The 72,089-nt window shown below is 43.1% G+C and overlaps 1 protein-coding gene and 1 long non-coding RNA gene across 3 annotated transcripts; one reads left to right on the forward strand and one right to left on the reverse strand.

Annotated features, from left to right (window-relative positions):
- Nucleotides 1-24,902: 24,902 nt before the first annotated feature.
- On the forward strand, nucleotides 24,903-47,750 carry SLC35B3 (solute carrier family 35 member B3). 2 transcript variants are annotated; one of them, XM_053396931.1, is made up of 10 exons: nucleotides 24,905-25,024; nucleotides 30,184-30,439; nucleotides 32,319-32,440; nucleotides 33,526-33,680; nucleotides 35,473-35,580; nucleotides 39,421-39,518; nucleotides 40,304-40,396; nucleotides 40,877-40,988; nucleotides 44,253-44,322; nucleotides 46,660-47,750. In XM_053396931.1, the coding sequence occupies exons 2-10, from the start codon at nucleotides 30,239-30,241 to the stop codon at nucleotides 46,808-46,810; spliced, it is 1,110 nt and encodes a 369-aa protein (XP_053252906.1). In that variant the 5' UTR covers nucleotides 24,905-25,024; nucleotides 30,184-30,238; the 3' UTR covers nucleotides 46,811-47,750. The 2 variants fall into 2 exon arrangements, with proteins under 2 accessions (XP_053252907.1, XP_053252906.1); XM_053396932.1 differs by lacking the exon at nucleotides 35,473-35,580 and having other exon boundaries at nucleotides 24,903-25,024.
- Nucleotides 47,751-48,973: 1,223 nt separating this feature from the next.
- On the reverse strand, nucleotides 48,974-54,213 carry LOC128417787 (uncharacterized). The gene is made up of 2 exons (XR_008331553.1): nucleotides 53,478-54,213; nucleotides 48,974-49,275 (listed from the first exon to the last, which is right to left on the reverse strand). It is a non-coding gene; the product is annotated as an uncharacterized LOC128417787 (long non-coding RNA).
- Between the last annotated feature and the right edge of the window lie 17,876 nt (nucleotides 54,214-72,089).

Consider the following 72,089-nt stretch of genomic DNA (forward strand, 5'->3'; position numbering starts at 1 on the left):
CGGATCCCATTCACAACCAGAGGTACCACTGTATACCAGTGTTTTACAGTGCATGTACATTAAATATGCCTGCCTCATTGCTTTAAGCACTCGAGTAACGGTCGGCAGGGTGCAGGGTGATGTCATTGCACACCTGACTCCCCAGCACAAAGATTGCTGCCGTATTCCAGATGAAGGAGGTAAAGCAGTGGGGAGATCTGTGCAGTACAGACACAGCAGCAGCAGCAGAACCAATCAGACGTTCCTGCTGGGATGCCTGAACCAGCCTCCCCACTGCTTCCGCCTTCCCCCTCCATTACCAGCAGCAACCTCCACAATTGGGATGCCAGGCAAACAGCAAAACCCTGCTCTGCCCTGCCAGCTATTAAAGACACAATCTGGTGATCTTGATAGGTTCTCAATGGAAGTACAATAAGTTTGTGAGTCGAATCTAGTATGTTTGTAATTCTCTAATGGCTTTGATCCAAGAAACTTCAATGTTTCCATAATTCAAGCCGAGGTTGACTAAGTCTAAGAGATCGTCTGTGTTTTCTGCACCTGTATGTGCAGCTTGTGTGGGTGAAGGGGGAAGATGCTTGCAAGCCTAGTGTTATGAGGGAGTCTGGGGCTTTTTGATACCATTTCCTTCTTTCTCTTGACTTCTTTAAAACGGTTAAGGCCTCTCTGAAAGGCTCAAATGAGCAGCTCCTGTCACATGCTTCAAAACGGAGACGGAATATGTCCTTGGAAAGGGGGTTCATTTAGTGAACTATTTCCAGAGCTGATTGTGGGAGGGGAGAAGAAGGCTACCCCCATGTGAAGATGTGTGGAGGGGGAATCCTCTTGTTTCTTATACCCATTTCCAGGGACATTTTCCAACCCTGTAATGAAAGGAGCCACACTTCCTAGCCTTTCGGAGCAGTTCTTTCCTTTACAACTAGTGGCAGACGAACTAACCCTGTCATAACTGGCAATTTGCTCACCATGTTATAGATGCAGTGTTACACATTTGGGCATGAGTTCCCTGTTCATATGATGTTTTGAAGTAAGGGTCCTTAGCCATGTTCTTCCTTTTATAATTCTGCTGAGTGAGGGGGGGAGGTACTTCCTCATGCCTTCGCACACAAGAGTTCCTAGATGCTGCTGTGATTTTTAAAAAACAAAAACAATTATTTATATATTTATTTAGACTTCCTGCCTCTACAAGAAGCACACAATGACGCGCACACAGGACGAGATTCGTTTAAAACAAACAAACAAACAACTAACTACAATAAAAACCAATTGCAAACATCCCATAATTAAAAACAGATAAAGTATATTAAATATGTACAGCCTAGGGCTTTATTTTCATAATGAATTGAAGAAGGCATGGGTGGGGCTTAAAAGGCCTTCATTTGGATTTATTTATTTTTTAAAATCTCAAATATGAAAACTATGAAGGCTCCAATCTGAGTGGATTGCTGTCCTTTGCTTATCATACTGTCTAATTTAATCTGATTAGGCTGCAATCCTATGCACATTTACCTGTGAGTAATGGGACTTGAATCTGAGTAGATATGCACAGAATTGCACTGTTGAAGGATTTCCTTTATGGGATAAATCCATGGTCACAATTTTAAACATGCTGAGATGGAAACAACACAGCAATATTTTAAGTTTCACAGAACTTCTTTTTCTTCAAATGAGAGTGAATGAGCTCTCCAGTAGTCATGAAATGATCTGTCCATTTCAATTTTCTCAAGTTCTCATTTTTCCAGCCTTAAATTCACTTCTCATTTCTGCAGCAAGTTGAGAATTTCATTTTAAAAAAAAAAAAATTCACATGAAAACTCTTCTGCATTTTAGTGCAAATTTCTCCTAATAAATACATTTCTCCTAATATAATGCTTTGAAATTATTTTTACTAAGATATTAATTTTTATGCACACTTTTGCATAATATATCTTTTTTGTTGTTGTTAGTTATCTAATATATCTTTATATCATTGGATTGGTTGGTTGGAGAACTGCAACACAAAATTAAGATAAGTCTGCATTGCAAAGGATGACGGTGTTTCAGGTCTTGTATCGTTTTGAAGAATTTGACTTCAAATGCTAACTGAACCCAATTTATGCCCCATCCCCAATCTCCAGTGCAATTTCCATACGATGCTAACAAGCATTAGGAGGTAACTAGATTGGGACCTCAACCATAAAAGATGTGTCCTTAAAAATTTGTTAGAAATGTAACTGTATGGCTAGATAGAAAAACGTAGCTGGAAGACGGAATGCAAATCCTGCAGGAGGCCCCATTAGCTAAAGTGGTGCTTCAGGTTAAGAACAGTTTCAGCTTAAGTACGGACCTCCGGAACGAATTAAGTTACTTAACCTGAGGTACCACTGTACTTGTTTGTAAACCTCCTTGACTGCAGTGAGCTCTATCTGATTAAACGGTAGAAGTGTTTATTGCTCTGTCCCATTTCCTGGAGATACTCAAGGATGCTTGCATGTTACAGTTAAAACCTGCACAGGCTCTTGAATGAGAATTGCCATCAGGCCTACTTTAAGACAGCATTCGTTATTTCTTTGCTTTTCCTTTGTTTTGCATCCCAACCAATTTTTTAAAAAAATTGTTCAAAACTCCAAGTTGCGCTAATGAACACATTTCAGAACACCTATTCACCTGAATTCTCCGTTCCCCAACAGCCATTTGCCGCTTCTACAGGTGCTGCACCATTCCAGTCCTTACCTAGAACTGGAAGTCCATGCACATCACTGATAATGACATGGAATGGTCCAGTATTGTCCTGCATCTGCAGGCTACTTGTGCCTCAGTTTTTGTGCCTCTTTGACTCATACGGGCAAATATCAGTGTGTGCTTCATCACATGTGGCTTAAAGAATATGGAGAAGTGCAGCAATTACTCTTCATTTTACTCCATAAAGTAGCAAATCTACATTAAAGAGATGTCAGTGGTCTAATCGTTTTAACAACCTAATTCAAGCTAATATAAAATGAACGAAGTCCGTAAGCCCAGCGCTTTTATGAGGGCACAGCTCTGTAAGGAGCCTCTGTAATAATCTGATGCTCACTTCTGGAGGGTTTAATCTGAGCAAGCACTCAGTTCCAAAACCTAGGAACTCAGCTTTGGAATCTAGACCAGGAACTCAGAAAGTAATACAAAGAAACAGTGGAATCTACTCAGAAGTTACGTGTGGTTAGAGTAAAGTCTAGAGGAGTTTCTCTGAGCTTTTAAAGAGTACATTTCCCTGCCTCAGAAAGTTGGCTGATAACCATTTGAATGTGGTTATCTGCTATCTTTCTTCCCAATGAATCACTACTGCTTGTGTATATTTTAAGAAAATGTCTATTACAAGGTAAAACCATGCCAGTCTGGTGCATAGCTGTCAACTTTTCCCTTTTCTTGCGAGGAATCCTATTCAGAATAAGGGAATTTCCCTTTAAAAAAGGGGAAAGTTGACAGCTATGGTCTGGCGTTTTTAATGGCCAGGCTTTCAGGTACCTACTGTACCCATCACCTTAAAAAAAGAAAATAAAGGTCTTGGAATTCCCCACATGTATGTATCCAACTTCTGCCAATGTACAGCCCTTCCTGCAAATTTTTGTTTTTATTTTTAGACCCTGTTATAACACTTCTAAACTGTGCAAGCCATGACTTTGGCAAGAAGTAATCGTGATATTAAATTTTATTGAAATTTCCCCGGCTCTGATTTGTGTATGAGCTCCCACTCCAAGTTCCCACGAAGCTGTAAAACGTTTAAAATACTGTCTGTGCAAATGCAAAATTTATGAATTCACACATCTCTGGTTGATTTATGTGAAATAATAATGCACTATTTAATGCTTAAACATGGCTAGGAGCAATGCTAGGCTATCAAGATGTACAATGGAATAATAGATTTATAAGACGGATAACCTTCCTGCCTAGAGAAGCTTGTTTAAAGGTGTTGTACAGATATATTAAACTATATGTAATTTTATACTAACTTAATGCTGTAGGCCTATACTGGAAGCAGTAAAAGATTACTGCCACGGCATTTGCAATAATAAAATGAGCTGGCTATCCAACATAACGGCGTCTGAGGAGTAAAAACAAAACAAAAACGGGGGGGGGGGAGACCCGGAAAAAGTTGTTTTATGATTGCAAACTTTTTGCTTGCTCCTGTCTAACATCTTAATGGCTGTCCATATGATCGTGTAAAGGCTCTTTGTCATAAGCTATGATTGAATTTAACAAATTTTGTTTCTGCCTTGTTCCTTGCAGGGTCAAATTCTATCTTCTTTCCGCCAGTACCCCTCAGGTTTCTTCTTGAAATGAATGGGACTACATCTGGGAGTTGATGGTTCTCAAGAGAAGCAAAGCTATCAGAATCTGACTTTTATGCTGAGCAGCAGGGTGAGTGTCAAAAGTCAGAATGAATTGTTGGCAGGCTAATGCAGTTCACATGCTGGTGAAATCCATGCAGCTGGCGGGCTTCTGGGTAGAATGGAGCTGCCTTCACTACCAGGTAAGGAATGGAAGAAGGCATCATTTTTCCACTCTGTCTGATATTTGACTCATGGTCTCTTCTAATTCTACAATTCTATGATTCTGCTGACATGCAACATTGTTCCAGTTCCGCTGCAGCACGTCTTCTGCCAAAAAAAGGCATTACTCATCTCACTGTCCACTGTGGCAAAATTAAATACCGTACTTTTCCGTCTATAAGACACCCCCATGTATTGTAGATGATAAAAAATTATTTATTTATTTGTTTATTTTACCTGCACTGATAGTCATTGTTTGGATGGGGGACTTTTATCCATTTCCGTAGTCACACAATAAATCAGTCAGTAGCTGAACTGGGTTCCACACAGTCACAAAAACAAATTAACCGAAAAAGCCTCAGAAACAAAAACGCAAAATAAATAGCAAGAACAAAAGCGCCAAACTTAATCTGCTCTGGAAGTCCATTTGACTTCCGAAATCTTTGAAAACCAAGGCACAGTTTCTGATTGGTGCCGGTGCCCCGGAAACAATACCTGACAGCTGCATCGGACATTCAGCTTCTGAAAAACATTCCAAAACTGGAACACTTCTGGGTTTTTCGTGTTTGGGAACCAAGGCGTTTGAGTACCAAGGCTTTTGAGAACCAAGGTACCACTGAATGAGACAGTTACACAGGCATTTTTACTGTCAATGTTTTCTAGGAAAAGATTAATAAATGAAATGAAATAAATGAGCTGCATTCAGATTGTGATCCCTTTCCCCCCGGTTGAGTACAACAGGATCCAGCCTGGGTGCCCAAATCACTGGATTTGCCCAAAGAAAGAACTCTGGTCTCACTTACATGGAGCAAGGAATTTTGCACGATTTTAACAGTGATCAGAGAAAGAAGTGGTGTGCTGTTGTTGTTTTTGATTTTATTGTTGTTGATTTTATTCCCTCTTACACAAAAAAAAAACTGCTGAACTTTCCGAGAAAATGTTCCGTTAGGGTGTGACTATGAATGTATAGTTTCAGAAGCCCAAAGGGAATTTTGCAAAGTTATGAGCAATTGAGCATTTAAACATTTCCACTGCAATTCATTGTTCGCCTGAAAAACATGCAGATAATTAAACACGCTCAGTACGACATTTTAAAATTATCATAATATTGAGTGCAACTATTGTTTCCCCACCCCCATCCCAATATTTTATTTCTCCCTTTTAAAGATTACATTCTACCATTTTTTGTGGGACAAGCTGACGTCGCGCGGCCCGGGCCCCCTCAAGCACAGGGGCAAGGCGTGGCTGCCATGATCTCAAACACATTATTTAAAGAAGGTATTTAGAGCGCAAATGGGCAGAAGTTAGATTGGGATCAACTAATAGATCTATGGGTGATGTACAGTCAATTGGGAAAGGTTTCTGCAATGGTTTAACAATAGCATCAGAATTATTTTCCCCACGTGAAATGAAGAAAGCTAACTGGGATTGGACTTTTGTGTGAAAGCTAATTTCAGTTCACCTAGCTCTGGTTGATAGATCATAGGGCTGTAGTAAAATGAAAACAAAGAGGAAGTCTGCCCACCTCCAATTTAGAGCATTGCCTGATTCGGTTCAAAATCAAAGTGAAAGCTGCACATACTGTGATTTTTAAGAATCTGGGACCTGCCGAGCTGGATCAGACCGATAAATAATTCATCCAGCCCAGCACCCAGCCTCTGATGGCAGCTGGCTGGATACCCTGAGGAAAGCCATAAGTAGAGCAAGATGTCAATGGCCATTCTGCATTGTTTGTCAGAAGCATCTGGTAAACAGAAGTATTCCATTTCTGAACACAGGGGTTCTGTTTTGACATTTCACAGCCAGTCACCATTAATAAAACTATTATCTACAATACTGTTTAAATGCTGGTCGTCATCACAACATCCTGTGGTAATGTATTTCACAGGTTAGTTATGCATCGCGGGAAGAATGAATTGTACAGTGCCCATGGACTAGAACAAGGTTTCCCAAACTTGGGTCTCCAGTTGTTTTTGGACTACAAAACCCATCGTCCCCAGCTAGCAGGGATGATAACTGTTGTCCAAAAACAGCTGGAGAGAGACCCAAGTTTGGGAAACCCTGGACTAGAACCCCAAAAAGAGAGGAAAATACTGATGTTACTTTGAGATACCACCAAAATCAGAACAAGCATTTCGCCTCCTATGGACATGACAGAATAAAAGACCTTCTGTATTTCCCAGAGTTGCTATCCGCTGAACATCTTCACTGAACAGGATGAAGAGTATATTCTTGGCTGTTCCTCTTAAGGTATTATATGTTGGAATATTGCAACCCATATTGCACAATACGTTCCAAAATCTCCGTGTTCAAGAATGCCTGCTAGTAATTTATACTTGCTAAGGAATTGAGCTATGTATCTAGAAGTCTCTTGTTTAAAACAAGGGTAATCCAACTTTTAGAGACCATCAACCAACTTCCATCTGGTGGGCTGCCTCATAAGCTAGACTTTTTTTGTGACAGTGGGAGCCCTGAACAACACTGGATAGTGGGTCACCTTTCAAATTACCCATAGCACTGCTCTGGGGCATTGTGGGAAATCAAAACGCAACTGGGGCCTGGTGTTCATCAAAGCATTGGAACTCCAGGAAACTACTTGTTTATATGAGGGCCTGGAGTTGAGCCTCCATGGTTGCTCAAGGATACTGTATGGTGATCAGGCTTGGTTTGAATGTTGCCCTTGCCATTAACCAACAACTGGCCTTGAGCAAGCCATTTTCTCTCTGCCTCGCTCACTTCCTCCTTCACAGCGTGCAAAAAAGAACGCTGATTTACCTTGCAGGGCTGTTATAAGGCTTGCAACCAGAGAAGGTGTAAAAAACCACACTTGCAACACTTGAAATGTGTTGTTTAAATGCTTGTTATTATTTCAGTCTGATCCTTGGTGTCTTGTTTTCCTTACTAGGGTGTGTTCAGGCATCACTCCGTAAGACATAAGGAGGAATAGGAGAACTAACTATTCTTTCCACACTCCTAGTATTGTGATAGGCAGTGAATGTGGCCTTGCTCACTCCTCAATTTCTAGAAGAAATCCAGTAAAGGGAAGAGTATGGAAAAGTGAGAAAGAACAGGAAGCTCTCACCTGTGGTTCCTAGAAGCTGTCAGCATGCGACAGCAGACACACCCCAGGAAACGGTTTCGACCGGCCAGCTAAACCAGGTGAGGGTAGCCAATGGGTCTTCCCACCAAGTTAGGGACTTCCCCCGAATGTGAAAACAGGCTCCAGCAGATTGAGCGGATGAGACCAACAGTGTGTCCAACAGCAAGAAGATGGTTTCTACGTGTACTGTAGAGGGAAGAGTGGGGCAGATTGGGCTTGTCAACCTGGGAAGCCCATCTAGTAGGAAAACTCTGGTCCTAAGCCTCTGCTGCTTTGCAGCCAAACTCATTTGTAAGAAAGGCTTCGTTCAGGAGTAAACCCCAAGGAAAGGGCTTGTGGGCCATCTTTGGTGGAAGAAAAGGCTAAGGAGTAAGCATGACACAAATCTGGAGTGGAGTCCTTAAGACAGTTGGATGGTGTCTTGTACGCCTCCTTCTGGCAACTCCTGCAGCCAAGCTGGTGCTTTCTTTTGGACCACATCAGTGAGGCCAAGAAGGAGGTCTTGTCGTCTGGGCAGACCAGGACCTCCAAGACACTGCCCAGGGAGTTCACTTTGGGTCTGCTAACGCAGCAAAAACAACGCAGGAGGTAGCAGTTATGAGTTTCCAGTCTCTGTAGCCACAGCAGGCGCTTTGATTCTCCAGTGGTTTGACTTTACCCCCAGAGGCACACTTCATTGCCTCATGACAGAGACGGATGCCATCATAAATGCCCTTTGGTCCTCAAGGGAGAATTCATAGTTTTGGAAGAATGCTAGAAATGCAAAAGCAGTTATTCTTTGGGAATGGCATACAAAAGAGAGGGTTATTATTCTATTACTAAATTAGAAATGTATGTCCCACTTTTCTTTATAAACTAAAAGCAGCTTACTAAACAAGCATTCACAAAATCACAGAGTATATAAAACACATCAGATAGATAGATGATTGATAGATATCCAAATTATGAAAAAGAATGACCTAACTGCATTTTGGGCCAATAATGTGCACATAATCCATATCTAGTTTAAATGCAATTGTTTTAAATAGAGGAAATTCATCGCACTTTGATTGTGTAAACTTTTAATTTCCATACCAACAGTTCAAATATGGGTTGCCATATGTCCTCTTTTTCCAGGACACATCATTTTCTTCATGGGTATGTAAAATGAGAGTCGTGATTAGCAATCCATAGCTAAAAGTAGAAGTCGGCAAATGTGTCCTCTTTTTTGCTCTTCAAAATATGGCAATCCTAATTTCCTTATGCATTCCTACTCAGAATTAACTCCCATTAAATTCAACAAAACTTACTCCCATAGAATTGCAGCCTAAAACAGAATTTGGATGAGGATTTTTGGAATGAATTTTTTTTTTACCTATAATAATTGGGTTTTACCAGGCATCTTACTGTTCATTTTCCTCGCTTTGAGAGATGCTTAACTTGTATTGCACAGCTGTTTATCTCAGCTCATTGTCTTGAAAAAATATTTGTATCCTCTGCACACCACATTTAACTGTTGGTTCCCTTCCTAGATTGAGTGAGATAGAATAGAAGAAATCACAGTACTTGTTGGGGGCCCTTTTATTTACATCTCTCTGCCTGCCTGGTGTCATCTCCAAGACGTTTGTGTGGTGATTATGAGATCTTCCCCTCAGGGAAACTCACCTGGCACCAACTTTGCTGTCATATTGGTGCCAAGTGAAAACTCCCCTCCCCCCCTGCACCTCAGGCTTTCAATTACAGTTGTCTGCTGAAGGTTTTCATTCTTCTTTTATCATGTGAGTTTTACTATATTTTATACCACTTTTGTAAGCTGCCTCAGGAACTCATTTGAAGTGCAGGATAAAAAGCCCTGTAAAAATAAATACATGATGATTGTGGTAATTTGGGGAATCCAGTCCTTCGGCACTTTTGACCTGCAATAAGTGGGGCATGCAAACCAAGAATCCTTTCTCCATTGTGTCTATCTACAGACCCTCCTCCTCCTCTCTGTCCCTCAGATACAAATTTGGATATGGTCTTCAGCAAGATACTATTTTCTACACTCCAGGGCCAAAGCTGCACGCCATATTGTTTTGCTTGGGACTGTTATGCAAAAGCAGCCTGCAATCAAGTGGTGAGAAAATGAGGTACTTCATTCTTAGAATAACTGGGACGCCTCAGCTGGGGTGTGCACAGGTACATAGACCACACAGTTGTTGAACGTTGCATGTGAAGCTGTATCACAGTACAGCTCAGCTGTCTAAGCACACAAATCATACAGCCGTTGGCTATCACGTGTGAGCATCCTTTTTTGAAACCTGGCATTGGCACATCCAGTGCTTTTTTTCTGGGGGGGACACATACCCCTAAACATTTTGTGAAACTAAGTTTGGCCTCATTGAGGGGCAGTATTTCAATATGAGTAGGAAAATGAGAGTACCCCCTAAACATTTTGGGGGGGGGGAGAGCTCTGGGCACATCCCTTGCAAAAGCAAAATGCCTTTGACTGGCATTGCTCACACTTTGCTGTGGTGCATGTACCGTACATTTTGGAGGTAAGTACATATTAGTGGCTTAAAATGCAGCAAGCTCATCCCATCCCACCCCCGCATTTCAGGTCGCATAATTACGCTGCTGCACACACCAGAGAGAGTCTTCGCTTGATGCACATTGCCTGATGGTTTTCCTGCGCCTGCAATCACGGGAAACTGGATTATGGCTAATGTCATGTGTACTAGGCTTCAAATGCAAGCACTGGAGCCATAGCAAACGGTGATGTGTACACAACCTTTAATTCATTATAATTGTTGTCATTGTAGATGCGTCCTTTGCTAATACGAGCCTGGGAAACACAAATCCCAGTTTAAACATCACATATTAGAGCAGCCCATCTTTTAAGCCTTATATTTCTTTGCTTTGTCGTACGTCCAGCTAAGAGTCTGTAAAGTTGAGCTGGAATTGAAAGACCTGTGCAAGTTGCAAAAACCTGTAGATGTCGATGTAGTGGAGGTGCCTCCCTCTTCTGGTCGAAGGTGGAAAAGGCTGCCATCTTCTCTACGGCTGAGGAAATCTGAAAGCACTTTCAAATAACATAATTTTCCTCAAGGAATCCTGGGCATTGTAGTTGGCTTGCTTGCTTGCTTACAAATAAAGTTTTATTGATTTCCAATATATAACAATTACAAAAAAGAGAGGAAAAGATGCAAAATCAAAATCCCAACTCCCCTGCTCTCCACTCCACGATGGATCTATCTAGTTAAGTTTGCCCAAGTCCAATCTGTGATTTCAGTAGTTGCCAATTCTTCAGGGTTATCAGTAAAGTGTTTTATAAGAGGATGCCATATTTCAACAAAATCGTCTACATCATTTGTATTTTTAAATGCATGTAATCTCCTAGTTAATTTTTTCTTATATAGCAATAGACCATACATTCTGTTTCCAATGAGAGATATGCAGACGTTCCAATATTTTCTAATTCTATGCCACCCGTAGGTGTGTCGCTACTAAAAGAAAAGTAATTAGTGCTTTATAACAAAGGTCAGATATTGTAGTTTGTAGTTGGCATTGTAGTTTGTTAAAGGTTGTTTGGAATTGTAACTCTGTGAGGGGTAAACTATGGTGTCCAGAATTTTTTAACGGAAGATGTGTGCTTCGAATGAATTTAAAGTTATAGGACACAGCCTTAGTTTGTATAAAGTCAACTGAATAAACACAAATCCAATCCATTTTCCCATTGTGACAGGAATTTTTTTTTTTTAGGGAAACATCACCCAACTTCTGCAGCAGCCTATTCACCTATGCCCCTACCACTATTCACAGTATTAACCAGAAGAAGAAGAAGAGTTTGGATTTGATATCCCGCCTTTCACTCCCTTTAAGGAGTCTCAAAGCAGCTAATATTCTCCTTTTCCCTTCCTCCCCCACAACAAACACTCTGTGAGGTGAGTGGGGCTGAGAGACTTCAGAGAAGTGTGACTGACCCAAGGTCACCCAGCAGCTGCATGTGGGGGAGCGGAGAATCAAACCCGGTTCCCCAGATTACGAGACTACCGCTCTTAACCACTACACCACACTGGCTCTTCAGCTCTACTTGAAACAAGCCTGGGGAAAGAAGATAGGAGACTGAAGCATTCTAGCACAAGAACAGAGGACCAAGAACCACTGGAAGTTTAACATTTCCCAGAAAGAACAGCATGGCAAACAGGAGTGAAAGCTTGGCCCTGTGACCGTGGGTGCCTGGGGCCGTGTGTGCCATGCAGCATGCATGGCCCAGGCACTGAAATTTGTGTGTGCCCAGCCCCTTCGTGGGGAATTTTGTGGATGCTCAAGCACCCAGGGCCCCAGGTAGTTGGCACCCATGATAGCAAAGGACAGATCAACCTGGCTCCAGCCGTCAGCCAAAGAAGGAGCAGCTGCAGGGAGTTTGCTTCCTACCCTTTCTCCCTGCCTGAACTTCTAGTTGCTCTGGGACTGCAGAAGCAAGGGGAAAGCACATTCCGGCTCTATCCACTGGCCAAGAGAACAATAGCCACCAGCTGCTAGTCAAACAATAACTCCTGCTCATGACTTACTACTTCATACTGCCCTTGAACAACTGCTCTTTCTCCTCTGTGTATCCCCTCCCTTTCCTTTCTGTGTCTTGACTTTTTAATTTGGAAGCTTAATGGCAGAACCATTCTCTCTCTCTCTCTCTCTCTCATTCATGCTCTCTTTTTATTATGCATGTGAGCCACTATTGGGAGACAATAATAGTCTGAAAAGCAGGATAAAAACATAGGAAGCAAGCAGATAAATAGTGCACAGCTGGGCCAGAGATGCTAAAGCAATAGTGTCACTCACCTCGAACCAACAACCCTAGCCTACGAGCCAGAAACACAGCTATACATCCATGAGACTTCAAAGTATGTCCATCACATGTTTCATTCAACATGTGTACAGTCTGTGCATCTGTACACAAACAGCTGAGCAGTTGTAACAATTACAATGTTAATTACTAGTAATGTTCAAGAAGTGTGTAATCTATGCACCCTGGGTCCAGCAGGGCTTGCCAGTACGGCACCTCTGTGCACCAGTACCTCAAATGGCATCCGCAAAACATCATAGTAAACAATCCCTCAAAAATTCCAATGCATGGGAGTTTTTTTTTGCTGCGCCTTCTCATTTCCTGTTTGTACGGGGTTCATCCTCTCCTACACTGAACACACATACAACCCTTAAACATATCCAAATTTCACTGGATGCCAGAGTTGGACACCTACTCTCTTCCTTTCCAAAGTGGGAAGTGTAAAGAACATCTCAATATGAATGAGCATGGATAGCTATGGACAACTCATGCGAAGAGTCACCCATTTCTCGTAAACTATATTCCAGATTGGACAGAGGGAGATCAGCAACACCGCACAGAAAGGATGTATGCGATGTATATGCTGACATTGGAAACTGGACCAAAATAAGGCCTAGATCTGATTAGGTTTTCATATTAATTAGTATTAATTATCTTACAGAAATCATCATTCAGTTTGGGTACCTGAATAAAAAATTAAGATACCATGAAAACTGTCTTTACAGTAGTACCTCGGGTTAAGAACTTAATTCGTTCTGGAGGTCCATGCTTAACCTGAAACTGCTCTTAACCTGAAGCACCACTTCAGCTAATGGGGCCTCCTGCTGCCGCTGCGCCGCAGCTGTGCCATTTCTGTTCTCAACCTGAAGCAAAGTTCTTAACCCGAGGTACTATTTCTGGGTTAGCGGAGTCTGTAACCTGAAGCGTCTGTAAACTGAAGCGTCTGTAACCCGAGGTACCACTGTATTACTGTTATTATTATTTCATTAAATCTATATGTCACTTGGTTGCTTTAAAAAACAACAGCACATCCTCAGAGTAGTTTACATTTATACTAAATGCTGGGTATTTGGAGTTTAAGGGTGGGGAGAAAGCGAAATGAAGAATTATAGAAACAGAAGCATGCCGCAGGTCTCCCTTGTACAAAATGATTTAAAACGTGAATTGAATTAACATAAGATACATACCCCTTATGTGTATTTCTAAGGCATGTTAAAGCAGTCACTCGGCTTCCTTTCATAACCATTTCTGTGGGAGACTTGGAGGTACACATCCTAAAGGAAATGGACTGTTTTGACTTTTCCGTTTGTGGATGGGGCAGGAAACACCAGCATCCTCTCTCTCCTCCAAAGTCATATTAAAATGATCTATTGTGTTCCTTAGGAGATTTCATTTCACCATCTTTTTAACCTTATCAGCAAGACACTAGAAAAAAAGATGTGCGCAGGGCAATTTTCTCGGTACACCATATCTATACCTCAGAGTTATCCAGATCAGAGGCACTTACTGAAAACTATGATGTCTTGTTATGGAACTTCAAAATACACTGCATCAATGATTTGTGATTGGATAGAACAGTGGTAGCTGCACTTTGCAACAAAGTGCATTTTTGTAGGACTGGTGGTGATGCAAGAGACACAGATAGTAGTTGACAGAACTCTTGTGTGCATGTTTTAAGATAACAGATCTTAAAGGAGCTGTAAGGCTGGTGGAGCTGTAAGGTTATTATCCCAAACAAACAAACAAAACATTACCGTTTTATTAGACTTTCTGAGCTTCATCAAGTTCGTACTAGTAACGCGTACTGGTGGCAACCATTTTAAATGTGTCTGATTGACGCATGAGTGCCAACGTGCAGGTCCTTTTTGACCCGGAAGAGGGAGGAATGGGGGCAGGATGGGGGTTGGCTTATGAAGGCCCCACCGATGCACACCTTGACTCAGAACGCAACCCCCAGGGAAATGGGGAGTTTTCTGTAGTCCCTTGCATATGTTTCTGGCTGAGAGTTGTCCTGCACTATGAGTTTTCTTGTAGGGATATTTCACCGTAAGTTTTTGGAAGAAGGTTGCTGCAACTGCCAATCTGGTGGTCAGAAGCCTTCTCTGAATACACGCTTTCAGCCCTAATAGTAGTAGTAGTAGTAGTAGTAGTAGTAGTAGTAGTAGTAGTAATAATAATAATAATAAATTTGTACCCCATCCATCTGACTGGGTTGCCCCAGCCACTCTGAGCGGCTTCCAGCATATATAAAAACATAATAAAACATTAAACCTTAAAGAGCTCCCCTATACAGGGCTGCCTTCCTAAACGTTATATAATTACTCATCTCCTTAACATCTGATGGGAGGGCGCCACTACCAAGAAGGCCCTCTGCCTGGCTCTCTGTAGCTTCCCTTCTTGCAGTGTGGAAACCATCAGAAGGCCCTCAGTACTGGATCTCAGTGTCCTGGCTGAACGATGTGGGGTGGAGACACTCCTTCAGGTATACTAGGCAGAGGCCTTTTAGGGCTTTGAAGGTCAGCACCAACACTTTGAATTGTCCTCGGGGAAATACTGGGAGTCAACATAGGTACAGTGGTACCTCAGGTTAAGAACTTAATTCGTTCTGGAGGTCCGTTCTTAACTTGAAACTGTTCTTAACCTGAGGTACCACTTTAGCTAATGGGGCCTCTCAGTGCCGCCGCACTGCCAACGCGCAATTTCTGTTCTCATCCTGAAGCAAAGTTCTTAACCCGAGGTACGATTTCTGGGTTAGCAGAGTCTGTAACCTGAAGCATCTGTAAACTGAAGCATCTGTAACCTGAGGTACCACTGTATTTCAGGACCGGTGTTATATGGTCTTGATGGCTGCTCCCGTTCACCAGTCTACCTGCCAATTCTGTATTAGTTGTAATTTCCAAGTCACCTTCAAAGGTAGCCCCGCGTAGAGTGCATTGCAATAGTCCAAGTAGTACAGGGAGCCAAGTGGAACATGGAACTATTCCAGTTAAACGGCTCATGACCACAATCCCTCAAGGACCGCTTCTCCCCATATAAATCAACCCAAACTCTGCGATCATCATCAGAGGCCCTTCTTCATGTGCCTCCTCCACCAGAGGTTTTGGAGAGTGGCAACATGAGAACAGGCCTTTTCTGCAGCAGCTCCCCATTTGTGGAATGCTCTCCCCAGGGAGGTTTGCCTGGCACCTTCATTAAACATCTTTAGGCACCAGGCAAAAACGTTCCTCTTCAGCCGGACCTTTGGCTGATTGGTATTCTACAAACCTTTAAATGTGTTGGGTGTGTGTGTGTTATTTTTTTGTTTTGCTTTGTTTTGTTCTATTTATTTGTGCTTTTTGTTTTGCTTTGTTTTGTTCTATTTATTTGTGCTTTTATCCTGTGGTTTTTTTTCTTTTGAACTGAGATATTCGGACGATGTATAATATAGAAATTTAATAAATAAAAATATATATATTTAAAAAGTGAGGAGCTCCAAAACTGCCCAGCCTGCCCGCTCAATTAGCTCTGTCCTAAAGTACACTGGCAACACATCCCAGCATTTAAAGCACATCCAACACACATTTGAAGCACAGGACTCTCTCCCAAAGAACCCTGGGAACTGCAGTTAGTTAAGGGTATTATGAACTGTAGGTCTGTGGGGAAGGGAACTACAATTCCCAGGATTCTTTGGGGGTAAATCATAGGCTTTAAATGTGTGTTGAATGCACTTCAGATTAGCCCTAAACCCGTGATGTGTGTATTCAAGCTGCCCCAGTCCTTGCTAGCTAGCCCACCTCCAACATTGCCCCTTCTCTACATTTTTCAGTCTAGGCACCTCTTAATCACTTTTCTATGGGCACCAGCAGGGGCAAATCCTGTAATGCCTCTTTTTTGTACCAACACTGTCTCAGAGTAGAGCTTCACTGTGCCACCTTTTGTGCGGTAGTTGTGTGCGCACACGTTGTTTTTAAGAGCACGCAATTTTTGGCAAGGGCTTTTTCCTCGTTCCCCTTTGTCAAAAGATATTGAATATTGGCGCAATGCAAAATCCAAATGAGGAGCCACTGCTGGCCAAATAACAAAGGGCTACTGTGCTTGGGAGGTGCAATGAATATCTGTCATCATTGCTTAAAGAAATGTGTTCAAGCCCTAAGGACAACTCTAGCTTTTGCCGCAAGCGAGGCAAGTCTTGGAATCTGGTGAAGCAATGATATGGTAAAAAGATGCATTCGTTTCCCTTCCCTGAAGGCGTGCTGAATTTTTACGGACATTTATCTGACCACTAGGCTGTGTGAGAGAGAGAAGGAGGAAGGTGGGCACAGTACAGGAAGGTGGAGTTATGAAGGGAAGGATTTCAGAGCAGCAGAGTCACTGAGCACTCAGTTAAGTCTTTGCCATTTTTTGATACGAGCAGCGAAGTACTAAAATGCCCCCACAGAGAACTACGGGAGGGGTGGAGAGTGATTCAAACTCTTCTATATTTGTACAGTAGACAAATTATTGGACAGTTCTGCTTTATTGCTGACATTCTGCTTTAGCTGAGGGTAACAGTGCCGCTGTTAAGACTTTATGCTTTGCCGTATCCAAGAGGTCCTCCCTTCCAGTTCTACGATTCTGTGGGGGGGAAAGGCCTCCGTGGCTGACTGACATTAAATTTGGTGTCCTGTGAAGAAACATTCCCTTGGTTTGTGTTATGGCTCTCCTTTTCTCATACCTACAGAATGCCAAGAGCTTTCAAAATGCATTACCATGCAAATATCTTGGGTCCCTTTACTACACATTTATATTGCAGGGTAATCAATAAATTATTATTTCAATATTTATTGGAATCCCAGAATAAGAAAGAAGACAGATTACACAAATCCATCTCAGTTGATTAATGGCTGCTCCAGCAACAGGCATACACTGATGGAGTGGGTCAGTATGCAGACTATATTACTGAATATTTCAGCTGGGTTGTAAATATAGTATCTGTTTCTCTTAGGGACTGTCACACTGAGTGCAGTATAAAAGGCTATAAATTTCAACAGATTAATTAACTCTTTGGTTACTGGGGCTGTGTGTCACCTATCCTGGCACCTAATAAAAAATCCTTTAATGCCACGACATAAAGAAGGGCCTCTTTGGAAATGAGTTATTAACAGCATTTTGTGAATAGATGGAGAAATTGTAGCCCAGCCATTTAAGTGTCATAAAGTGCAGCGAGGGCTGCTAGAGGCCTCAGAGGGATGCCAGGCAATACCATAACAATCAAATCTGAGATGGAAGAGGGATTGAGCTGTCCACTCAGAATTTTTATATTGTCAAAGAGCAGCGAGGAAATAATGTGATCAAGAAGTGAATTAACCTTGTGTGTGGAAGGAAAGGGGATGATCTGATGGAAAAGGCAGTAAAGTAAAAATCACTCCATAATGTCGACATTGCAAGCTGGCCATCAGGGGCTCCTAATGTCTGCAGGCTCTCGGAGAACAGATCCAATCCTCTAAGTACCATAAACCTATTACCTACATTAGGTGGTAATTGGAATCCATTTATTCATGCTTTTTAAGTTCTTAAGGGGTCCTGCTGTTGTACACCCATAACACATTAATTTCAACAAACAGTTTATCTTTTTTTAGAAGAAGAAGAAAAAAACCTTGAAAAGACCGCAGTAGGCATTCTATGGGGGACAATTAATACTCCATGATGAATGAAAGAATTATGTATAGAATAAAAATGTGAATTCATTAGCCTATCATACCAGAGGATTTAATCCAGGTTTGTAGGCAACATTGCTCTCCATGTCCACCTCTCCTGGCAATAAATCCTAAAGGGCCATTACTGTGATTTATTTGATAAATCTTTATTTGAGAGCTGTATCAGGAGGAACAACGTTCACAACTCAACCCTGTGACACGGAATCAGTTTTGGCGCTTCTGCAAACAAGTAGGATGAAGCCACACTTGATAAACAAATAAGGAGATGCATTCAGATGTCAGCTCATTAATACTTATTTATGTATGAAATTTCTTAATCTTCCTTTACCGTAATGTCCCAAGGCAGGTTACAACCATGACATGCACAACTAGGATATAATTCCGACCATAAAACAAGGTAAAAGCAATAAAGAAATCAGTTCCATGTATAAAACAATTCAAATCAATTTCATATGTAAAAACAGTTAAAACAGGTCCAATACAGATGCAGGCTGGGATAAAAATCTCCACTTAAAAGCTTTGTTGGAAAAGGAAGGTCTTGAGTTGCCAAAAAGCAACATAGGCAGCACTTGTCTAATGAGAGGGAATCCCCAAAGGGGAGGCACCAACACGCAAAAGGCCCGATTCATATGCCATATGTGTTATGCACTGAAGTTCTCTCTCTCTCTTTTTTAAAGATATTTATTGAAATTTTCCACTTTAATACAAAAAAAAATCAAAAAAGAAAACACAAAAAAGGTAAAAACACATAAAGTTTACAATCCTTATTTTTCTATAACATATTTCCCTAACTTCCCCACACCTCCCCTTCTTATATTCCAATTCAAATTGTTAGTTCAACAAGTTCTTATCCCCAATTTTTAACCTTTTTCTGTTTAATTCATTTAAAAAAAACCAATTTTACCTTATAAACATCAATATTTATACATCAATTCTCATTCTTAAAACTTTTTTCTAAAGTCGACCCAAATTCCCTTCCATGAATTCCCCAATTTTCATACAAATAGCAAAACAAAATAAAAGCAAAAACAGATTGTAATTATGCACCCTTTGGATCCCCAAACTCCACCCCCCCTTCCCGGTTTCAATCCCCAACAAATGTCCATCAGTCTTGAGCTACTATCAGCCTGGAGATCTCACGTCCGAGGCTCTTAATTCTCTCTCAATTCCTCTCTGCCGGTTTTTTTGATAGTCCTTAATATTAAACACCAGATCTCGGAGAAGCTCTAGCCAAATGGGATCCATATTTCTTCCAGCCAGACCTCCATACTTAAAAGTGGAGCCCGAATCTTGTTTCTTACTCCTTTCAAGTCCAAATGTCCCCAAAGCTCCAACTTCCACCTTAATCAGATTTGTAATCCTTGGATCTTCAGATCTCCACATAAGGAGATCTCTCCATTCTTCAATCTCCAATTCAAACCAGATTTTCAACATCAAGTTCTTATTTTCCTTTGTAGCCATCATGTCAGGCCTCTGGCTCTCCTTTGTCATCTGCAGCATTACAGCTCCTCCTTCCTTTTCCTCAGGAACAACATATATCTCTTTCTCCACACTCTCAAAGTTCTCAAGTTTCTCTTCTTGTCCAGCTGCATAAACTTCCTGAGTCAAGTCCTTATCAAATTCAATGAATTTATTTAGTGTTAAGTCCAGAGTTGCAACATTTGTAGCCAAAACATCAATTTGGCCTTGTAACTTTCCCAAGAGAACAAAAACTCTTTCCAATTTAGCTTGTATTTTCCCTCCTTCAGCCATTCTTGTAATGTCCCAAAAACCCCTCTAGAGGGATTTTGGTTACTTAATATTCCTTCCAGTTCAAATCCAAAAGTCAAGTTAGTTTGTATCAGTTCTTCCTTATTTTCAACAAATTATAACCAAATTGTAACAAATATAACCAGCAGAGACAACAGAAACAAAGTTCTCTTCTTCAGCTTTGACAGCTAATTTGACAGCTGTCAAACTCTTCAATACCTCTTCAACAGGCTCTCTCGCGGATCACTCCCGGGTCCGGGGGGGTGGCACTTCAGCTCCCAAAATTAGCTCTTATCCTCCAGTAAAATTACTTATACTGCCAAATCGTGAAATTAATGTCTTTTATCCAATAAACAAGAAAAAATTCTCTCGACCTTAGTTAGCTGATCCTTGCTTAAGATTATTTACAAGACAGGGAGACGGACTTCCTGTTTGCGCCTTCCCCGATCGTGCCTAATTCAAAAAAAAAAATTTCTTTGTAAATCCAATTTCCGTACTACTCACGGGTTGTTGCTTTTAAAGTCCAATTGTTCATAAGAAGAAGTCAGCGCTCTCCAACCATGGCATGCAGCTTCACTCCGCAGGAGAAGCGGTCGACTCTCAGCACCGCGCCGCTCACCCCGTCCCCCGTTCCGAAGCCTTTAAAAAGGCTCCTTCGCGGGTCGGGGGGCGCAAATGGTGCCTGCCGAGTCACCAAGTTCACAGGCTTCACCGCCTGTGATTTCTGAGGGTCCCCGCGTCGCCGCGGCGGCAAGACCCAACTCCTGCGGAGCCGATTCCCTCCGGAGCTCGGAGGGAATCCGCCATTAGCCGATGGCGCTAACCTGGAAGTCCCCTATGTACTGAAGTTCTCACCCTGGGCCAGCAGGGGGATACTGTAGATAGTTATGCAAATGAAGGATTGAAAGTGACGTTCAGTGATTGGATAGTTTTAGAAAGTTGATACAGTAACGTGGTACTGGAGCTCTATATAAGCAGGCTGACTGAGCCCTTCAGTTCAGTTCTGTTTTGGCCTCTGAATAAACAAGAGCTGTTTGAAGAATCGCTGTGTCGTCTGATATGTTCACCCACAACATAACAATATGGAACAGACCTCCCAATAACATGCTATCTGCAGGAGGCCCTATTCTGCAGAGCACACTGATCAGTTGGATATCTAAAGGATGATACAATATTTTAGATAAAGAAACTTTTAGGTGTGCCCAAGCTGTATAGGGCTTTGTACACTGGTGACAGAACCTTGAACTTAGCTTGGTATCTAACTGGCAGTCTTATTCCTGTATCGTATGGAATGGTCCTTCTCATCAGATGGTATCAGCAAGAGGCCCTCTCCTGTGTACAACTCTAACATGTTGAGTCTCCAAACCAGGACACGAGTATTCCCGGCTGTGCTGCTGTGGAGGTCACGTGACCCACGTGAAATCATGTACCCCAAAAGATACACTTTTTCAGGGCCGTACATTTTGGGGCACCATGCGAGATCGCTGCCCCCCCCAAAAAAATGTGCTTTTGGAGGAGGCCAAATCTTGGTGCAAAATTGTGCAAGATCATAACACCCAAAATGGCTGGTTACTGCCAGCTGGACTTAACCATTATTCCCAAGCATGCTGCCTTTCACATTTATAGCATGGACCCCAGCTGGTTGGACAAATGAGTCAGGCTGTACACAGAGATACCTTTAAAGCACATTTTGCACCTCAAAGAATTCTGGGCATGGTAGTTAGGCATTGCTGGGAATTATAACTCTGCAAGGGGTAAACTAGAGTCCAGAATACTTTCAGAGAAAAAATGTGGTTCAAATGTGCAGTGACCAGAGGAGAAATGACTGCTGGGAGGAGTGAAGAGAAAAGAAAGGCCATGGTACACCTGCAACAGCACAAGCAGATACCTTCTTCTGCCCCTGCTGCAACAAAATATGTCTCTCCTTTATCAGTCTCTATAGCCACAGCAGGTGCTGTAACCTTCCAACAGTTTGACTTCACCTCCAAAGGTACACTTCGCCACTGTCTCCCAAGACAGATGGATGCCAGCCGTTCAAGAGTAAGGAGTAAAGTGAGAGTGGTTAAAGAAAATAAATGAGTGATTTTCCTAAGGTCCGTATGATGGTTTGGTGACCATAGTCAACAGATGATCCTAGCTAGTCAATAAATTTACATAGCAGAGCCCCCACTGACAAATGTGGAACTTGGGGTATATTTCTGAAACCAACATCAGGTGAAAGGTGAACCGAAACAAAAGCATGTTCAAAGCTATTTATTTTATGCCAGGAGTTCCAGAAAGGTGGGGTAGGCTGGCATGCGGGAAATAGGAATTTGACTGGGTCACCTCCTACATATGTATGACACAGTATGACACCTCCCATAGCTGATGGAATAACTCTTGAGAGGTGAAAACCTGAGGAGTTGCTTCTCTTCCTGATAGATTGCTTTTGGAATTATGGGGGTAAGAGACTTGGTCGATGGTGGGGCAAAAGAGCCTATGGCACATAATGATTTCTTCAAAGGCGATTATGAATATTATTAGCTGTTCTCTCAAATCAGAACCGATATAGTACCATCATTCCCAAGTTCTTTATTCACTTTCAGATATGTTTATCACCCACCAAACCAGACTTTGACTTTCATATTGTCACATAACATCTTTTTATACTATCTACTTCCCACCTGTTCTGGAGCATTCAAGGACAAGAGAGCCACTCATAATCCCATCGTATATTTGTTTTCTGGCCTATAAATGTTTACTTCCTTTTCAGTCTCTGCAAAATATCTAGATCCAGAAACATTAGACTTTTGCAGGGTTTCAGTTACACCTCATATTGCAAACTTTGGCTTACATTCAGAGAATCCCATTCTTCATTGTTTGAAAACAAACAAGACTCTGCCTGGAGGCTGCAGACATAGACACCCAAGAAAGCGAAGACTCGACTGCTAATAGCTTTATCTAGTTCTTCTACTGAAGAGCCAGAGAATGGACTGAATGCTTAGTTTAGTTCCATTTCCAACATGGAATACGACCGTACACAAATGGGCGACATGCTAGGAATCTCAACTATACATCTTGAAGCTCGCTGAAGGAAGGGTAATGTGGCAAATGTGGAGTCTGAATCCAGAGAAAGTTATTTCTTCTTTCCCTTCCAAGTATGCCATCAATTCCATTAACTCCCAGCCCATTCAATGCTATGCCATTTTCAAGCTGCACATAACTTTGAATTCGCCGTTTTGCTGCTATCTAGCAAAGCAGCATAGAATCACAGAATCACAGAATTGTAGAGTTGGAAGGGACCCTGAGGGTCATCTGAGAGTCATCTAGTCCATCCCTCTGCAATGCAGGAATCTCAACATGCGGTCCCCTGTCCAAATTGAAACCATACTGCACCCCAGAGCTGTGGGATGCAGGGGACAGCATGTTGGCGAAGGCTGCATGGAATAATTGTACAACGGGACTTATTTCTTAATGCATACACTTGCCCTGTAAGATGGCACTTCAAATTCAGTGCAATGGTTTCTCCAGTTGTTAATTAGGGTTGCACAGTGATTGAGCAATCATATAAATTCACTTATTTGGCTCCGTTTGTGGAATGCTCTCCACAGGGAGGTTTGCCTGGCGCCATCATTATACACCTTTAGGTCCCAGGTGACCTTCAACCAGGCCTTTGGCCAATTGACATCTGTTGCCCTTTTAAATATGCTGTGGGAGGGAGGGGACTATAGGTTTGGCTTTGTTTTTATTATGTATTTTGTGCTTTTTACGGTGTAATTTTATGCTGCGAACTGCCCTGAGATCCACCAATGAAGGGCGGCCTGCAAATTTAATAAATAAAACTAATAATAATAAACAATGATTTGTCCAGAATGACAAGTGACCTGGATGAAAAGTTCAAAAGTACGAATGATATAAAACCACCGACTGCCCCTCACTTTATCCAGAATGGCAAGTGACCTGAAAGGCATCCCAGCAGAAAGAAACGAGCCTGGGTTCAACAAGACTTACTCCCAGGTCAGGAGGCACAGGAGCCAGGGTTGGGCAACTTGCATAGGTGGAAAGCTATTCTGGAAAGTTTCTTCTGTGACGTGCAACACATTTCAGTCCCAGGAGCAATCAACACAAACCGTTTAGCCCCAGGGACATGAATAATAATAATAATAATAATAATAATAATAATAGAATCCTAGAGTTGGAAGAGACCATAAGGACCATCTAGTCCAACCCTCTGCAATGCAGGAAACTTTTGCCCAACTTGGGGCTTAAATTATGAGTCTCATACTCTACCAACTGAGCTAGGCTGAATTGTTGTTGTTGTTGTTGATGATATATATATACCCTGTCCATCTGGCTGGGTTTCCCTAGCCACTCTGGGCAGTTTACAGCACATAAAAAATCGTAAAAACTTTTTTTTTGTTAGCCCAAAAATAGAAAACAAGTAAGTCCCAACCAAAGAACGGCAACTTAAGCTGACAGAAAATGCAACTTAAGCCTATATAGAATAAGAGAATAAGAACATACGTTCAGAGAAGAAATAACTGTGTACACCTGAAAATGTTGGCAGCATTAAGCTAAATCCAACAGTGTAAATTAGTTTTGATGGATGCAGTAATGGAATATTGAACGGTTTGGTTTTTTTAAATTATGCAGGGATTTATGATATGCAAAAAGAAGGGAAATCACTGATATTTTAAGGATGTTAAAATGAGCATTTTAAATTGTAAAACAGAAAATTTAATAACAATTATTTTTATGCATGTGTGTGTGTGTAGTAAAACATAAGGCATTAAAAAAATGAAGAAGAAGAAGAAGTCTAGACAACAAGGTGGTGGAGAAAGATGAGGGGAAGCATGCCCAAAGCAGCGCCTGGATCCCTCGAAAGGTCTCTAGCTCGGTGCGCGCAGCAGGGCCGACGTGGCTCGCGCCTGCCCCGCCCGCCCGCCCGCGCAAGGCAGAGGCAGCGCCAGCGCCGCCAGCTCCCGCTTTGAAAGGCCGCTTCCAAGCCGCGGCGAGCGGCGCCAGGCGGAGCCACAAGAGCGCCGAGCAACTAACCCGACGCGCGGCGGTGGCGGCTCGATAGCTCGGCGCTCCCCGCCATTTTGGCCGCTTGAGGGGGAGCGGCGGCGGGGGCCGGAGCGACGGTGTCCGGCTGCCTGCACTCCTCTTCCCCGCCGCGGCCCCATCCAGCCCGCCTCTGCGGGTTCAGGTACTGGCATGGGCGCGGGGGGAGGAGGCGGCGACGGCGGGGTGGGAGGGAGGGCCGCTTCCGGGAGGGCATCTCCCGAAGTTGGGCGGGGAAGGGAGAGGCTGAGCCACGCCTGGCCGGGGGGGGGGCGGGTGGTCCGTGGCTGTTTCTTCTTGCGGCTTCCTCCTCCCGCGGCTGCCCTAGAATCACAGACGGGACCCCCAAGGGTCATCTAGTCCAACCCCCCTGCGATCCTTCCCACCGCCGACCCTTGGTGGCCTCGAACCACCAACCTTCTACTTTAACAGCCAGAGGCTTTCCTCCCTTTCCACACCTTTTATTTGCAAACAGCATTTGTTTTGAACCATTTGAAAACATTGCATTTTTAGGCTTCAGCTCTGAAAGAGAAGCGATTTCTTTATTTACAAAGTGTGAATCACGTTTATTTTGTTTGCTTGAAGGTGTAAAAGGATTTAGCATTGCATTTTCAGGCTTATGCTCCGAAGGAAACGGAAACAAAACGGGTCTTGCTCCAGTGTGGCTCCTCTCCCTCCCTGCAGTCCGGTTTCCCATGGAGAGATTTGGAAAGGGGGAGAAAGGCAGGAGGGGTTGCTTCATTCTGGAGATGGTTTCTCCAGCTGCTACCTCTGTGGACCTTCCCTTTCGGGCTTAAAGGGAGGTTGGCTGATCAGATTTAGTGTTGGGGTTAGGAAAGTAGAACCATAGAATTGTTGAGTTGGAAGGGATCCTTAGGGTCATCTAGTCCAACTCCCAGGTGCGCTCAAGCCATCAACCTGGCAAATAGCTAGGTGTACTGACCCATAAGTAGCTTATGCTCAGAGGAACTTGCGCCAAATGGCTCTGGGCTGCCCCTTCTATTGGGAAGAGTTGAGGAAGCAACTTTCGGTTGCCTTAATGAAAAGGTAGCAAATTGGTTTGTGATTTGTTGTTGTGTTCTTACTGTCTGAGTGGGAAAGTGATTGTCATTATTATTATTATTGCCTAGGCATCAAAATAACTTGCCTGGCTGTGCAAGGTTGGCCGCGGAGACACCATTTGCCGCTTTGCCTCAGGCAGCAAAATGTCTTGGGCCAGCTCTGCAGCCACTTCTGAAACCAGGGTGCATATTGCCTTCTATGCAACACATAACATTTCCTGTTTCATAATTTCATGACATAAATTTCATTCCCTTCCCAAAGCTGGTGCAAGGAGAGGAAACTGCAAAGCGCATAAAAGATGGTGCTTTTTTCCTGTGGATTGAGAAGACCAAGGGCAGCACCCCTTGCCCATCTGCATGGCAGTGGCAAGGCAGGCCAACTAGCTTTTTTCCTATTGTGAGGGGTGGAGAGACCGCGGGGCCCTATCCTCCACCTGTCTGCCACATGGCAGCAATGTCCTCTCTGCAAAAGTGGAGGGGGTTCCTGGGCTCCATCCCTCAGCCACCCATTCAGGTGTGCCTTTTTTCTTTCTGAATGGGTTGGGGGAGAATGGGACTTTAATTCCCTCACCCTGTATGGCAGCTGCAGAAGGCAAGGCAAGATGTCAAAGGAGAAGTGGGCTAGTCAGAGTGGATTGGGGTGGTGCTGTGGGCGGGAGAGCAGCAGGTAGCACCAATAAGCTTCTCTTTCTTTGAAAAGATGGGATGCAAAGCAGCGGCAGATACGCTTACAAGTCGCTGTTGTTGCGTTACTGGGTTTGCACCACTGCCAGCTGATTCTGAGTGGGCCACACACATTTTGCGGGTTGAAGAAGTGGGGAGGAAAACAACCTGTTACTGCATTTTCTTGCATCCTTCCACCCATGCGTTTGCCCTGAAATTTCCACCTGAAATCACAGTGCCAAAGCAAGATTGGAGCAAAAAAAAAAAAAAAAAGAGGGGGGATGCGGAGATAAGAGGAAAACAGTTTGCTCCTTTGCAAAGTGTGTGTGACCCACCAGGATCCATTAGTGTTGGAGAAATGAAATGCCTCTGATCTCCTCCCTGAGACACACACACACACACACACACACACACACACACACACACAGTCATGGTTTAGCATTGCATGACCCGTGAACCAGTCCATTGTGCCTTTTAACAACATTGTAACAGAATGAAATATGCCCACTGCTACATATTATTGTTGGGAAAAGGCACATTCTTTTCGGCTGTTAAAGCAAGGAATTGTGTTGTGGTTGATGTGTTTGGCAATCCTAGAGCCATTTCTGCCTCGCCACAGTATAGCCACACCGGATTGAGACGTTCCTGTAATAATGGAAGGACAATAAGAACTATGTGTGTATAAAACTCTTAATGTGATGGTGGAGGATATTTTGGTGAAAACATCCGTTCCAAATTACCTTTAATTGAACATGCATATTCAAGATTTGCTTGCAGCCCAATCCTAGACACTAAGAAATGACCTGCGAGATTGAGTTCTATGAGAATTACTTTCAAATAAGTAAGAATTGTAGCCCAGTATTGATTTCTTTGCCCTTGTGCACTTTACACCACCCATTTGTACTTACATTTACATTCTTACCAACGACTGTTATATGTATATGGGAAAACATTGGGACAATAAGTTTTATGTTGCCACTGAGCTGCATGCCTCTCTGTTTTCTTTAGAATGTTTTTTAATCAAAACATTTTCTTGCCACTTTTCTGGGCAAATGCCCATCCAAAACAGCTTACGACAAAAGCAACAAAAGATAAAAAGAAACAATATTACCAAAAAAAAGCTGTTAAAATTGTGTCTCTGTTTAAACATGTTTCACCTGTTGTTGAGAGACAGAACACAAAGTATACAAAGAGCTAGCATCCTCTTCTTCAACTTAAAATTGTAAAGTTGGAAGGGACCCCCTTCAATGCAGGAATCTCAGTTAAAGCATCCATGACATATGGCCATCCAACCTCTGCTTAAAAATCTCAAGCAAAAGAGAGTACACCACGTTCCGAGGAAGTCCATTCCACTGTCAAACAGCTCTTACTGTCAGAAGGTTCTTCTTGATGTTTAGTCAGAATCTCCTTTTTTGTAACTTGAATACATTGGTTCAGGTCCTCCCTCTGGAGCAAGAGAAAACAAGTTTGATCCATCTTCCATGACGGCCCTTTAGATATTTGATGCAGCAGCAAAAAATAGCTAATGCTATTCTAGGCTGCATCAACAGAACTATAGCGTCCAGATAAAGGGAAGCAATAGCGCCACTCTATTCTGCCATGGCCAGACCACATCTGGAATACTATGTCCAATTCTGGTCACCACAATTTTAAGAGGGACGTTGACAAGTTGGAATGTGTGTGACTAAGGAGGGTAACCGAGACGTGTTGTCAAGAGGTGGTGCAGAGTTTGTGCAGAGTCCCTGCCACAGAAGTGATTTGTGGTCAACTCTCACAGGGAAAAGTGTTCATTCCTATGCCAGACACCTTTTCCATAATAAATTAGTTGACCCTTCTTGGGCAAGGGTCATCGGTCAGTGATAGAGAACCTGCTTTGCTTGCAAAAGGGCCCAGATTACATTTCTCGACAGAACGGGAAGAGAACCCTTTCTGAAACCCTGAAAACCCGCTGCCAGTGTAGACATTGCCAAGCTAGATGTACCAACGGTCTGACTTGGTGTAAGGCAGCTTCCTATGTTCCTATCACACACATCTTCAAACATGTATTCTCTACTTTTTATTAAAAAAATTGTGATCAGACTTGGAAGATTTTTAACCCTCCATCCAAGATGACAGGTATTCTGATTTTTTCAATCTGCAGCTATGCCCAGTTTGGCACATACAGAGAATTTATCCGTTTTTGAAGAGCTGCTAGCCAGACTTCAGTAAGCATGCTTGTGACAAGGACAAAGGAGACAAGTGAAAAAAGATTTTGGGGGGAGAGTAAATGTGTTGATACACTTTCTATTAAGATGTGTGCTCATTTCAAGAGATCCATTGTTTAATCATCAATGGCAGCTGTCAGTTTAACACAACCACAAATGAAAAGGTCGGTGTTCCTTGTTTTTGAAAGAGCAGCTGAGGATTTGTTTGGCAACTTGTGATCTTAACTCTGGAAAAAAAGAAAGGAAGAAAGCATGGGGAGGAATAAGTAGAGCGGTAATGCATTCAGTTTGTAAGCATTGTGATGTCAACACACGCTGAAGACTCACACAAGCTTTGTGCAGGAGCAATCTCCACTTGGATCCATTTTATTGGGGGAAGGAAGGCTCTCTCAGGTGGAGAAACACTTACCACAAAGTAAAGAATTATAAAGGGGATACTTCCACAGATTATCCCCAAATGCATAAAGTTGCATTTTACTAGTAAATCCAGGCAAATGAAAATTAATTACTAACTTCTAGCTAAGCTGCTGATAGGGACTTTTAGAGAGCATTGACTGAACAGTATGTTTAGCCTGAAGGTGCAAAACAGAAAAAAACTTGTCGTGTAACACAGTTAGCAATTACTGTATTAAGTGTTTTGAAGCAGTGTATGACTGACAAATCCAGCTAGACATTCTGTTTAATAAATACATTTTTATTGCATATATAGTTCCTTACTTTCTAACCTGTTTCTTTTACTCAAAACACCTTGCAATAAAGGTAGCATACAACAATGTTTAAATTCTCATTTATCCTGTACTCACAGATGAGAATGTACACATCGTTTTGGTTTCACAAATTAAGATTGCCATTTTATAGTAGCAGAGCAGGGAACTGTCTCTATCCAGCATCTATGGAGGCACATGGGATGCCCCTGCTGCAAGTGTATTTTAACAGAAAGATGGCTGACGCAGTAAAGATTATAACTGATCTTAAATCTCCCCCCACCTTTTTAGTGAATCCAAGGTGGGTGTGCTTCAAGAAGAGGGAAGTGTGCTGGTTTCACATTTGTTGAAGCTTGATTTTTAAGCAGCTGTGTCGAGTTTAGCCAACAAAATTGGGAATTGTCAAATTTCCTATCTATAGTCAGTCTTATGTTAATTCTGCTGCCTCTCTAGAATCAAGATCAGAGATTTTAGTCATATAGAAGGAATGGTGCATGCTTGTTTACTTGGTTGGCATGGTGGTTTCCATAATAATGAAATTTTAAAAATCCTACAAGGATATCAATCTAAGAAGATTGATTCCGTTAAAATTAAAATTGTGCTTGGAATGTGGGACTGTCGTGGTTTTCATTTGAATGCTGTCGTGATTCAGTCTAAACTTGTTTCTTCCAGCTTTCAAACAAACATCAAATATTTCATCGCCACCGAATGCAGCAAGCTAGGAATCATGGATCTGAAATTCAATTCCTCTCGGAAGTATGTTTCTATCAGCGTACCTTCAAAGTCCCAAGCTATGTCGCCACACATCAAATCAGTAGATGATGTAGTTGTCCTTGGCATTAATCTCAGCAAATTTAACAAGCCTACCCAGTTTTTCATTTGCGTTTCTGGAGTCTTTCTGTTTTATCTTATTTATGGATATCTGCAGGTAAGTGTTGTAATTCACTGCTTATGGTAATGTTTGTGTTTTCTTCTTCAGAATAATGCATTACTCAATAAAATTCTATTGTAATCTGTAGTGGCTTGATGCAGATATGAGGGCTTATTTTCTACTGTTACTTAATTTATTACCTGTCCGTCACCCAAAGGTTTCATGATAGGCCACAGCAGTCTGAAAATGCAATTATCGAAAAAAAGCTTAAACAAATTACAGCCACAAGAATAGGGTGGGTCCTAAAAATGTCGAAGTGTCAGTTGTCAAAGTCCAGGGTAAAAAGGTGTGTCTTCATCATACAACAGAAAGCATATAAACAATATAGTGGAGATGCCACGCACAACACCTCTTCAGGGAGGCAGTTCCACGATTTAAGCGCTGTTGGTGAGAATGTCCTCTCCCAGACTACCATCATCCTGAATGTCTTGAGGGCAGTAGAACCATGAGATGTCTTCCATCTAGCCGGACCCAGATCTTAGCTTCAGCTGGCAAGACACAACTTGGGACCTGTTGTCCTGTCTTCACATACACAGTGATAGGGTTTGAACCAGCCGTGAGTAACAAGAATTAGATTTGGGAATCTTGGTGTATGGAATGGAAACATCAAATGGGTGTGCAGCTTCAGTAAAATCTCCCAGAGCCATGTCTGAGATTATTAGGGAAAGAGATTTAAAAGAAAACACCAGTAAAATGTGCCCATAACAGATTGATATGAATAACACACTGAATAATGTGTACGGTTCTGGTTGCCACATCTCTAAAAAATATACCATCGGCTGGAAAAAGGTGCAGCAAAGGGTAATGAAAATAATAATAATAATAATAATTTATTACTTTTACCCCACCCATTTAACTGGGTTGCCCCTCCCACTCTGGGCAGCTTCCAACAGAATATAAAAGAACACACGAGACCTAAGACATTAAAAGCTTCCTGCCTTGAAAGGTCATATAATTGGTTTTTGATATCTGATGGGAGGGCATTCCACAGGGCGGGCGCCACTACTAAGAAGGCCCTCAGATGGCCTTACCATCTTAGTAAAGTTTAAAATGATTTAATGCTTTATAGTTGAGGGGGGAAATATGACTAGGGGATGGAGGGCATGATAGGAGTTTATAATGTTATGAATGGTGTAGAGGAAGGACAAAGAAAATTCTCTTATAACACTAGAAATTGGGATCACCCAAGGAAACAGGTTGATAAGAGTCAGGACGGACTAAACAAAGAACTTCTTCATACAATGCATAAATCATACAGGGAATTCTCTACATCAATGATAGCAATGGCCAATAACTTAGAAGTCTTTAAAAGGAGTTTAGACAAATCCGGAGACATAAATGGCTATATGATAGCCAAATGGAAGCTCCATGTTAGGAAGCAGTCTGAATCTAGATGCTGAGGAGCAAAGAGTTGAGAGTGGGCCTTATTTTTCTCATCAGTCTTAGAAATGGAAGGCAAGCCTTGATGGACTCATCAAGTAGGGTTTTCCTTATGTACTTATGTCATGCTGGAGTCTTGCACAAGAGGTGAGTAGATGAAGGGGACATTTCTCTGAGTTTAAAACCCACCCAATGGGCCAACAAAATAGGATATCTAATGCTGGTGCTTGCTTTTCACACTGATGTTCAAAAACAAAGTACATGAATTAAAAACAAGTCAGAAAGAGTATTCAAATTAATACCAAGTCTTAACTTGACAGGATGGTTAGCCAGATTCATTAAACTAATGATAATTCTGTTCAATATTTTAAGTTGGGAGGCAAAAAAATGTTAAAGCAAATTTCTGAGTAAGTCTAATTTTAAAAGTTAAAAATATACAACATGGTCACATAGGCAATGCTTTAAATATAATGCTTCTCTGTTTTCCCTCTTCCAGGAACTGATATTTTCAGTGGAAGGTTTTAAACCCTTTGGGTGGTATCTTACATTAGTGCAATTTGGGTTTTATTCCATTTTTGGACTCATAGAACTACAGCTTATTCAGGACAAAAGGAGACGGTATGCTATTATCTATATAGTCTTACTTTTTCAGATTATTATGTGGGTTAAATTTGGTTAACTATTTAACCAGAAATGATTTGTGAAGTTGAATTGGGGCAGAAATCAGTCAAATATTATTTCTAAACATTTTGTCTGATTTAGTGAGATTCCATGACAATGCCCATGGTGTTGACTTGTGGAGCTGTCAGCCCAATGAAAAATGAGTATTGAATTTCTCTCCCTCCCCTCTTAATGTGGGGAGTTACTTTAAGATCACTTAATTGGCACAAATTTTAAAATTAATAAAAACATAGCAACAGATGCATACATTTCTCATTTATTTTATACTGAAAAAGAGAATCATTTTTCTTTGTGGCTTTTATAATCTGTTCACATCACATGCTGGATGTCAGCTGATTCCAGAGTTTCTGAAATATTTGAGTCGTGTTACAATGGAAACTTCTGCAAAAAGGCTAGGATCCAACGGACTGTATGGGGAGCTTCCATGCATGAAGTAGACCTTCCTGATCACAGATCTCCCATCCAGTAACTCCCGAGAAGTTACTCCTGAAATCTGGAAGACCTGTAAGAGCAGCCTTCCAGTTTGTTCCAAAGGCCGCTCAGAAAAGAAAGTGGGCTGTTCATATCCCAACTCTTCTTTGGGCATTAATTTTTTTTTCCTAGGGCTGTATAATATACAGAGTTCAGGGGTTTGAGGTTTTATATTATCTGAACCTACAGGAAAGTCACTATTCTCAGGACAGTTATTTTGGATTAATCCCACTGATTGGTACAGAATATGTTGTATTCTGCATGTCTGTGTAGGGCAATGAATGAAAGGCATGAAATAGCATGCTTTTATATCTTCTGTTGTAAAATAGAATAAATCGCCAACATAGTGGCAGTAAATGATAATACAGTAGTTAAGTTTTCTGGTTTATTATATCTAATTAAATAAAAAATAAATTCAGATTTCAGCACTAATTTGAATTCCATGAAAAGTCACCAGTTTGGTTATTAATCTTTACTTGCCACAATATTAAAGCCTCTCTTTTAGTGTTGACATTTGCTCCCCAATACAGAGCTTCATTTATATTTTCCAGGATCCCAGGCAAAACCTACATGATAATAGCTTTTCTAACAGTGGGTACAATGGGTTTATCAAATACCTCCTTGGGATATCTGAATTATCCTACACAAGTAATCTTCAAGTGCTGTAAACTGATCCCAGTTATGATAGGAGGAGTCTTTATACAAGGTATGCCTTATTCTTGCTATTGAATGCTGTTCATTTCAGAAAATAAACTTGTAAAGACCCAGCAATGGTTTATTTTCTCTTCCCTAAACCCTCTCTATCCATTGCCTCACTGTAGAGGTCTTAAGTTGCTTTGAAATCCTGGATTGATTTTGAATTTGAGTCAGTAACCAAAATGAATCAAGACAAAACTGCAAAGGAGGCCTAGAAGCAACTTGTAGGGTGGAGAATCTTAGAATGTGATTGGGAAAGTATTTTTGATGCATTCCTGATTTAGACTGTCCAAAATGTAAATAGCTGGTAATTGAGGCAGAATTATTATCTGAACTTGCATTGAGTGTCTCTTGAGACCTATATTCCTCCACTACACTCCCTCTCCCTCCCTCTCTCTCTCTCTCTCTCTCTCTCTCTCTCTCTCTCTCTCACACACACACACACACACACCCTGTTTGGTGAAAGTGGGTGTAATTCTATTGTGTTGAATTATTTTTGGGGAGGAGAGGCAAGTCTTTGTGTTTCTTTAAGGATATGACCAGAGCCTTCATTTTTTGTGCTGATCATGCTACACCTCAGCCACTAATAAAAGTTAACACTGCAGGGTTGAGTCTTGTTAACGCTTTTGGGGAGGCTCGTGGTGGTGGCTTCACTTTGAAAAAGTTTGACATTTCTTGCCTGAGCCTAGAATAATTTATCTACTAACTCCGTTCATGAAATCCCCAAGGTGCTACTGCTTTCATTTGATGGAGAGAGGCTCACTTATATGGGTTATTTTTACTCTTTGGGAAACCTAGGAAAACCGCCCTTTGAATTGGCATTCTTGTTGCTTTTAGTGAGTGCAGCTGGCTAGTTTTTTTGAATTTGGTTATGAAGTGAAACAGCTGAGAACAGTAGTAATAATTGTTGGTTTACTTAATGATCATGAAGTTAGATTTCAGAGATTGATTTCAGACTTGAAATTCTCTTTACCTGTTAAACTAAACATTCTAGGCTCAACACTTCTTAATACCTTTGAAGCATCTAGAATGGGAGGTGAAACATACCGCCTGCAAAATTTCAGTATCCACATGCCCCGAGATTTTAGACGTCTTTACAAAACTATATGTTAAAAAGTTTCAGGTCTGGCAGAAAATGTATCTGTAGGCCACCTATTTTGATACTAGGTGTCAGGATATTGCCACCGAGGGCTGGTTCATATGTTCCTCCAGTGGAATGGTTGCTGCCTCTGCATTGCTACATCACACAACAGTCCAGCAAAGGAGACAAAGGATGCTTCTCATGCCAGTACAGTTGTACCTTGGAAGTCGAATGAAATCTGTTCCGGAAGCCCGTTCAACTTCCAAAACATTTGGAAACCAAAGCGCGGCTTCTCATTGGCTGCAGGAAGTTCCTGCAGCCAATTGGAAGCCCTGTTGGACGTTCAGATTCCAAAAGAAGGTTCGAAAACCAGAACAATCACTTCCGGGTCTGCGGCGTTTGGGAGCCAAAACGTCTGTGTTCCAGGGCGTTCAGGATCCAAGGTGTGACTGTACTCTGGGCTCCCAAACGCCAGAGTGTAACTCCATCCATGCTTCCCATTGGTTCTTTTTATTATATATGTTACTGCACCAGTGTGGAAAAAGACCACGCTCAAGCAGCAACAAGGTTGATAATGAGATTTAGGATTTGGCCCCAAGAGCTTGAGTTAGGCGGTGAATTGAATATTTGTTTACTTGCTGTGTACTCAGTACCAAATGAACCAAAGAATTAAATCTTCCATCATTGCATGGTGTCAACTTCTCCCTTTTTTCCTGCACAGGAAAACGTTACAATATTGCGGACGTTTCTGCTGCAGTGTGCATGAGCTTGGGCTTAATATGGTTTACTCTAGCTGACAGCACCATTGCACCGAATTTTGACTTAACAGGTAAAATCTTTAATGGAAATTCGTACTCTGATAGGAATTGATGTGTTTTTGGAGAAGAAAACTGGCGTATCTCCAGCAGAGCCAGGCTGGGGGACATACAGTGGCATAGCTGAGCTGGGAACCTGCTTGGCTGAGCTAGAGATCTGCCATGTCCTAACTCTCTCATCACAGTGGATTTAGGATTATGGATCTAGGATTAGGACTGTGCCCTAAGAGCCACTGAGAAAATTTCTGTAGAGCTTCTCGGTCCAGTATATCTGAAGGAGTGTCTCCACCCCCATCGTTCTACCCAGACACTGAGGTCCAGTGCCAAGGGCCTTCTGGCGGTTCCCTCACTGCGAGAAGCCTAGTTACAGGGAACCAGGCAGAGGGCCTTCTCGGTGGTGGCACCCTCCCTGTGGAACGCCCTCCCACCAGATGTGAAAGAGAACAACAACTACCAGACTTTTAGACGATATCTGAAGGCAGCCCTGTTTAGGGAAGATTTAATGGTTGAGGCATTACTGTATTTTAATATTTGGTTGGAAGCCACCCAGAGTGGCTGGGGAAGCCCAGCCAGATGGGCGGGTTATAAATAATAAATTATGATTATTATTTATTATTGTGAAGGAGAACCTCCTTGTTGATTTTACCAAAGAAAAAGAAAAAGCTGTTTTCATAATGGTTGAAGAGGTCAGGTTTGGAACCCATTCCCCTGAAGGAATGCCAGCCAGCCATATACCCCTTTGCATTCTGCTCGCAATATAACAGAATGCTGTACTTTTCCATATTGCATCCTAGCTTTATTTTTTAATTAAAATTTCAATTTTAAATTAGACTTTTCCTCATTATTCAATACTTCACTTGCAGTCAGCCTGGGAATATACTTTCGCATGCAATTTTCAATGTGGAAAATAAAAACTAAAAAGACAGGAAAATGAGTTCTGCAAAGCAGAACCCTTTGCTGAATAGCAGTCGAACTCCACGACCTTTACAAGATGCATACTTAATGAAGCAGGAGACTATGCACTTTGAGGGCAAAGCTGATCCCATATGTCTGTTTCAAAAAAAAAAATCTATGTAAAGCCATCGCTTTCGTTCAGTGCTTAATATTATCGCTGGTTTCTACATGTGTGTATTTGCTGTACAAAAAAAGAGATGTTGTTTAGGACTCTGAGTAATTATAACCAGGGTTTTACTTTACTGCCAGAATTTGGGCATGTAATGCAACAGGCTTGTATATTTCTACTTTTATCAGTATTATTATTATTTTTTTAAGAGAAATGAATTGTCAATCCATTAGGAGATGGAAGGAAGAACACATAATCCATAGATCCATACAATAAAGCAGCCTGAACTTGTAGGGATGGTGCCAGGTTTCCTTCCTTTTCTCTGAAGTTTTTGCTTTAACCCCCACTCTTCATGGCCAACTGCAATGAAGTTTATGTAAACTGCATTTGCTCATATTTCTTATGTTGACCTTGGCTTCCCCCTTCATCTGTTTTGCCACTGTCCAAATTTAAATTCCCTTGAGATAGGGAGTTGATTTTCTTTCTTCGCTTGTGCTTTAAAGTATTGTGTACATGGATGGTAGGATGTAGAACATGGGTAGGCAACCTAAGGCCCGGGGGCCAGATCTGGCCAATCGCCGTCTAAATCTGGCCCGTGGACGGTCTGGGAATCAGCGTGTTAGTACATGAGTAGAATGTGCCCTTTTATTTAAAATGCATCTCTGGGTTATTTGTGGGGCATAGGAATTCATTCATTTTTTTCCAAAATATAGTCCGTCCCCCACAAGGTCTGGGGGACAGTGGTCCGGCCTCCTGCTGAGAAAGTTTGCTGACCCCTGGTGTAGAACAAATAACGTTTACACTACAGCAGGAAATTCAGTCTGCCAGTTCAGATGTCACAGTAAAGCCAGGGTTGGGCAACCACCAGTCTGTGGGCCAAATACGACCCACCAGATCATTCCCCCTAAATGGCACCTACCTGCCCCCCCGATGTCATATGTGGGGCAGGTAGAGTGGCAGCTGATTCAGCTACTTGACCAAGTTCCTCAGCTGATAGGTGGCGAGTTCAAGCCTGCTTGGTTTGGCTGCAGAAGTTATCCACTGGGAACCTGTGCATGCAACTTATCCCCACAGAAAGCAGCCTTGAATTCCCTCCCTCTCAGCTGATGGGCGATGGAGTTTAAGCCTGCTGGTCGGCAGCACTTTGAAACACTGTGCAAACCTTGTGTAGTGCCGTGAAATCACTATTTTCCCGCAACCCTGTGGACCACCTTTAACAGGTGTGTGGGATACCTCACCTGATGTCATTATGATGGGTGGAGATGCCCACTTGTCAAAAGTGGGGGGATATGAAGAACCTAAAGGTTATCCACCCTTGCACCGACTTATAGTTTAGCATGATATGAACAAATCAAAACTCTGCCCTTTGTCCCTCCTCCACAAGGAATTCAGAACTGTTCAATTTTGTTTCTGCTTAACTGTGGCTTATGGCGTTGTCAACGGTGGCTAATGTTAACGTCACAAGTCAACATCAAACCTAAGCAAACGCTTCAAAACTCTTCTTTGTAATTGTGTGAGCAAGGAGCACAGAAGGCAGCTTGATCTCATCACTAAGCTATGGTTTTGTTGACATCCCAGTACGGCCGTTGTGTTCAAATTTGCCTTGGGTCCTGCTAAAAAATTATGTGTCTCAAGCAAAATGTTTTGCTGTCATTGTGCTGAAATAAAGTTTTCATAAGTCAGTCACAATGTCAAGTTCTTAACTTGCCTTGCAGTGCATGCAGCCCTATTCCTGGTCACTAAATAATATTAGATTTCCTTTCACTAGTTTATAATCAAATTGTTGTGGAAGCATTTACACTCAAGCTTGTATTATTCTTAGCTGAAGCATTTCTTGAGTTGCATAATTTAATCAAAATTCTTTAAACATTCACATTGTCAAGGGCAAATCTATTTACATGTGACAGCTTTTGCCCAAGGAGACAAAACTGAGCTTTGAGGTTAAACGGAACTTGTAATTTTTGCTGATACAAATGTTAGAAACATAAAAACTGAGTGAATTTAAAGTATCGGCTGTGTGAACAGTATCACCCATATTGTGTCCATCAAAGACTGGAAAATTAGATTTAAGGCTCTTTTAATAGTATTGAAGAACATGGTAAGCGATGTTGTGTAAAAATGGGGAAATACAATAAGCCTAAATATGCAGCAATACAGATTCTGTTAATTTTATTAATTAATTGATTTGATTGATTTAAAATGTTTAAATGTTGTTGCACGTCAAGCAGTTGTTGCTTTCTTTGCTATCTGGAAAGAATATATATTGCAAAGTATATCCCTCTAAATGTTTGTCTTCCCTTCTGCTTTCCCCCCCCTCAAAATGGAGAATATGGTTGCTTTTGTGTTGTTCTTTGCATCATATGTAAAAAGCAGGTCTTACACAGATTTTAATAGTGCAGAGAATAAGAGAATGTATAACCCTTGTTTTCTAAACTACAATCAGGAGTGCCAAATTGGCCCCATGGCCCTGGCACAGAATTTTGTGGGTGCTCGGCCCCTTCATGGGGAATTTTGTGGGCGCTCAGGCACCCAGGGCCCCAGGAAGTTGGCACCTATGACTCCAATAGGTCTACATCAGAAGAACCATGGGCAATATTTATTTGTGGCATCCCACTTGCACAAATGAGACAATTCCAGTTTTGGTGAGGAGGAGAGAGAGTTTGATCTGGCGAGCAAAAACGTTTGCACTGACAGAACAATTGCCTTAGTGCAACAGTGAATTTTATCCATAATGCTAGAGTATGCGTCTATTGCTTTATTTTATGTTATGTCCTTTTCTGATTCCTTGAAGGTGTGGTCCTTATATCCCTTGCCCTCTGTGCAGACGCCATTATAGGAAATGTGCAGGAAAAGGCTATGAAGTTGCACAATGGCTCCAACTCTGAAATGGTAAATGTTTGCCTTCTATAATTTCATTCAGTTATGGGAGCTGTGGGGCGGAGTTCTGTTCTATTTCTGTCTACTATTTTAAGTCGGTCAGCCATGATTAAAAAATGTGCATTGCACTGAACTCAGAAGTGACTTGAAAACATCACAAAAACATTGAGGAATGGGGTGGGGCAGAGGCAGAACAGAGTGTTTTTAGGCTTTGTCAATGGTGTTTCAAATATACGCGATTTCACTTTAGTGTACGGTACCTCGAAACATAACCCCCACGTAAATGGAGGGTTGCCTGTACAGGAATAGTCCTGTCTGGTTGTTGCCAATAGTAAACATTTGTTGCTCTGGCCTAAGTTAATGGCAAGAGAAATTGTGAATTTAAAAATAAGAGACCGGAGCGCAACTTCAGACAGAGTTTTATTAAAAATTAAAAGATTTGTCTTCACAACCAGCAACTACTGCTGTATAACTTGGGTAAGGCCAATGCAAGCAATTGCCATTTAATTCATGATAACTGTAACTATCACTCAGAACAAGGCTGTATAAAACGGCAGATCTGTTAACCAGAGAATCACCTTGTAAGTGTATATCAATTGCCATTTGAGGTGTGTTTATCAAGCAAGTCACTCAGAAGCTAATAACTGAGGTTATTGCCTGTATTATACTTGAAAAACGTAACTTTCAAAAGAGATTACATTCTTCCAGCAAAGAGATGTGCTAATAGAGCGCACATTATATTTGGCATTTTAAAAATACCACAAGATTAAAATAATTTGTTTTTTTAACTATTCCAGGTTTTGTATTCCTATTCAATAGGTTTCCTGTATATTTTATTGGGACTGACATGCACTAGTGGCTTAACCCCTGCAGTAACATTTTGCTCAAAGGTAAATAATTTTTTTCCATTAAAAAAAGTGTGATTTCCCCCCCATTCATGTGCTGTTAGATTATTTTTGACCAAATCACATTACGAGGCTTTGCATTCCTGCTTGAACTTTTTTTTATGATGCATTGATGATTTTCACTGCACTTGATACTTTTCTTATGAGTGATTGTTTATTATACTGCAATAAATAAACAAACAAACAAATGTGCATTAAAGTTGATTCTTTGATCCATTGACTTGGGTATATGTACCCAGCCTCATCAGAAATTACTTTTATTCTTCAAAAAGTCCAGGAGTAATTTTTTTATCATTTCATTATGACTTTCCTCAATTTTCCAATAAGAATAAATAAAATCGTGAATGATTTAAGATTTTGTTATTTTGGTTCGGGCAGTTGATTAAAGGCATTTATTTCATTTTGCAGTACCTCGGGGTTTGTTTTGCATCTTCCTCCATTTAATATTTTGTCTTGTTCCTGCAGCACCCAGTTCAAACATACGGCTACGCATTCTTGTTCTCCTTGACTGGCTATTTTGGAATCTCTTTTGTCCTAGCCCTGATTAAAATCTTTGGAGCACTTTTAGCTGTGACAGGTACAGTTCATTTTTTTAGTTCATTTTTTAACAGAAGAATTGAATAAAAAATCCAGATTTGGGATAAAGCTTGTACATTATTTCTGCTCCGTCTCCTGTTCTTTTGTTCTGTGAATGGTTTAATGGGTTCATGTGGTGAGGGGTAGCGTGTCTTAGATACGTACCACTTTTTTTGTTTTGATCCGATGCTTCCACCTACCAGACTGCTTGCGCAAATACATAGATCATTGCAGCAGAGGTAAATGTCACCTTCCACACATTTGCAATTCAAAAATGCACGGCAGATATGTATTAAATGGAAAAGAAATGTGTATAAAAGCAAATGAGGTAGAGAAAAAGAAATGATTAAATTATAACATCTCTAAGCTCCTTGACTGTAAATTGGGGAGGGGGGAGTGTCTTTCATTTTTCCTTACTTCAACAGGATTCCAATTATATATGAATAAGAATTCTGTCAATTCAGTAGCATTAAAGCATTACATTCACTGCTCAGTTATACAGGCATGACAAATACGTTCTCAGAATCAATACTGGAAATAATTTGGTGGTGGGTGGGACCAAATATTAACCTTAGAAGGGGGTGGGGTGAGAAGCTCTAGAAGGATCCTAGACCCATCTATCAAGCAGATAAAAGTCTTGGTTTGGTTAAAAAAAAGAGGGGGGATAAGATATTAAGCTTTATCTTTTTCTCTATAAACCTTAATAAAATTTATTTTAGAAAAATACATCAAACTGACTTCTGGGGCTAGTCTTTGTATATTAGAAGCATATGTTGCCTTACTTTAAATCCACATCCAAGAATTTTCCCTGACAGCATAGTAGACTTGGGGAGAATGATCAAATGACCCACATTGGACAGATAGCCTACTGTTGCACTGATGAGGAGATGGGTCATTCGGCCTTGTACCCTATAGTCCAGCGGGGGGGGGGGCATGTTTCCACTCCCCTGGAAACATTTCCAGGCATCTTTAGGTCCAACAGGCAAGGAGTCTGTGTCTGCACTAGGACAGAGAAGGTGAAAAGGATCATTTACCCCCCACCTCCAAGAGGTTGGGCTCCAAGCCCCCATCAGCCCCTGCTGTCATGGCCAGTGGTCAGGGCTCATGGGAGGTGAGGTCCATACACATCTAGAAGAGCCACAGGATCTCTAATTTCTGCACTAGGGTCTTGGTCCTAAGCCTTCCCTGGAAGCAGCTGTATATGCAAACCCATTTAGAGAGGAGTGTGTCAGCAAGGATAGAAAGGGTTGCCATCTGCCTGGTGGTTTCTGAAGGCTGTTGCGGTCACTTTGACTGGTGCCAGCGCCAAGCATGCTGCAGTATAGTTGTTTAAATGGCACACAGGCCAGTGCTGCATATTACTTTTCCATTTGTCCAGCAGAGGATGCAGTTTTGGCAGCTATACAAGTCTCCACTTTTATACCACAGCAGCTAAAGTGTGAGCTTAGGCTGCTCAATTGTCGGCCTTCATTGAGCCCTGCCATTAGGTAAATGCAGTTAAGAGACCTGGAAAAATGATGCTTTTTTATTTTTAAAAATTGCATAAATAGGAGGAACAGTCTCCTCCTCCCCAATTAAAGTCAGGCTCCCCTTTTCATTCTAGCAACAAACACCCGAATAACCTTGGACAAATCACTTCACCTTCTCGTGCCTCCATTTTTCATTTTTTATAAAATGGGAATAAAATATTTAACACATCCATAAAGAAGTGCTTTGGCTATCCATTGAAGAAGAAGGGGGGAAAGTTCTGTGTTACTGCTGCATATTATTTCATTGCAGGGGATTGTGGCAGAATGAGACAGATATACGGTATGGTGAAAGGCTGATAAGACGCCCTATAAAAAAGGCTTCATAACTACAAAATCTTCTGCTCAAGCCGAAGACTGACAGGCAGCCTGAGCAACATAATTTGCTGACCTTGTTGTGCCTGCAGGGGAATTCCAGCATGCACAGTCATAGACCCTGTGAAGTCTGCTTGGGTGTATAGATGCCTAAAGGTGCTGGGGATGAGGAGCTTGCCATGGGCTGGAGCTGCAGTAACCAGCCAGCAATGCTGCAAGATTTATTAGAGCAACCGATCCGGTTGATAGATTGATCATCTGCCTTTTTCCCAGTTAATCAGTTGAATCGGTTAGACAGTAGGTGCCATTTTGAGATACCGAAGGAAGGAAGAGACTTGCAGTTTACAGTGGTACCTCGGGTTAAGTACTTAATTGGTTCCGGAGGTCTGTACTTAAGCTGAAACTGTTCTTAACCTGAAGCAGCACTTTAGGTAATGGGGCCTCCTGCTGCCGCCGCGCTGCCAGAGCACGATTTCTGTTATCATCCTGAAGTAAAGTTCTTAACATGAAGCACTATTTCTGGGTTAGCAGAGTCTGTAACCTTAAGCATATGTAACCCGAGGTACCACTGTATTATAGAACCAAACCTTACCACTCACAGTTAGGCAAACTACCTTTAATGCATTAAAAAAAAATCCCTATTGCAGTAATGAATCATGACCAAAACAAGCGTAAAGCATAACTGGATGACAGTGTACTCTTCTCAATTACAATTGGTTCTCCGTTGATTAAGCAACTAAACCTTTTGCTGACTGATCCACAGATTTAAAGCCCATATTATGTAGTTAGACACAAAAGATCTCATGCAATGATTTTGGTCTCTCTGGTTCCTTTTCTTCACCACCTCTGGGCGACCATGTATCCAAAAAATTTGGGACCCCTTTAGAAGCACCTTCAAGCATTGCACATCATCATGCCAGCTGAGAGAGCCAGCCATGAGAGCTTTCTTCCAGCATTGGATCAGAGCTCTAGATCAAGCAGATTTTTTGTGTGTCTCTTTTTTAAAAATAGCCTGTGTCTGTAGCCTGGTGAATGTTGATAAAGTTATTATTGGAATAACTTTACATTGATGCTTTGCCGTTACATAGACCGCACACTGTGGCAGATGTAAAGCAGCACCCATGTGGCCACCACCCCTCTAAATCCAGAGAAGACTAGTAATAAACCAGATGTGAAAACAAGAGAATAAGTTGGTGATGCCTAACTTAAATGCCATTCATTTTGATGGAGCTGAAGTGCAGCTAACTTTCTCTGTATTGGGGGCCATGATGTCAGTCTGTTGCAAGTAAATGCAAGCTGCAGTAAGGCGTGAGGTTGTGATTACCGCGTTTGCCATCCTTTGCATGATGCTTCTGTTCTGGTGCATTGAAACTGTATTTTAGTTTGGATGGAACTAATGTTTTAACGGACTTGTTTTCCTTCAGTCACAACAGGAAGAAAAGCCATGACAATTGTACTTTCTTTTCTGTTTTTTGCAAAGCCATTTACATTCCAGTAAGTATCCATCTACATGTATTGACTATAATTAATACACCTAATGTATATAATGTTGTGATTTAAATGTAATCACTGAACGCATCTGTCAGAGGCTCAGGAGCAGAAGAGCAGGGGAGAGAGCAAATAGAGAGCGGAGGAGAGGAATCAGAGGGGAGCGTAGGGGAATATGACAGTGGACCGAGAGATTCCATGAGCTTCTCCAGCGAATCAGAAGATTCCCAGGAGGGGGCGCCTATGGTAAGGGCGAGGCGAGTCCCAGGGGGGACGATCCATAAACAAGGAACCAGAGGGGAGTCCCAAAGGAGTAGCGGAGGAGTAGGGCCAGTTCCCCCACCAGAGCACAGTGGGGGGGAAGAGTCACGTGAGTCAGGACCAGCTTCTCCTCCATCGGGGAGTGGGGAGATGGAGGGAAGTCCAGGTCCAGCTAGCCTCCCCGAAAGGGGGAGCAGTGACACAAGTGTAACGGTCAGAAGGAAAGTGGGAGGCTGCGCGCGCGCGCCAAGTTCAAATGTGGAGGAGCGCGGGACAGCAGAAAACCCGGATTGGGAGCCAAGTCCTAAAGCCCGAAAGAGGGGGGGGGGGAAGAGTCGGCAGAATCAGCGTCAGAAGAATCTAGGAGGGCTGAGACTCCGACTAGCAGAAGGACCCAGAGAAAGAAGGAACAGAGGAAGAGGTGGAGTAAGGCTAGAATCTTAAGCTGGTGTCAGGGGGGAGGAGATTCAGATGGGACTTCTACGGTCTGATGGATAGATGTAGCGTTGCGCGCTGCGCGTCTGGAAATGAGACTGAACTTCAATAAAGACTTTTTAACTTGAGCAAGAAGCAGCGTTGGTCTTGTGTGAGCTGGGACCTTGGGCAGCGCTGACAGCATCATATAAAAATTTTTGATAATTTATGGCCCACCTGCAGGGATTTTTTATTTATTAATTATTTTCCACTTGTATCCCACTTTCCTCCATGGAGCCCAAGGCAGCATAGATGGCTCTCCCATTCTCCATATTGTCCTCACAACGATGTTGAGGGTTAGTGACTGGCCCAAGGTCACTGAACTTTCTGGTCAAGTGGGGATTTGAACTCTGGTCTCCCAAGGCCTAATCCTGCATTCTTACCAGTACATCCCATAAGCAAGCCTATGCTTTGCTACACCCACAGTGGGATTTCTGTTTTTGTTCCGTCCTTGACTCGTGTGGGGTGCATGAGCTTAAGACATGAAGAACAGAAGCAAGAACAGAACTAAGGGGCACTTGGATAAATTAATTTGATACGTGGCTACAAGTGGGAGGTTGTTACATTGTTTGCCCGAAACCCCAAAATTATATGCCATCACAAACGTAAACAGACTTTTAAAATGAATTAAGGCCCACCCAAAGAAGATGTGTGCTTTGTTATGTGTTCGGGAGCCAGCATGGTGTAGTGGTTAAGATCGATGGACTAGTAATCTGGGGAACCGAGTTCACGTCTCCGCTCCTCCACATGCAGCTGCTGGGTGACCTTGGGCTAGTCACACTTCTCTGAAGTCTCTCAGCCCCGCTCACCTCACAGAGTGTTTGTTGTGGGGGAGGAAGGGAAAGGAGTTTGTTAGCCGCTTTGAGACTCCTTAAGGGGAATGAAAGGCAGGGTATCTTCTTCTTCTTATCTCCTAATCAGTCTTCACCAGGGTTGATAATGTTGTCCCACCTCTCCACCAGGGGGGGCGCTCAATCGCTCTCCATACAGAGATGTAGCTGAAGAGGCCGCCCCCCATAGGGAGCTGCCTCTTTTTTTGTGTGTGGCATCCTTCCTTCCAGGACCCATACACAGAAGTTGGGATGCTCAGAAGGCAGGCAGTGCTTATTGTCACTAAGAATAAACCTTTATAGGTATAACAGCAAAGTGTTCACCCAATTTTTAGAGCAAAAACATGTCCTAGCACTCACGAAATTTGGAAAACGCACATTTCGTAATAGCAGTGAACTGACTTGTGAAATAAATGGAAACCTTGGTTTCGGAGACAATACAAACCCGTCTTGCTATATGGAAATTAGAAGATGCATTATAAATCTTAGAATCATAGAGTTGGAAGGGACCGCGAGGGCCATCTGGTCCAGCCCCCTGCAATGCAGGAATCTTTTGCCCAACATGTGGCTTGACCCACAGCCCTGACATTAAGAGTCTCAGCTCTACCGAGGCAGATGAATACTTATGGAAGCTAATTTTTTCGGTCTACCATATTCCTCCACCCCTTTACAAATTCAATTTTAAATTCTGGGACTACCGCTTTGCTTCCTACAAGACCCTTGCCATACATACATACAGTTGCTAATGTGTTGTTCCACCCCTCTTTCTCCATTTTAGGTACGTGTGGTCAGGCTTGCTGGTTGTCCTTGGTATATTCCTCAATGTTTACAGCAAGAACATGGATAAACTCAGACTCCCTTCAGTGCGCAGTCTCTGGAATAAATGTACCGAAGAAAAACAGACAAGGACGTTGTCCCAAACGGTGTAGACAGTGGCTTGCGCCATGTGTTGCGCTGGACTGTTTGTTTCTGTTACTTCATTGCAATAGTCTCCAGCTGACTCGTTTTCCAAAGGGAATGACACTAAAACCAAAGGAGTCAATGGCATTTCGTCGACTTGCAGATGGCGGACATCAGCGTCTCTGTGAAAACCCTCTCTTGGAAGCTCCCAGGTCTCATCCTGTGTGGGGGCCCGGTCTGGATAATGGCATTTGACGATGGGCTCTGAGGGACAGTGGTTCTCGTGTGAGCTGTTGAAATCTTCACTCCAAATAGGGCACATAGGAGAGGGTGTGTGTGATTAATTTGGGCATTTTAATTGCTGCTGCTCTTGAAATCAAGTGGGTCTTTGTGTTTTATTGTTGGGATCAGTTTATTTAAATGTAATGCTGTTTTGAAACAAGATAGAAACTAATCAGAACGTGATTGACTAAACTGAAAGGTTAAGCCGGCGAGGTTTTAATTATTATGCCATAACTTTTTTTATTTTTTATTTTTTAAAAAAAAGTCTTAAAGCTTCTATTCCCATTGTTTTTGGTATTGAAGGTTTTCTTCTGAAGGAAAAAGCAAAATGAAATTCTCTTCAAGTGGGTGGCTTTGAGACACGTTTAAAGGAACCAGCCTCCTGTCTATGCATTTTCTCTCTCTCGTTGATTCGTAACGAATGGTACTTCACATTAAAGTATCAAGAAGGTCTTAATGTACCGGACAGCTCATTTCCTTGCTACCTCTCCATATTGTAATGAAATGAGTGGGACCTAGGAAAGTAGCTAAAAGAGTGGAGGAGGGATTACTTTGATTATTGCATATTGTAATTAGCTTAGAAATGGGCTCGTTCAGTGGAGCGCTTTCTATACTGTGCACTTTAACAAATTCTGTGCCATGAAAAGCTGAATTCCGCAACGTGAATAAATTCTGCACATGTGTTTATTTGCTTGTTTTACATTCTTCCTTTTGCTTCTGCAAATCATGGGGAACTACAGTTATGTAGAATGTTCGTGCCAAACTTTTACCTGCTACTTAGCTTTTCCTTTTAACTTCTTAACACATTTAAGCCTATATATAGACTTAGGAGCTAGAAGTTTCTTTTAAACAAATTGTCAGGGTGCTGAATGCTGCACATAATCCCGGTTTTCACTTCCTTGGGTTGCAACTGAAAAATATAGGCAGTCCTGACATTGGTTTATAATCTCATGAGTTGTTACAGTCACTGCTGTACTGTATCCAGATATTCAAAACAGGTATGGTTTTGTCTTTTACCAGATTCTTTTCTTCTTAGCTTATGCCAGAGATGAGGAACCTATGGCTATCCAGTTGTTCAACTACAGATCACATAATCCCTCACCACTAGCCATGCTGGTAGGGGCTGATGGGATATGGAGGCCAGAAAAACTGGATAAGCCACAGATTCTCCAACTCCAAAAGGAGAAGATGACATTTTGTGTCTGCATGAAGCTACATGAAGCTATTTACATAGATGTGCATTCGTATCAAGGTGCATTAACCATCTTGAGAGGTTTTTTAACTCCTAGAGAGAAGTGGGAGACTCTGAAACCTGAAGAACTCAACTGGAGGCGTGTGCAAACCAACAAAAGGTTTTACAAGGCACCCCCAACACCTCCACAAAAGAGGAACAAAATAGAAACAGATGTATTCAGAACAGACCCTAGAAAAAGTGGACATTTGAAGCACGATGTACCAAAACAAGCACATATATTGTAACCTTTTATTGATCCGTCTCCTGCCTTCAAAAGGGTTTGATATGTATGTATTTGCAAAGTGAAACAGCCAGAAATTTCTAAATATACACAGATAAGAACTACTCGCCGCTGTGCATTCTCTACAGTACTTCTCATTATGTAGGGCTTAGGCCTTTAGCCTCAGCTGTCACTGAATGGCCTACTTTTTTACATATAAAAATGTAAGATGTTCATTCCCAAATTGTAATTCCCAACACACGTAGACTTGTAGTAGCAGAGAGCCAGGAATGACTGCAGTTCACTGGGATGCCTACATACAGTGGACAAAACATGCTGAATATTGAATGTGTGATATAACCCTTACTATTTTCTTTACCTAGAAAAAGGCGGGGGGGGGGATCATCTTTAAAATGGCAAATAAGACTAGGTCCTTGTGAAGAAGATTCAGACTGCTACATTAAAACACTCTCTTTATTCCATACCTTAGTTGCTGCCTTGCCATGTTCAAGGACAAATAGGGAAAGCTTGTTCCTGAAATAATGTAGGTAATGGATGGGCTGCCAGTCCTTCCTGCTGTGGCAATTTTGAGAGGATGATGTGTTATACAGCACCTTATTTGCTGTTGTGATGAGCTTTAGACGTCTCCTATTATTTATTGCACAAGACGGAGGAAATAGTAGAGGTCACCCAAATCAGATGAAGGGGCAAATGGGAGGAGAGAGAGACAAAGAATATCAGGTATTTTCAATAACGGGCTGAAAAGCGAGGGGAAAGAAATGGTAATAGACTAAAATCATAACGTTGCACCACTATCTCTTAAAAGATGAGAAGGATCTTTAATTATCTTTCCTGCAGCAGATACCCTGCCCACCTGCCAAGGTGTGCTCTTTAGAATTTTGAACAGAGGAACTGGTGAAACGGAAGTTTGACCCCAATCAATGTAGCTTTTTAAAATAAAGAGTAGGGAAATGGACTGTTTGCTGGCAGGGTGTGGGAGACGGGAGAAGCTTCCATTTTGTTTTTATATGGAGTAGATGGTATGAAGTCCATCGTTCTCTGACAGTTTACTTACCTGTATCCAGGTCCAGCTCGGCAACATAGTCTGGGCTGATGTCTTACAAGTGTGAGTGGTCCACTGTAAATCTATTGTTCATTGTAAATCTGTTATCACAGACCTTTCCTAATGATCCTTTTTACTGAAACCATCTCAAATAGCAGCCAAACAGAGTGTGTACAGTTAAGAAGTCTAAAAAAAAAAAGTGATGTACACACATGCAGAGAAACAGCCCAGTTAATGTTGCTATAGGTGGAATTTAACTCCTGGAATAAATATATATACAAGTATAGCTCGAATTGCTAAGTGTTTGCCACTGGATTCTTCTACACTCCCTCCCACCCATCACAAGTCACTCATACCTTGTGAATTGTTCAGCTGTGAATCAGTTTTGGGTCTGCAGCAATTGAAGTAAGAGAGCCTTCTGCAGTGGGCTCAACTACTTGTTACACTGATTACTAGACCCTTTGGCCATTCCATGGTGGGCTGGATTCCTTGTGGTGGCTCTGTGGCAAGGGTAGCCAACGTGTATTTGTGGACTAGAGCTATCATCAGCTCCAGCCAGCATGGCCTCCTATCTTGGATGATGGCAGATACGGTCCATAGTTTTAGGAGAGTACAGCATTGGCCACCCCTTTTCTGTGACAACTGAGCCCATGCTGTGCAAAGGAGCAGCTGTTGAGCATTGAATTCAGCCCTCTCATTGTTTTTATGATGTTTGAAATAAAATAAAAATACCACACTCATCTGTGAGGGGAGACAGTTTTCCAAATGTTAGAAATCCAGTTCCTATAGATATCTTGATTTTTCCTGTGTTGATTATTGGCTATGGTGCTGGTGGTCCTGAGGGTGGGGTATTCTACTGCTTCATAGAAAGAGAGAAAGCTTTTATATTTTGCTAAGCCAAAAGATAACACTTAGCATTTGGCAGCTCATGCCATTAAGAGACAATTTATTGGCAGGGGGAAGAACAGTACCTTCTCCCTGTCAGCAGTTTGACTGTACATGCCATGAAGTTTAAACAGATCAGAACTGATGAGAAATGTTATGTTCCTCTTGCTTTAAGTGGAGGCTTTCATGCACGAAAGATGAATGAATATGAATATTCACAGTTGGAGACACAAACACCATTTTTCATTTCCACTAATAACTTTGGATCCACAATGAGGATGGGTATCAAGAAATCCAAAGGTGGCCTCTGTGGTGGCAAAGGAGTCGTATTGCAACTAAAAACACAGCAAAGTAATCTTAGCATGTGACAAATTTGTGAAAAAATGTTTAGCATCCAAATCTAAAGAGGCTCAAAGTTTTGAGTGTTGAAGCAGAAACTGCGGTAAGACTTGCAAATTATTTATGTTTTCTCGATAAATATATATAGCATATCCTACTGTTACTTAATAGGGACGTGGGTGGCGCTGTGGGTTAAACCACTGAGCCTAGGACTTGCCGATCAGAAGGTCGGTGGTTCGAATCCCCGCTACGGGGTGAGCTCCCGTTGCTCGGTCCCTGCTCCTGCCAACCTAGCAGTTTGAAAGCACATCAACGTGCAAGTAGATAAATAGGTACTGCTCCGGCGGGAAGGTAAACGGCTTTTCCGTGCGCTGCTCTTGTTCGCCAGAAGCGGCTCAGTCATGGTGGCCACATGACCCGGAAGCTGTACGCCGGCTCCCTCGGCCAATAAAGCGAGATGAGTGCCGCAACCCCAGAGTCGGCCATGACTATACCTAATGGTCAGGGGTCCCTTTACCCTTTACTTTTACTGTTACTTAATAAGTAACTAATATACTACCAAAACAGGCTTTTAAGTGGTTGACATGTCTGAAATCCAATGATGCAAGCATGAAAGTATATTCATCACCCATTAAAACACATAATAAAACAAGCCCTGTAAGGGGGGCGGAGCACATAGCAATTAAGAGAGTCAGATCAAGAGTCAGGGGAATGTAAACAGGACCATTGTCAAAACCCGATGGGATGCCTATGCAGATGAAGCCTCTGTTACTTCCTCAGGGAGTGTATCCCATAACACTGGTGCCAGAAGTGGAAAGGACTGCCTCCGTGTCACCACAAGTATTGACCATCAATTGCACTGAGAGAGTGTACTAAAGTTTGTCCATTGATGTGTCGTGTTCCACCTAGAAGACTTTGTTGCTAGTCTCCAGGTCGCATCATCCTTTACAATTGACCATGCTGGCTGAGGCTGGTGGAAGTGGAGTTCGGCAGGATCTGGAATGCCTCAGATCCCTCACCTCTAATGGTCTGTAAAGACAAGGGGTCCTTACAGAACATTAGCCCCAGATGACTTTTGCCCACAAAATGCCCACTGAAACGCTGGGACAATTCTTGCACTAAAGACAGCCGATTATTTTGGTTTTGGAAAATAGAACTGTGCAGTAGAACAAGCTGACTAAATAAAAGCTGTTTATGTAACTTTACTGAGTTTATGAACTGTATTTCAGTCACGAAAGTTATGTTGGTTGCAAAAATGGGACATTTTTTAAGGACGTGATTCTAGAGCACCTGGTCTCCTTATTCTGATAAGGCAGGAGTGAGGAACCTGTGACCTTTCAGACATTATTGGACCCCCAACTCCCCTCAGCCCCAGCCAGCATGACCAATGGAAAGGGATGATGAAAGCTGTGGTCCAAGAAAACTCAGAAAGGGCACTATCCAAAAGAATAATGTGGTTTTCAGTAACTTCAAATGCTGTCCATCTGTTTAGTTTGTGGAGTTTCTGTTGGGTCTAGAAACACACTTCTGTCAGAATAGCAGGTGTAATATTTGGCCATTGACTACACCAGAGCCAGCATCTTAGACTTGAGTGTTAGCGGAAATATGACTTCAAGTTTAAACATACCACACACAACGAGGGCCCAATCCACCTGTTATGTCCTTCTGCACAAGCCCCACTGAAATGAATGGGACTTTCTCAGGATAAGTTCCTGCCCTTGAAGATTTACCAAGAGGTTTGGAAGCTGTATATGTTCTTTTTCATGTTTGCGCAGTAAAAATAAATAAATAAATAAATAAAAATCCACCCTTTCTCTCTTTCAGGTCAGTTGCCTTGTCAGGCGTGCACAATACAAGCCCACAGACAAAAAGGGCTGAAGGCGAGGCGGGGGTGGGGGAGGGAGAGAGAGAGAGAGAGAGAGGAAGAGAGAATGAGTTCTTCCATGCACTTCATTCATGTCAGAACTCAACAACTTTAACAGCGCAAATATTCTGCAGTCAGTCATGAAAAGAAATTTTTAATAATAAATATCTAACAATTAATGGGCTGGTAGCTGCAGTTGTCTTGAGGGCATAATATCTAATTTCCTTGCAATGTCTCATATCCTTACTTTTCACGCTGCAACAGTCTATCATTAAAACCGAATGCAGGTTTCTATCACTTTTATTTATTTTTCAAATCAACTTATAAATCAGTGCCAGGCCTTGTTACAGATGAGTTCCAATAAATTATCGGCGGTGGACAAATTCTGAATGTTAAACACTCTGTTCTCTCTCTCTCTCTCTCTCTCTCTCTCTCTCTCTCTCTCCTCCCTCCTCCCTCCCCCCTTCCTGCCTCTTTTTTCTTTCTCTTCCTCTCGTGCTTCGCTGTAGCCCTCTGGGCTTGGAATCATAGCACAAGCTGGATTTCCCTCTCCAGCAGCCAAGAACCTTGCGACTTAATTACATGCCATTTAAATAATGTAAAAGGGCATTTGTATTTCTGTAAAAATAAATACATACAGTAACAATTTGAAAGTCCAGGAACAAGATTTACCTTTTTTTGAACTTAGCTGCAGGTAGTCTTTTTTTTCCCCTCTCCCTCCCTTCATCCTGCTGTTCTTCTTGCTGTTGTCATAGACTCCTAGCTTCCTGCTGACAGGGGGAAGGTGGGGAATCTTGTTGTATATTTACCTCAGCAGCTTCTCCCAGGGCAAAAGGGGAGGGGGTGAGTGAAGTCTCCCTTCTTTTCTCATACGCTTCACACATCCTGGGTTTCTTCTCACAATTATTTACTGTGGATTACTGGCACGCAACGGATGCTTCGTGTTGCTTTGTTCTCGCATCTCATAGCTTCTATGCTTGGCTGTAATACATACATCCTGCTCCCCTCAGGTGTGACTTTTCTATGGAATCAGAATTCAAAATTATGACAGATTATAACCGAGAATAGGGATGGGGCAAAAAAAAAAAAAAAGGATTTGATTCAGTTCTCCTTTAAAGGCAAATTTATTATCTTCCAAAAACAATGAGAATTGAAACACAGGCATCCTTCAAAATTCGTAGTTATCTGAATTTTGCAATGCAGTTTTCCAACCAGTGTTTTCAATAATATATGTGCTAGGCAAAAGTGGACATAAGAAATGAAGATGTTAGTGAAAATAACATACCAAAATGAATTATATTAAAAGAAATTTCTTGCAAAAATGTGTACGTTTGTCAAAGCTGCATACAAAAACGTGTTTATCAGGAAAACAACTACACTAAAATGCTGAATGATTTTAATGAGGATTTTTCTTAATAATAATAATGGCAAATTGCTACAGAAAGGTGGGGAACTGAATTTAAGACTGGAAAGATGAGAAACTGAGAAAACCTGGAAATTGACAGATCCTTTCATTCCCAATTCAAAGTATTTGTCACATTTGTAACCTGTCTTTCCTCAAAGCAGCTCAGACTCTAATGAAGTTATGCTATTTTTTATTCGAATTACATCTGCAGGGTAAGTTAGGCTTCCTTGTAGTGATTTGCCCCACACCACCCAGTAGCTCAGTTACTGAATGGAGCTTTAAACTGGGTCTTCCACATCCGTGCTGGGGCCTCCCCAAATTTTCACACTGTTGTGCCTCTAATTGGGCAGGCAGGGGAGTGTTTCGTAAATGTCCAGTGCTCTCTCATTTCTTTATGATATTTCTACCTCACCTTTCTATTAATAAAGCTCTAGATGGCTAACAACAATAAAATCCTCAGCATTAAGCCAATCCAGTGAAATAATAAGGCGTTTCCACAATCAACCTGTATAAAAATGAGGTATGAGTTGGTTAATATGCTTTACTGCAAATGCCAGCCACTTAAAAACAGAATTTTACAAATGCAGATTAAAACACAGAGTGGTAGAGAAAAACTGAGTTTTTTGCCTCCTAGTGGAAATCCAGCAGTGAAACAAGTCTCCCTTAGTAGGGAGTGCCAAAATCTGGGACTTTCTGGAGTTCCTGCCATACACAAACAGGCACAACCAGGAGGAAGGCTCCTCTGTAGGATTTTAAGGGCAGAAAGTTCTCAACTATTTCTTGATAGCCACACTGGGCGGCCTCCTCCAACACATATAAAAATACAATAAAACTTCCCTGCCTTCAGGTGTCTTCTAGAATAATAATAATTTATAAATAGCTAGTTTTCGTTTGAATGAGTGGAGCTCCTCCTCCTCCTCTTAACAACACAAGCTGAGCCCTGCTGGATGAGGCCAAAGGCCCACCTAGGCCAACATCCTGTTTGTTCATTGGCCAACTGGATGCCTATGGCAAGCCCTCAAGCAGGACCTGACGCAGAACTGGTGTGGGTGGTGGGGCAGAGATGCCCTCCCAACACAGCATTGGTGCAGCTTCCCCGGATGAGGTTGGGCTGTGGTGGCAATGAGGTTGGGGCCACCACTGGCCAATCGGGCAGCCCCAGCGGTGCACCTACACATATACCCCACCACCCTGCTCCTGCTTCCCACCCCTTCTAGGTTAGCAGCAACGGTGTTGGGAGGGCAGCTCTGCCCCACCCCATAGGCCACCACTGGAAATGCCCAAGTGGGAGATCATGTGCCTCTCTCTCTTTTCATCCTTAAGGCCAAGCGTGCATGTTTACTCCCATGTCAGCATTTATGTACAGTGATACCTCTGGTTACGAACTTAATTCATCTGACCTCTTGTGTTAGTAGCTCAAAAACCATTACAGTGGTACCTCGGGTTAAGAACTTAATTCATTTTGGAGGTCTGTTCTTAACCTGAAACTGTTCTTAACCTGAGGTACCACTTTAGCTGATGGGGCCTCCCGCTGCTGCCGCATCACCGGCACACAATTTCTGTTCACATCCTGCGGTGAAGTTCTTAACCTGAGGTACTACTTCCAGGTTAGTGGAGTCTGTAACCCGAAGTGTTTGTAACCCAAGGTACCTTATCCTTTGCCCCTTGTCGCCCTGCAAAGAGGATCCTTGAAACCTATGCATGGAATCAGGGCTGGAAATTCCAAGGTTGCTGCTCCAGCTACAGCACAAGCTCCTACAAAATGGTGCTGCTTAGATGTGAAAAGTCATGTCTCCGGGGAGAGTGGTTTCTGTTTCCAGCGGGCAAAATTCTCTCCCACCCACTCCTTAACCTTCTTGTTGCAAACAACTTCCTTTATGGCATGTATAATTAATTTGCAGAAGCATTCAGTAGAGTGTGTGTTGGTGAAAAGCAATGCATTAACCATTTACCATTATTACTGGTTCACATAAATCCCCCCCCCCTCTCTTTCCCTTTGTGACTTCAAGTGGTCTCCCTGTGTTTAGCAAAGGGCTGCATTCAAGATTCCTAGACACAAGCTGTATTAACATACAAAGGAGCAGGTCACACTGTTATTAGAGCAGAACTCTTTAGCATGTTAATGACGAATTCACACCAGTGGCTCTTTTTGTTCTCAGAAGTAATATAGGATTTGGATAGCACTTAATGAGAAGGAAAGTGGCGACACAAAAGTCATAGATTGAAATGTAAGATTAATATTGGCACAAGGGATAGTATCAAAGAGACAATGTACATGGACTCACCTTTTCATTGGTGGCAATTAATAAAGGTTAACTATTTGCACCATAGTTGGGAGCCTGATTTTTTTCCAACTTTTCACTCTTATACACTCATGTATAATAACCAAATATAGGCCACTCAAAGAAGCAGTGTCCATGCATAATATAAATGGAGCGATATTAAATATGAAAAGAAAATCAGCTTGGTAAAAGCACCATATGTGCCCGGTTTTTTTCCTCATAGAAATATATTCACAATCTTTGAGCAAAGGGAAGACATATCAGTACCATGCAACCACTGGTGGAGGAAGAGGCATGTGGGGGGAGCGCACTGCCCCCCGGCAGTGCGATCCCAGCAGGGTGCCATCGTGGCTGCCCCCCCGCCTGCGCTGGGCGCCCCACCCCCAGGACACACGCCAGCCCCCTGTGGGCAGTGCGCCCCGCCCCCAGGACATGCGCCAGCCCCGCCCCCGCCTGCATGAAGCTCTGCCACTGCATGCAACTGTGGAATATTTACAATGCAGTCAAACCAACAACACATGTTTCCTAGATAGGCTAGGGGTGCTATGCGTCTGGATTTTCCTGGGCATGCTCTCTTTTTCAGGGCTAAAATGTCTGTCCGGGTGGATTTTTAAAATGTCTGGGTTTTGGCAAAATGTCCGCTGCTGGCCCCCTCCTCCTCGCCAACAAAGCTCTAGGAAATGTCACCTCAGACAGCCCCGTGCTAGCTTCCTTCACTTCCACTGCTTCCCTTGTTAACTCCTCCTAGTTCAGGGGACAAGTAGTCCTCCTCCTCACCCACCGCCAACCCCAGCCCCAGCCACTGTGCTTACCTTCCCAGAGGCTGCCGCTGCTGCCGCCGCTGCTGTTTCATGGGTAGGCAGAGGAATCTCGCCTGATTGGGCATCAAGCAGCTTTGCAGACTCCGGGGAGGAGCTGGTTTTTGTCTTCAGTCATTGTCCTAACATGCAAACTAAAACATTACAAACTATCTGGTTTGAAAAGCATAGGATTATGGTTGATCATTTTCAAAAAAAATTGCCTCGCCTTATAATCTTAATGAGGGATTTAATAAAATAATAATGCACAAGCGCTACAACAGAGGAAAAATGTACCAATCTAAACCTAATTAGGAAGCTCGCTAGAAATAACAATCAAGGGGGGGGATGGCTATTTGAACAAGAGCATTAACAGCCTATGCCAGTAAGACATCTACTTATAAATCACAAGGTCCAGTCAGATGATTTTCACATATACCGAAAGCTCTGCACTTGTTTAGAAATCCAGTAAATCCAGATGTGCATGACTTCGAGGCAGACATCTGTAACGTTTTTTAAACAAATGATGAAATGACTCATTAAAGAAAGAAAAATCAAAACACCATTAGCTGTAACATAAAAAGGTTCTTTGAGCAGAATTTTGACTTCACGCTATTAGGCTCAAACTACGTGTCGTAGTGGCAGAGCCATATGCTTAAAGATCTATTACAGTCATGTCTGGAGCAAGGATTAGGTTCTAATTTAAAGAGCAAAAAAAAGGTGCTCCGCTGAGGAGTGTTCAGGCTTGCACACCCATCCAGACCCTCTACCCCCAACAAGACCCCTAAACTGCCCAGGCACCATTGTCCCAGCTAATCTAACTCTTTCTATTAAAGCCCAGCTGATGGAATAGTGGTTTCATTGCGTACACTATGGCTGTGTACACATTACCCTTTACTTTGGCTGCAGTGCATGCACACCATTGGTGTTTGCAACCATGTACACTTGATTATGGGACACGGGTGGTGCTGTGGGTTAAACCACAGAGCCTAGGACTTGCCGATCAGAAGGTCGGCGGTTCGAATCCCCACGACGGGGTAAGCTCCCATTGCTCGGTCGCTGCTCCTTCCAACCTAGCAGTTTGAAAGCACATCAAAGTGCAAGTAGATAAATAGGTACCGCTCTGGTGGGAAGGTAAACGGTGTTTCCGTGCGCTGCTCTGGTTCGCCAGAAGCGGCTTAGTCATGCTAGCCACATGACCCGGAAGCTGTACGCCGGCTCCCTTGGCCAATAAAGCGAGATGAGCGCCGCAACCCCAGAGTCGGCCACGACTGGTCAGGGGTCCCTTTACCCTTTACCTTTGTTGTTGTTGTTGTTTAGTCGTTTTGTCGTGTCCGACTCTTCATGACCCCATAGACCAGAACACGCCAAGCACTCCTGTCTTCCACTGCCTCCCGCAGTTTGGTCAAACTCATGCTGGTAGCTTCGAGAACACTGTCCAACCATCTCGTCCTCTGTCGTCCCCTTCTCCTTGTGCCCTCCATCTTGCCCAACATCAGGGGCTTTTCCAGGGAGTCTTCTCTTCTCATGAGGTGGCCAAAGTATTGGAGCCTCAGCTTCACAATCTGTCCTTCCAGTGAGCACTCAGGGCTGATTTCCTTCAGAATGGATAGGTTTGGTCTTTTTGCAGTCCATGGGCCTCTCAAGAGTCTCCTCCAGCACCATAATTCAAAAGCATCAATTCTTTAGCAATCAGCCTTCTTTATGGTCCAGCTCTCACTTCCATACATCACTACTGGGAAAACCATGGCTTTAACTATATGGACCTTTGTTGGCAAGGTGATCTCTCTGCTTTTTTAATCCTTGAGAAATGCAGCTATTTGGTGGGTCCCCCCCCCAAAAAAACCCCTGCTTCCACCACATTTGAAAACGTAGGCTGCATTCACTTTGCAGTTAATCAGAGGGGCGTACATTTGAGACAGCCATTGCACATTCTCAGATGAGAGGAGTTGGGGCAGATGGGGATACAGATGTGGAGAAACCAAATCAGGTGAAGACAATCCCATCCCCTCTCTGGTGTGTACAGCAACATGCACATGTGACTTGAACGCAGCTGCAGGGAAATCACCTCCATGCATCGAAAGCCGCTAATGTGTACATATTCCATGGGAGGATAAGGTGCAAGTGGGGGAGATTCAGCGCACACTGCTTATGTGCCCTTTTGCTTTTAAAATTGGACACACAGACACAGTGATTGGTACGCATTCAGGTTTAAAGACGTGAGTCTATTGCTGTCATCTGTAGTTTCAGCCTAAGGCTAGCTTGTCTTCATGAAAGAAATTTGTGTAATCCCTCCTTTATGGACTCAGTCTTACTTTAGCAGAAAATACTAAAAGTATGTATGTTCTGGATCAAACTCTGCCTGAACAAATGGATGCGTTTCAACAGGGGGAGAAATACCCTGCACAGTTATCTTCTCCTCGTCACCCAAAAAGCAATTTAACGCACCAGCAGCATTTGCCTATTATTCAGGAAAGGGGGGGGGACAGGAGTCTAGGAGGGCGGCTTCAAACGCAGGAGATAGTGCTATTATGTATTGCTTGCAAAGTAAACAAGCAACATCCATGTAGTCATTTTCTAATTACAGGGCTATTTCATACACCGTAAATGCTAGCATGGGAGAGGTAAATCATAGCAATTTAATTAATAAAACCATTTAGACAATTAAACCCATATGTGCACATCTTAAGGCACAACATCAATAATAAAAGCTTGCAGGCATATTTTGGGAAATTTTATGCAATCGTTTGTAGATCCTGGAGTCAATAATCGGTACAAACAGCTTTAACCCTCCTGTTGCCTTGCCTGAGATGGAATATTATTGGTGGCATCGTCGTCACCATAGACTCGGCTAATGGATGTTGCTACTGTTATCACAGACTTTGCTATCATGTTATTCTTACATTTGCTGGCTTTGGGGGGGGTTGTGGAATATATGCCTGTAAAATACTGCCTCCTAGTATATATGTGTGTAGTTGTGCATTATACATTCCTACAGGTCCTGTCTGGGTGACACTAGGGGCTGGAGGCAGTGTCACAAAACACAGACCTTGAGCGTGTGCTCCCCATCTCAGGAAACTTGACGTCAGTAGCTGAAGCTTTGACCCTGAAGATCTAAAGCTTTGAGCCTGAAGTCCAGGCAACTGCTAAAGGGTAGCCCTCCTGGCAATATTTGTATCAGGTTCAATAGGTTCATGGTACCTGCCTAATGTTGCAGACTCCCAACTCCTAGGGGCCGAGGGAGTTTCACCCCCACCTCAATAAAATAAAAAGGTCCTCAAGACCTAAGCATTTTGGTCCTGGAAGACCTGCTCCCTGCCTTGTAGGCCTTATTTCCACCTGGCCTGGAAGGGTGGGGCCCTGACTGACTCCAACTACAGAAGCTGAGGCGGCTGAGGAGACCCTAGCTATCTCTTAGCTATCTCTTAGCTATCTCTAAGTGCAGACCCAGGTCACTGAGCCTGTGCTTCCACAACCACCATCTGCCATGACCACCATTGGCATTTTATATTTGACTTCCTTTAGCAATGTTTTTTTTAAAAAAAAAATCTTTAATATTTTAGTTTTCTGTCAATTATGTTGCTTTGAATGTATCCTTGACTTTCTTCTGTAATGTTTTATTCTCAATTGTTTTATTTGATATTTTAATGTAGGCTGTAAACTGCTTGGAGACTATTAATTTTTCTTAGAAATATAAAGTGGTATAGAAACAGAATGAAAAATAAATAATGGTAATAATGAAGCACTGCCATTCTTGACAGGGGCAGAAATCTGGTTAACTGCAAGTCTGGGGACTGCTCTGAACGTCCTCTTCTAATATGTACTGACTAGAGAACACTCATGCAATGTCCATTTGCAGACAATCCACTGTTACTCTTTTCATTTCTTTTTCTTTAATCTAAGGAGTTAAGGCGACCACTGATGCCCAGTTGCACTAACCGGATGAGCCTTTCTGAGGAGGGCACTCCACAACCAGGGCGCCACCACCAAAATGGTGAAAATCCAACCCACCCTACCTCCATTTGGTAGAAGCACCCCATACCATGATTTGGTTTACTCATTTCAAAAAGTCTGTAGGGTTGAGGTAGCAGTTGCAATTGGGAAGCTGTGGCACTTCAGGTTTTGTTGGACTCCCAACAACTCCATCCAGAACAGCCAATGACCAGGTATTATGGGATTTGCAATCCAACAGCATCTGCAGGGCTTCATCCCTGCGAGAGAGGGTAGCAGGATGTTTCAGGCATGTAAGTCTCATATGTAGGTTGTAGACCAGACTTAGAAAACTGTTTTGCATTATTGGAAATTATTAACATTTATTCTGTTAATTACTTAATTGCTGTATGTTTCCTGCTATCAATATTGTTTATGTTTACCGCTACGTTTATGCTTACCATTCTGCACGGCGTAGCAAATTGGCTTTTAGTTTCAAACACTGTAGGATGGAATTCCAATATTCTGATTCTAGTCACAATTGGCCGGAACTGCAGCGGCTGTTATCAAGTAGACAGCCAATAAATAACGACAGGTGTTTGATTCTCTCCTTCCCCCCTCAGCCCAATTCCAAACAGTAAGTGCAGCTGTGATTTGGTTTGTTCCCTTTGTCATAACATGGAGCGGTGTCAACATGAGTAATGTTGAAGTGGCTACGGGCAGAATGTCATGTCATGTAACGCTCTTACGTGACGTTGTTAAGATGCAAATCCTGATTCCCTTCATCAGGGTTTCTACCTCTTCTTATAGTACCTTGCAGGCTCTGATAAATCACCTGGAGAGGTTTCTGGTGTTGTTACTCCTGTGAATCTTAACATCTTAACTAGTCTGCTCTCATTAGTTAAAGATTAATGGACACCCCTGCTATAATGTTCCAACGCCATGTAGTCCTGCTAGCAAAGAGTCGTAATAAAGCTGCAATGCAACTGTGCTGGGATGCACAGACCTTTTAAATAGCTATTAGGGTGGGCAGTGTGTCCTATACACTAGGCACCAGCAAAAGGCTAATAATGTAGTTGAAAAGGCCACCCGCCAAAGGCCATGGTGCACCCTTAATTTGGTAGCTTTCCAGTAAGCCCTGAAATATGTACTCACGGGCCTATTGGGGATGCCAAAATTGGAGATTTCCAACTGCCCTGCATTTATTTGCATTAAAAATATCAAAAGTATACCTTTCTGATTCAAGACCGATTGCTGTGTGGTCCCATGCACAACATGATGAAGGCAAGCTTGGAGGGTCAAACCCCCACCCTCCATTGTGCTACTGATAAGATACTAAAAATAGGATGGGGACATTAGCATATTAAACAGAGGTTAAAAATAGTACTTCCCTTCCAGTAATTTTTCCAAGGGTGCCTTCAGTCCCCTGCAGAAAAAGCAAGGTTATTTAGAAACGGGTGCAGCAGGCAGAGAATCCCTGACCTGGTTCTCTTGACAACAAAGTAGACAACAGCCAGGATGAGGTTTCAGGGTGAGGTTTGCCTTTGCTGGCCCTTAGCGACATCATCACACAGCAATACTTGTGTGGTGTCATGCTCACTATGTGTTCTCTGATTAGCTGGGATCACCCCAGAAAGGAGGAGAAGCCCTTGAAATTGGAACTCGCCCACCCTGTCGAAAACACACATTTCTCCATCTTCATTATGGCTCTACCCCCATTCCCTATCACCTCCACCCCCAGCAATAGCACATGAAATTCCAGATTGGCAGGATTGTCGGTGGGAAGAAGGAGACGGTCACATGGACTTCAGCAATGCAAATCAGCTGACTCACCTTGAATGCCTATTGGAGAAAGATGATCTATAAATAAGTGAGGTAATGAATGCACACCACATCTGAGTGTCTGAGGGCCCTGCTCTTGCCACTTACCATCTGGCCTGGGGCAGGGCCTGAAGCCTCAAAGGACTGCTCTGCTGCCCAGGAGGACTCCCCTGTGAGTGTCTGAGGGCCCTGCTCTTGCCACTTACCATCTGGCCTGGGGCGGGGCCTGCAGCCTCAAAGGACTGCTCTGCTGCCCAGGAGGACTCCCCTGTGAGTGTCTGAGGGCCCTGCTCTTGCCACTTACCATCTGGCCTGGGGCGGGGCCTGAAGCCTCAAAGGACTGCTCTGCTGCCCAGGAGGACTCCCCTGTGAGTGTCTGAGGGCCCTGCTCTTGCCACTTACCATCTGGCCTGGGGCGGGGCCTGCAGCCTCAAAGGACTGCTCTGCTGCCCAGGAGGACTCCCCTGTGAGTGTCTGAGGGCCCTGCTCTTGCCACTTACCATCTGGCCTGGGGCGGGGCCTGCAGCCTCAAAAGGACTGCTTTGCTGCCCAGGAGGACTCCCCTGTGAGTGTCTGAGGGCCCTGCTCTTGCCACTTACCATCTGGCCTGGGGCGGGGCCTGAAGCCTCAAAGGACTGCTCTGCTGCCCAGGAGGACTCCCCTGTGAGTGTCTGAGGGCCCTGCTCTTGCCACTTACCATCTGGCCTGGGGCGGGGCCTGAAGCCTCAAAAGGACTGCTCTGCTGCCCAGGAGGACTCCCCTGTGAGTGTCTGAGGGTCCTGCTCCTTCCTGCCACTTACCATCTGGCCTGGGGTGGGGCCTGAAGCCTCAAAAGGACTGCTCTGCTGCCCAGGAGGATTCCCCTGTGAATGTCTGAGGGTCCTGCTCTTGCCACTTACCATCTGGCCTGGGGCGGGGCCTAAAGCCTCACAAGGACTGCTCCTGCCACTATCTGGCCCAGGTGGGGCCTCACAGGGACGGTTGTTGCCACTGATGCTGCTACTGCCCAGGAGGACCCGGAGGGGCACAGAGTTCTTTTTAACATGTTTTAAAATGTTCCTTTCCCTTTAGATTTTATATATGGGGGTGGGATGGATGTTTGGGTGGGCTTGGGGAATTCATTAGATTTTGATGAATTTGTAATTTTTGCAGTTTTTATTTGTATTGTTTTATTGTTTTCTGGGTTGTTTTGTTTTTTGTTTTTATTGTTTTAAGGTTTTATTGTTTTAGGCTGCGAAAGAATAACATTAATTGCCATCAATGGAGGCTACTATGAGGCTTGGGATTGCTACCGTGGAGGGGCGAGGGAGGTATGGCGGTGGGGGCAGATGTTATAGGCGAAGGGGATCGAGATATGGATATGCTCGTACCCCTTCCAATCTGCGCCTCATCCCGAGGGACGAGGGTAGGGCGAGCAAGGACTACTCACCTCCGTCACTGGTGCTGTGCAATGCCAGGTCTATAGGCAACAAAACCGCCACCCTGCGAGATTTCTTTATCTCGCAGGGGGTCGACCTGGCTTGTGTGACGGAGACCTGGGTGTGCGAAGGGGCAACAGTTACCTTAAGAGAGATGGCGCCCCCGGGTTTCTCCGTCCTCCACCAGTCGCGGACTGTGGGCCGGGGGGGAGGGGTGGCATTATTAATCCGGGAAGATTGTTCTTTCAGGGCTCTACCATCACCATCGATCCCCGGCATTGAATGTGTTGGCCTAGTGTGGGGCTCCGAGGAGAGCTTGGCTGTCTGGCTGGTGTACCGGCCACCTAGCGCACCAGCAGCCACCCTGTCAGGCCTATTGGAGGCGGTGGCCGGCTGGGCCTTGGAGTTCCCTAACCTATTGGTATTGGGGGACTTCAACATCCATGCTGATGCCACTCCCTCCTCACAGGCTCTGGACCTGGTGTCTTCCATGGCGACACTAGGGCTCTCCCAGTTTGTTCCGGGCCCCACACATCAAGCAGGCCACACGCTGGATTTGATATTTGGTGTAGGTATAGATGTGATCATGTCTCCTTCGATGAAGGTGCCATGGTCTGATCACTACGCTCTGAAAGCCAGGATTGACTTTCCACCCCCACCCTGCTTAGGTGCCGAGCCGATTTGGGCTCGCCCGCAGAGGCTGATGGACCCTGATAGATTCCGCCAAGCCTTGCGGGACCTTGCTCCCCCTGGCGACTCATTGACTGAGCTTGTTGAGGGCTGGAATATCCAGCTCCTGGCAGCCATCGATGAGATCGCACCGAAGCGCCCTCTGCGACCCCGCAGAAACCGGGCTCCCTGGTTTACCGAGGAGCTCCGGAAAATGAAGCGGGACCTCAGACGGCTAGAGCGAGTATGGCGGGGTGCCCGTGACGGAGCCTCAAGAACATCTTATAGGGCTTTTATGAAAACCTACGAGATGGCGGTGAAGGCTGCTAAGAAGTCTTACTTCTCGGCCTCCATTGCATCCGCTAGCTCTCGCCCGGCGCAATTATTTAGTATAATCAGGTCTTTAACGTCCCTTGAAGGACAGCCAAATTTAAATAACAATTTGACACACGGCTGTGAGGCATTTGCGAGCTTTTTTGCGGAGAAGGTCTTGTTGCTCCGCCATGACCTCCCTGCCAATTTGGATACAATAAAGGAACTGGAGGCCCCTCGACTGTCCTCGGGTCCAGTATTGGACCACTTTGACTGGATATCCCCAGCCAATGTGGACAGACTCCTCCGAGCTGGAAAGCCCACCACCTGTCCTCTTGACCCGTGCCCGTCTTGGCTGATTAGAGCGTGTCCAGACGAGGTGCGGGCCCTCCTGGGGGATATCATCAATTTGTCCCTTGGCACGGGGACATTCCCAGGGGAACTGAAGGAGGCAGTGGTGCGCCCGCTCTTAAAGAAAACATCATTAGATCCTTTAGATCTATCCAATTACCGCCCGGTTTCGAATCTTCCGTTCCTGGGTAAGGTGATTGAGAGAGCGGTTGCTGAACAGCTTGGTGGGTTTCTGGATGAAACATCGGCTCTGGATCCATTCCAGTCTGGCTTCCGCGCTGGTCATGGGACCGAGACAGCTCTGGTTGCCCTAACAGATGATCTTCGTAGACAGCTGGATCGAGGCGGGTCGGGGCTGCTGATTCTTCTAGATCTGTCAGCAGCTTTCGACATGGTCGATCATGAACTTCTGGACCACCGCCTTGCCGACGTGGGGATCCAGGGCACAGTCCTTCAATGGCTGCGCTCGTTTCTCTCTGGTCGGGGACAGAGGGTGGCGCTTGGGGGGGAATTGTCATCGCGCCACTCCTTGGTGTGTGGAGTACCTCAGGGTGCGATACTCTCCCCAATGCTTTTCAACATCTTTATGCGCCCCCTCGCCCAGCTTGTCCGGAGTTTTGGGCTGGGTTGCCATCAGTATGCCGATGACACCCAACTCTATCTGTTGATGGATGGCCATCCTGACTCGGCCCCAGACACACTGACCAGATGTCTGGAAGCTGTGGCTGGATGGTTACGTGGGAGCCGGTTGAAGCTAAATCCTTCGAAGACAGAGGTCCTGTGGCTGGGACGGGACAATATGGGATTGGGGGGGCAACTCCCATCTCTTGCGGGGGCGCAGTTAGTGCCAGCACCGTCCGTTAAGAGTTTGGGTGTAATCTTCGACACCTCCCTTTCCATGGAGGCGCAGATTGCAGCTATAACAAAGGCGGCATTTTTCCATCTCCGCCAAGCTAAGCAGTTGGCTCCTTACCTCTCTCGCCCTGACCTAGCCACTGTGATCCACGCGACGGTCACCTCCAGACTGGATTATTGTAACTCGCTCTACGTGGGGCTGCCCTTAAGACTGACCCAGAAACTCCAGCGGGTGCAGAATGCTGCAGCGAGACTCCTTACGGGGTCTTCGCTGCGAGATCACATTCATCCGGTGCTATATCAACTGCACTGGCTCCCGGTGGAGTACAGGATCAGGTTTAAGGTGCTGGTTTTAACCTTTAAAGCCCTATACGGCCTAGGACCCTCGTACCTACGGGACCGCCTCTCCTGGTATGCTCCACAGAGAAACTTACGGTCTTCAAATAAAAATATCTTGAAGGTCCCAGGCCACAGAGAAGTTAGGCTGGCCTCAACTAGAGCCAGGGCTTTTTCGGCTGTGGCTCCGACCTGGTGGAACACTCTGTCACAAGAGACTAGGGCCCTGCGGGACTTGACATCTTTCCGCAGGGCCTGCAAGACAGAGCTGTTCCGCCAGGCCTTTGGCCAGGGCACAGCCTGACTCCCTCCCTCGGCAATCTTCGCGGAGCTCTGGCCCAATAGTGGCCAGTGGCTTGAATTTAATTAATTTTATAATGAATGATTTTAGAGTGTTGTTTGTGTTGTACTTTTGTATTGTTTTATTGTTGTTAGCCGCCCTGAGCCCAGCTTCGGCTGGGGAGGGCGGGATATAAATAAAATTTATTATTATTATTATTATTATCTCATAGGATTAAAAGTTCCCTCTTGATAGAAAGCAGGACAACAAGCAACAGACTGGACTATAATATCTCTCTCTGCTAGAGGAACATTTAAAAGAACATTAATATGGGGAAATATTTAAAAGACAATGGTCACTTACAACCCAAAATGGCACAGTCCACAACCTCAGGATTCTACTGCTTCACCATTCTGCTCTAGACCAGACCTCGTAAAAGAACTTCAAACTTTTTTAAAAATTGTAAGTAGGGATGGAAGAGAAATGCATACAGTACACATTTTAATGAAAACCCGCCAAATCTGCATTTTCTGAACCAATATACAAACGGAAACACTGTGATCTTCTGAAATCCACATTTGTTTGAATGTGTACAGGTGTACATGAATTAAAATAACATACTAAATGTGTTATATTAGGAGAAACTGACTTGTGAGGGAGCATGTATTAGGCAAAGGTGCAATCAAAGACATTCATATGATTTTTCATGGAGATTTGGGGCAAACAGACTGGGAAAACGAGAAAATGAAAGAAAGAAAAGTTGGCAGGTATATCTATCCCTACTAATAAGTGACATTTCCTACTGCCATGGGTCGCTTTTCAGTAGCAAACAAAAAGTTACTTCTGCAGCGATACGTCAATAGCAAGTGCAGACAAAGGAAATGCTATTATTCTAATTGTGAGTGTCTCTATTTCCCTGGAAAATAGCACTTCCTATTACGGCATTTCTCTCTCTTTGCCCCTCCTCCAACCTTAATTAGTGCCACTAATATCTTGTGATCAGCATTGAGGACCATCTGCAAAAATGGACTTTGATCTCCCTAACTAGTATATAGCCTTGGATACTTGCGCTTAACTGCTGAAATAATACCCTACAGCTCAAAACCAATTCATATAAGGTTATTAAACTGAGATTGCCATGCTCAATCAACTTCATAAATACATATTGTGGAATTTTTATCCTCCCCGTCACTGCCTTTGAGGATTAGATTTTTATTGAGTTTGATTTGTAGCAGAAAAGCATCCGGCATGATTTAGATCAGGGACAGCAGAGCAATGAAATGGAGAAACTACTGTCACTTGTGGAATGCTAATGGGAGCTGTGGAACTGGTCCTGTTGTATGAATGAAGCTGTCTTAAAACTGGGTGAATATAGCCATTTCCCAATGGGCAGCCTTTTTTTGCAATGGCCAAGTAGAATCCACAGTGAGCTGAGCAGAATCTTATCACCACACTCATGATTGCCAGTTTTCATTCAATATGGGTGTGTGGTAAAAAAGAAAGTTTTAAGCCGATGGATTTAGATGGCAATGTGTCTTTATTGCTTCAGTTACTTCAAAACATGGCTATCTAGGAACCCTCCTGCACATTCTGCCAAGTGAGGACCTGGATGTTTGCCCCAAAGGTTTGCACCAATGACCCCACTGAGAATACCAGCTCTCCGTGTGGTTGAGAGCTCATCTGTATTCAACCATTGCACATTCTTTGATCATGGCCAATTCTGCTGTTTGTTCCTTTGTTTTGTATCACATGTATAGAAGTTGCAGATCTACAATTGGAACCAGAAGGTTATCATGAGGTGTGGGGTGGGAGCCAGAGAACCTTTCAGCATCCTTCATCCCACATCTTTTGAAAGCCCTGGTTGCAACAATTACACTGCCAAATAATTGTGATTTGGTCTCCTTTTACTGGTTCTGGAGAGCAAAGCAGCCAGCCAGCCAAGCTTTGTGAATATCAGGCACTTTGCACTTGATGCAAACCCCTGACCCCTTTGAAATCCGCAGTAACCATCTCCCAAAATCGCCATAGGTTTCCAGTGCGGTGAAGAAATAAGGGCAACATTAATGTATGCAGTCCCGTGTGACATAGTAATTAGGTTGCCTGGAGGCTCTTCAATGGTTATGATGATTCAGTGGAAAGAAACAGGCAATTAAACACAATTTAGGGGTTGAGTTGTGTGCTCTCATTCCTAGGCAGTCACCCAAACTGAATTCAAAGAATCCTAGAGCTGGAAGGGACCTACAGGGTCATCTAGTCCAGGAATTTGGAAAGGTGCACATACAGAGATTCAGATGTGTCTATAGTTGAAGATTCAGACATCACCTGGAAATATAAAGGTAGAATAAACAATGGTGTCAGCACTTCCTTCAGAGCAAATCCTTTCAACTCAGAAGGACTTACACAGAATTGGATTGCCAATTCCATTGACATCAAAATGAGTTAACTAGTTTCTGAAGAAAATCTTTTTTTCCCCCTACATTTTTTAGCTTCATGATACCACATATAATCATACACAGTGGTACCTCGGGTTACATATGCTTCAGGTTACAGACGCTTCAGGTTACAGACTCTGCTAACCCAGAAATAGTACCTTGGGTTAAGAACTTTGCTTCAGGATGAGAACCGAAATCATGCAGTTGCGGCACCGCAGCAGCAGGAGGCCCCATTAGCTAAAGCGGTGCTTCAGGTTAAGAACAGTTTCAGGTTAAGAACAGACCTCCAGAACGAATTAAGTATGTAACCAGAGGTACCACTGTATTATTGAATATGTGTATATCGGATGCTATACTTATCAGTAAGGGAGGAAGGGAAAAAGCTGAAATAAAAGTTAATAGGGATAGGAAGTATGATTAAAGTAATATCTTCAGCAACCCCTCAGAAGGAAGCTATTATGCTAACCAGATGAGAAAGGCAGGCAGTAGGACACTGGACTGACTGTTTGGATTCAGTTGGATGCCATTTTGAATCAAGATGGTGGACTGAACTTTTCAAAACAGCACAGATTTATTTATTTTTATTATCCTGGAGCAAGACCACATATGGTGCCGCTAGCATTAAATATACTAGCACTGCCCTTTTGTTATCTAAACCCTGATATCTGACAATACCTTCATATCAAAATCCTGGGTGCTGCCTCAAGTCATTGCAGCCCATCAGGTTTTGTTTTCATGCAACTTCAGGCTGCCTGGATCGTTTGGTAAAGGGGACAAATATAATTGTTTGAAATCATGCCTAATAAAGTCAGAAAGTTGTTTTTCTTTGTGCTGTCAAAGTCCCCACTCTTGTTGTAGATTTTATTAAATTAACACACACATTTTTTTATGCAACTTACCAAAAAGCTAGTTGATTTGCAATAGCTACATGGCTTTGGCTATCTCTCTCTGTAAATTATAATTTAATTTCCAACTATTTAAAAGTCATTCTGAATAATATATATATACTGCTTAATAATCAGTTAATAGAATGGCAGCCATCTAGAGCAGTTTCCTCAGTGTGGGGCAACATTTGATGTTTTCATTTGTCTGGAGATCATAGAAGTGAGAGAGGGAACACTTGCTTCAAAAAGCCCAGCTCCAGAGTTCTTCCTGTCCCCTTTTTATGTCTTTCTGCCTCTTCCATTTTTAATGGGACAAACAAAAATCAGGGATAATCTCTGCAAAGGTCTTTTCATTTCAAAATTTATAAGTGTTAATTAATTACATGCCCTCTGTATAAATTAATCTGATTGATGAAGGGCAATGAAGACTATGAATCTATCTACAGTATCATCTATCTATCATCTATATCTAGCTAGCTAGCTAGCTAGCTAATCTATCTATAATATTCAATATGAAGATCCCTCTGGAAGAAAGAAACCTAGGCCTGGGAAAATCATTGCTTGATTGGGTTACTAATAAGAAAAAGGCTATTAGGAATGCTCTTGGCTACATTCGTCAAGAAAAAGGATTTGGAATGAACATAAGGAAAAAACCTATTCACAGTATAAGCTGTTTGATAATGGAATGGTCTGCCTTGGAAGGTGGTAGACTCTCATTCATTTGAGGTTTTCAAGAAGAAACACGATATTTGTTACATCTTTCGAGGATGCTGTAGTAGTGGGTTTCAGTGGTGGCTGTTGTCCATTGGCAGGCAGGGAGGCCACCAGTATGCATAGCTGGAATTAGTGGCAGCCAGAGCCAATGATAAATGGAGGCAAATAATTCTAGTTTTGTCCCCATCCTCCTCCTTGCTGACTTCTGCAAGTGCAACACTGAGATGGCAGAAAAGGAAGCGAGCAGCTAGTGCCACTCCCTGGACTGGTTAAGGACAAACTGAGGATGGCGGGGCAGTGCCCTGTTTGCCTTAATGGACCACGCTTCCCTAGCGGGGCAGTGCCCTGTTTGCCTTAATGGACCACTCTTCCCTAGCGGGGCAGTGCCCTGTTTGCCTTAATGGACCACTCTTCCCTAGTGGATTTCCTACATTGAAAGGGGGCTGGCCTAGACATTTGTGGTCCATTCTAGCTCTAAGAATCTCTGATATTATGCACCCCACAAGTCACCTTGCCTTAGGCAAAGAACTCATTAATCCCCTTCACTCTCCAGCATGGACAGAAGCTCTGTCAGAAGCATCTCAGCTTGACTGACTACACAAGCAAAGACACAGGGCAGCGGAGCCACTGTAATGTGATGTTTCAATTGTCAGAATAAGTTTGAGGAAACCCTGATTGAATCCTCACTCAGCAATGAAGTCCACTAGTTGACCTTGGGCTGGTCACTGTCTGTCAGCGCAACCCATCTCACAGGGTTTTGGTGACGACAGAAATGGAGAAGGGGAAACCTCTGTACGTGACCTTGAGTTGCTATGAGGAAAGGCAGGATATGAATGTCTTAGGTAAAGGTAAAGGGACCCCTGACCAGTCGTGACCGACTCTGGGGTTGCGGCGCTCATCTCGCTTTATTGGCCGAGGGAGCTGGCGTACAGCTT

Source organism: Podarcis raffonei, chromosome 7 (assembly GCF_027172205.1).
Source record: "Podarcis raffonei isolate rPodRaf1 chromosome 7, rPodRaf1.pri, whole genome shotgun sequence".
NCBI classification, from domain to species: Eukaryota; Metazoa; Chordata; class Lepidosauria; order Squamata; family Lacertidae; genus Podarcis; species Podarcis raffonei.

Excerpts from the sequence above, each read along its gene's own strand:
- SLC35B3 (XM_053396931.1), top strand. The coding sequence starts at position 30,239 with ATGGATCTGAAATTCAATTCCTCTCGGAAGTATGTTTCTATCAGCGTA. Across the intron at positions 33,681-35,472 it reads AGGAGGAGTCTTTATACAAG|GAAAACGTTACAATATTGCG; the intron begins GTATGCCTTATT and ends TTTCCTGCACAG. Across the intron at positions 44,323-46,659 it reads GCAAAGCCATTTACATTCCA|GTACGTGTGGTCAGGCTTGC; the intron begins GTAAGTATCCAT and ends TCTCCATTTTAG.